The 71,065-nt window shown below is 42.3% G+C and overlaps 4 protein-coding genes across 4 annotated transcripts in view; 3 read left to right on the forward strand and 1 right to left on the reverse strand.

Moving 5' to 3' along the window:
- Positions 1-7,882, reverse strand: part of VPS4B (vacuolar protein sorting 4 homolog B) — a 19,214-nt gene extending 11,332 nt beyond the window's left edge. The window contains exons 1-4 of the mRNA XM_086468970.1: positions 7,766-7,882; positions 5,094-5,205; positions 3,560-3,710; positions 2,216-2,283 (exon numbers count right to left, since the gene is read on the reverse strand). Coding sequence (XP_086325096.1) covers positions 2,216-2,283; positions 3,560-3,710; positions 5,094-5,205; positions 7,766-7,792 — 358 coding nt within the window. The 5' untranslated portion in view covers positions 7,793-7,882. The remainder of the gene's footprint in view (positions 1-2,215; positions 2,284-3,559; positions 3,711-5,093; positions 5,206-7,765) is intronic.
- An 18,365-nt stretch (positions 7,883-26,247) lies between these two features.
- Positions 26,248-35,144, forward strand: SERPINB5 (serpin family B member 5). The gene is made up of 6 exons (XM_009951738.2): positions 26,248-26,421; positions 28,997-29,134; positions 30,204-30,321; positions 31,680-31,822; positions 33,275-33,442; positions 34,752-35,144. The coding sequence occupies exons 1-6, from the start codon at positions 26,248-26,250 to the stop codon at positions 35,142-35,144; spliced, it is 1,134 nt and encodes a 377-aa protein (XP_009950040.1).
- A 9,799-nt stretch (positions 35,145-44,943) lies between these two features.
- On the forward strand, positions 44,944-51,659 carry LOC104346851 (serpin B12). Its single transcript, XM_086468893.1, has 7 exons — positions 44,944-45,111; positions 46,736-46,840; positions 47,196-47,327; positions 47,834-47,951; positions 49,198-49,340; positions 50,970-51,140; positions 51,255-51,659. Exons 1-7 carry the CDS (start codon positions 44,944-44,946, stop codon positions 51,657-51,659), a joined length of 1,242 nt encoding a protein of 413 aa, XP_086325019.1.
- Positions 51,660-64,479: 12,820 nt separating this feature from the next.
- LOC104346852 (serpin B11) lies at positions 64,480-69,288 on the forward strand. Its single transcript, XM_086468894.1, has 7 exons — positions 64,480-64,647; positions 65,162-65,224; positions 65,800-65,928; positions 67,236-67,353; positions 67,686-67,828; positions 68,552-68,719; positions 68,884-69,288. Exons 1-7 carry the CDS (start codon positions 64,480-64,482, stop codon positions 69,286-69,288), a joined length of 1,194 nt encoding a protein of 397 aa, XP_086325020.1.
- The last annotated feature ends 1,777 nt before the right edge of the window (positions 69,289-71,065 follow it).

Consider the following 71,065-nt stretch of genomic DNA (forward strand, 5'->3'; position numbering starts at 1 on the left):
TGATTGTAAACTGTCCTGGCTTGCAAGCTATATACTGGAATTAATTCAACCATGCACTTCCAGTGCATTAAATTTCTTTGCTATGTCTTTGATTATGTCTCAGTTTCTCTTAAAGTAAACAGAACTATGGGCCCCATCACAAAGATAATTAGCAGAACAGGTAACAGTTCCGGAAGGAATAGGAGATTATTTCAAAGTTGAAATATCAGAGTTATCTGCACCAGACATACCATGGTAACCAAAATCACTGCACTGTAAGAGATTACCTGTAGCAGGACACAAATGGAATTAGGCTTCCTAACTCTGTAGGTGTAAATTAATAGCTGGAAGATTAAGCAACAGACTGCAAAAGGCCTTTCAAGCTCTAAACAAGAGTACATGACAATAGACTCACGAGTACTATCCAGTCTGAATGTAACTGGTCACTTCTCCCATAATAAGACAGGTGGCTATTATAATTAAAATCTTCATAAATACCCAGAGTTCGGAAAGTTACATGAGGCAAAGTCAGCTGGAAGCAAGAAGGCAGCAAAACTAAATACAGGAAATTCCAGTGGCTGTTGTAGGAAGCAAAATGAAAATGAGTAATCTGAGGCCACACCGGGAGTATTGTGTCCAGTTCTGGGCTCCCCAGTTCAAGAGGGACAGGGAACTACTGGAGAGAGTCCAGCGGAGGGCTACAAAAATGATTATGGGACTGGAGCATCTGTCTTATGCGGAAAGGCTGAGAGACCTGGGGCTTTGTAGCCTGGAGAAGACTGAAAGAGACCTTATCAACGCTTATAAATATCTAAAGGGTGGGTGTCAGGAGGATGGGGCCAGGCTCTTCTCAGTGGTGCCCAGTGACAGGGCAAGGGGCAATGGACACAAACTGAAGCACAGGAAGCTCTGCCTCAGCATGAGGAAAAACTTCTTCACATTAAGGGTGACAGAGCACTGGAACAGGCTGCCCAGGAAGGCTGTGGAGTCTCCTTCTCTGGAGACATTCAAAACCTGCCTGGATGCGTTCCTGTGTGACCTACTCTAGGTGGTCCTGCTCTGGCAGGGGAGTTGGACTAGATGATCTCCAGAGGTCCCTTCCAACCCCTGACATTCTGTGATTCTGTGAAGGTTGTCCAGAGCTTGTATTCTCTGAGTAACAGACTCGCGTGTTAAATTTAAAGGTACCAAGGATCTCACATCTCAGACTTTCAAGCAATCAAATGTATAAGCAAGAATGTTGTCATTTTATCGAAAGCATCAAAGAAGTGGTGAGTGCAAGAAACTATTTCTTGAAGTAAGAACTGAAGGTCAGATTCATGTGGGAAGAAAAGACTTTATAGTAGGAGACAGGAGAAGAGTAATTTTTCTGTCATTTTAAAATACAGGAAACTATCCAATATAACTGTGCACAGGATTAAATAAGTGTGCAGAAAAGTAGAAAAAGCACAGTGCAGTTTCCAAATATGGTACAATAGCTCCTGAAATTACACAGGCAGAAAGATCTGGTAAATGCATTTGATCTTTGTTACACTGGAAAATAGGGGGAGAACAATGAAGTTTCCTCAGATCCATACGCACAGGGAAGCTCTGAAAAGTTCTTCAGTATTAAAGTGTAATAAAGATCAAAGGCTCTTTTTTACTGCGTACAGAACTACTGCTAGCTGCTATATATTGCATCACTGACTGTATTCAGCATTTGAGTTCAAAAACCCAAACTGTTGTTACTCAACTGGGACAGCATCATCACAGCATATGAGAAAATGCAGCCCGTTACTCTAAACGGCCAAGAATCCACATTCTCAACTCCTGAACTTGAGCACAAGTTTTTTTGTTAAAACGGTCCTGCTTACAGTAAGTGTTTGTACAACATTTCTTACCTTAGCCTCTAGGCAATGTTCTAAAGCACTTAAGAGTAAAAAATGCTGATTCAGTTTAGCCAATAGCTACCTGGGATCTTGCAATTTCTCTCTTTGGAAAATACTACCCTGATAAATGGTACAATTTTAACATGAAGCACAGGGCATAGGAGATACATTTCAACACAGTTACTGTATAATTTCACGGCAAACAAACCTATACTACCATAGAGACTATGCTTTTCTATGTGAAGAGTACGTACTAGCTGAGCCACCTACAGGCAGTAAGTTAATCCATAACATTTAGGTAGGAAAAATACAGGAATTCACTTGAGTGAAGTCACCCCTATTTAAAGAAAAGGATGCTTCAAAATTACCTTGAAGTTGATTCTGTAGCTTCTTTTTTTCAGGATCCTCTGACTCCCCTTCCCCATCACTGTCATTCCTGATTTGGAAACAAGAAAAAAATGTTTAAATACAATAAAAGATACTGCTGTCTTAGGACAAAAATCAGAATGCAAAAAGCAGAAAAATCACCAGTTTGAGGAATGAAAGAAACATTGAGATGCTTTCAGATCTCTACAGGTTTACATCATTGTACTCCTGTTTTTCTACACCATGTTCTTTCCAACTCACCCTCCTCACCATTTCAACTTCCTCTTATGGGTCTGAGCCCTCTTAACACTCCTACATGCTTTGAGCCAGTCTTTAGGAAACAAAAGCCCTTGTATTGAGCAACCTGGAAGTGCTAAAATGGTTTATTTGTAGACATTGGCACTTGTTCCCTATCTGGAATTGCAACAGGACTTGGTTAATTCCATCTAGTACGATGAAACTCTACATTCTCATCTTACCCGAGCAATAGGAACTGGAAGTTAAAGAAGGAAGAAAAGAGACTAGATAGCGAACAATTGGAGTGGAGGTCATGAAAATACATGTAGCCTCTGTGATATTACCAATTCCTTCTATTATAAACGAGCAGAACACAGTACAGCTTAAAAAACGAGTTATGAGACAAGTAGACAATGAAGGAGACTGAAAAATCAGGTGAAGTTTCAAGAGGCAACTGAGCAACTCTAGTTGTTCAGGACTGCTAAAAGGAACAATCCCACCAGAAGGTATCATCCTGAGCCCTTTCCTCTCTCCTATCCCCATAAACACAGCAGCAAATGCAAAAGAGGCTCTGCTTGTTCAGTTGGCTCTGCTTGTTCAGCTGTCCGACATGCAAAAACAAATCTGACAAAAGGAAAGCAGCCAAGAGGCTAGGCAGCAGCAAGGCATTAGAGCGATTCAGCCCATCCTACAGAACTTCACCCTACGTACAGCTTTGCGCCTCCTATCAAGCGTGAGACACATCAAACTCGGGCCCCAGTAATCATCAGTCTGAATTTATTTTCTAGTTAGTAAGTCTTTAAATGCAGAAAAATTTTAAGGGTCATCAAGTTCATTGCCATTAAACCTGATAATCATGTGTTGGTCTGAAACACATTTCATTCTTCAGTGAATTTCCTATGCAAATGTTTGCACATTTTAGTAAACAAGCACAGAAATGCCCATGATGCCAGTTCATGTTATTTTTCTCTTATAAGCCCACTGTATTTCAGCATTAGTAGTCATCTGAAGCATCCAAAAAACACTAGTTAAAATGATCTTTGAAGAGTCAAATTTTAGAATAAGCTGAGTTCAGGAAGTATTTTGCTTTACCTTCTCCAAAAACATACCCTTTTCCATCAGCAGGACCAGACTCTTTAACTGGTTTTGGTGCAGTTTTTTCCCTCTTTTTCAGATATTCTTTCAGCTTTTCTGCTCTGTCCAAGTATTCTGTACATTTCGTTCTAATGCTCTGTTTTGCTTTATCACCCTGTGCTTCATCTAAGAGTTTGAAGAGAAACAACGCTTTGTTAAGATCAAAACACATGTGCATCAGTCAGAAAACAGGACTACATCTCAGTCTTTATATCTTATCAATATACCTCTCTCAGGGCTCACCACACAAGCAAACACCTCAACTACTTCTTTCTCCCCTATACCATGGAAAGAAGTGACACGAAGGATGTCATCACCTACCAGAAATCAAATATACACCTGAACATTGCTTTGGCTTAAAATTCGACTGTAAAAGATTAAAGACAGTGGCACTGGAAGCTTTTCTGTCAGCCCTTCAAGCTCCTATACATTGTCTTAATTCCTTTTCTAAATCAGCTCATCAAGAAGCTGCTTGTGCTAAGTGATGAAGCATACTTTAAAATTAGCAAGCTATGGAAAAATAAAAGATGTTCACATCATAAAGAAAAAAATTACATAAAACATCTGAAAGAGTTAGGTGTGGTTGAACAGCCACACTGTTCTCTTAGTCACTACTACAGTACTGTAAATCAGCAATCAAAATGTAACGTATTAGATGTATGCGTTAAGTTACCAAAAGTACATCACTATTGTTAAAAGCACAGAAAGCAATATTCTGATAAAGTCCATAAGATATAAATGGATAGGAAGCGATAAACACAAATTATCCTAAGTGACTACAAAGAAAATAGCGGGCTTTTTTCAAATCATGGAGTTCTGTAAGTGAACTTACGTCAAGCAAGCAACTCTAGCCCACTTACATTAGGCCTGTACCTACATTAAGAAAGCCCACTCCTTCCACACAAACACCGGACATCACATGAAAGGTACACACGTGTGAAAAGGCATAAAATAATGAGAATATGGAAACTGAAGAAAAATTACAACATATAAATCCATCTCATACACTGTTGGCCAAGATGAACAGCAAGACTATGACATTAAGGAGCAAAGAATGCCAGCAGAGAGGTTGAGAAAGGCAAGTGGCATGAGTTAAGGTGCAAAAAACGCTCCGTAGACACAGCAAAGACTCCTTGTATAACATGTGGTTTTCAGCGCAACAGAAATACAGGGATCCCTGTACTTAATGTCTCGTTTCCTCGTGGAGTGGCCAGGCTGAAACACTGCTACAGAAGTCCAGAGGAGAGACAGCAAATCCCTGCCTCCCTCTCTTTAAAAAACCTAAACCAAACCACGAGTAAAAAATAATCTGATTTCTAATGAGCACGGAGCAAGGACATAGCACAGTAAAGGCAAAAGCTGCACAATACATGACCTCAGTCAAACTACAATTAGCAAGTATCAACTGATGATTAAAGTAAAAATCTAAATACTGCTGTCAACATAAAAGATTACTCTGTGCAATACGACTACTACACTCTACTTAATCATCCAGTACATTACACTCACATTTAACAACGTGGAGAAAATACTGGACAGCGTGTTGGTACAAGCGGAAGGCTTCCTCATAGTTTCCTGCTTTATCTTCTTGCGCTGCCTTGCTAGCAAGGTCTATTGCTTTCTGTAACACAAACAAATAGTTAAGTGCTGCATGACAGCATTTTGCACAATCAAAGAGACATTTTAAGCTGTTGCTCTGACTGCTTTTTGATGGCCAGTTTTTCTGCTCTTCAACATTTACCCCAAAGGTTGAAGGTGACTGATTGCAAGCCTTAGGTGGTGCCTTGTATATGTTCATAAAAGGACAGAAATACTGCCAGTGATCAACAAACTGCTGAAATCTACTAGCACACAGGAAAGTGTAAGTGAGAAGAACAAGTTTCTGTGCGCTAAGTTGGAACTACTACCGGTTTGGCTATGCAGTTTTCCTTACCAAGTTCTTGCATTTATTATGGAAAGATTTGGAAATCCATTCCAAGTTGTTTTGTTTTTTTTTTATCACCGATCCAGACACTTTGAACTACGACTGATGACATCAGTAAACCCTGTCAACAGCAGAGTCAATACAGGAAGTATGTGGTTACAAGGCACTATCACTCTTCCAACCCTATTCTGGGACACATCTTCACACACTGACAATTTGTTTGGCTTCTCTAGAAGGATTTTGGTTCTTGATATTCAAGTGAGAAATTCTAATTACGACTCCTGTGGGAGGGGAGAAAAAAACCTCAGCAAACAGAGAATGTACCCGAATCATGAGCATCAAGAGAAGTTCTAGAAGTTATGGATGAATTTTTAATTATTTGTTGAGTTTGTTTCAAATAAAACTGACTGTGATCTAAGCCATCATATCGCATACACTGGCCTGTGGATTTGTTGGTATCACCATTATTCCTTTGCTGTTAAGTGCTTATTACCTTTTATTAAACTTTACTCCTTGGAACGCCTATACCACTTCAGGACAGTTAAAACTGTCGGTTTGAACACCTAGTTCATGTACGTCTAAAAAAGGCAGTCAGTTAACCAACACTAACTAAATCTTCTATGGCCCCACACACACATTTCCACTTCCAAATAAAGTCAATTTATTTTCCTAAGCACTGTTACTATGCTCAGGATGACTATAGTAACGTCAGGGAGCAAGGAGGAGAGCTTCAACTGCAGCAAGGAGTTTTCATTAGACATCGCAGTACAGATACTCTCATCACTATGTGGGCACTCTGATGTGTTTCAGGCAAAACAAAGCTAGTAAACAGTAGCCATGAAAGAAGAATCAGCAAAATCTCTCGCTCTATTGCTTGGAAGCAACAGATCTACTCGAAATTGAAAAGCAATTTATTAAAAAAAAAAAAATTATCACATAAAGCAGACTCTACAGCTCTGCTGTGGCAAGTGTTGGAACACTCTAAGCACCTGTTTCTTTGGAAGAGAACTTAGTCTTTCCTTTTTGGAGAAGCCATGAGCTGACAAGCAGTTTACCACATACGAACAGGCAGCCCCCTCCTTGCTGCTCACCTTGTGCTGGCTCCATCAGGCCCCTCTATGCACCATTCAAATCCAGCAAAAGAGCAACAACTAACCCAAAAAAGAAGCTACTTTATTCTTAAAGTTCTTAAGCCCCTTAGGGACTTAAAACTACCACAGGATGGTCCAATGATTCTTTAATCCAGTACAACAAAGACAGTAACACATGTCACACTAAATCCAAAGAATAAATGGCAAAGACAACTTGCTAAAATGCAACTGCAAGAAAATAGGGCACGTTGCAGCCCTGCTCCTCTGAAATAATAATAATAAAAACCCCTTACTGTGATGAAGAACACTGCTATCAAACAGGAAATAATTTATTAGGAAGTTGTACGAACTAGGGCACTGATGACCAGCTGTAACGATCCATGAGGCATGAACTGTATTTATCATGCTATGGTTTGACAGTTTGATGAACATCACCCTCAGAAAGAACATCAGCTTAAACAGGTTTCATTCTCCTTCTGCTTATTCCAGACCCTGTGGTATCTCCCATTGCTTTGCTAGTGTAAGCATTACACAACTGTAATGAGCTTGCAGAAATGTTCATGATTCAAAACAGCTAAAGAGAAAACTACTAACTTTAACACAGGTCATTTCTGGATCTGTTTTGCCAGCCAGCCGCAGAGCTGATTATACAGGCCCAGCGGAGGGGTAACACAAATCGAAAGAGAGCAGGCCAAGACTTCCTAGACTCAGTAGTCTCAGAGGAAACCCGAGCCAAACTACGCGTCTAGACCACAAGAGGCAACAGTGCTCCCCAGGTGGGCATGCGGCCCCGCTGCTCCAGTGTCCCGCAGCGCTGGTGCGACCGCCTGCCCGGCGGGTCCCCGTCCGCTCCCCGGGGACTCAGCGCCCGCCGCCAGCAGAGGCCAGTACTGACGAGAGGATTAAGCTGTGGCCGCTGTCAGCCCCGAGCCCCGCCGACACCGCCCTCCGGCTGCGCCGGCCGACAGAGGCACCCTGCGTCCTCCGCCGGCGTCCCCGGCCCCGCGAGCAGGAGGCGCTTGCGCTCCCCGTCCCCCCGCCCACAGGCCCGGCCCAGGACACCCCGCGGACGGGCAGGCGGCGGGGGCTCCCCCAATCTCATTCCCTCCTGCCCGCCACCCCCCGACCGCCGCCGCCTGCTGGGCCCGCCCGGAGCAGGGCCCTACCTGCAGGTTGCCGCTGGTGCCCGCCATAGCGGAGGGCTGTAGTGTGTGTGTGGGGGGGGGGGGGCAGGAAACTGGAGAAAAGAGCGCAGGCCCGCGGCTGCCGGTGGCGGAGCTCCTGTCCCCTCACCTCCGCCCACAGAACCGAAACCGCGGCCTCCACCAGGCGCTTCCGCACCCCCGACACCGACCGACAGGCCGGCCCGCTTCCGCTTCCGGGCACCGCCCCGCGCGCCTCGCCTGAGGTCACGGCCATGCGCCCGGCCCGCCGCGGCAGGAGCTGTGCGCATGCGTGCTCGTGCCACGGTGGGGGCGGGGCTGCGGCGCTACGGGCTGGTGTCTGCCCGAGGGAAGGCTGAGGGGTGGTTGGGGGGGTTTGGGGTGAAGGGAGGTTTCCCCTCTCTGACACGGAGTTTGGGAACTCTCCCCGCGCCCCTACGCTGCCCTCCCGCGGGGCCTGGCCGCCTGCCGCGGCGTCGTCCTTCGTGCGGCCTGGCGGCGGTGCGTTTGCGCCCAGAAGCAGCTCTCGGTAAGCCCGGCCGCGGCTGTGCGCCGTCAGGTGTGGCTCCTGCGGGCTCGTCGTAAAGCTCCGGTAACGGGCAGCGCCCGCCGAGTGCGTAAGCGGAAGTGACTCAGAACACACGGCAAGTTAATAACCAGTTCCGTAACGTTAATCTGCTGCGTGGAGCTATGAACGCCTGCTAGGGCAGTGCTGGAGTCTGCCCCGTGGTGCTGTAGTTCCTTTAGGGCAAAAAAAGGACTATCTGGGAAACTTATAAAGCCCGTTCTTCGGACACCCCCCAAGTAACCACAACACAAGTTTGACTTAATCATTTCAGTGTCACGTTTTGATTTTGTTCCGTGATAAAACAGTTCATGGAACCTTTTAGATGCTATCAGTAGGCTGCCTGTTCTGGGCGGAGGGTGAAAGCCACATCCACTGTCACCCCTCTGCCTGGGAAGGTTGTGGCAATCTCTTCCTCATGTTGTCTCATCATGTTGGCGGTTTGTATTGGTAAGTGTCCTCGTACATCCTCATGCTGGACGGTGCTTTGGTCAATTTTCGGTCATGGTCAGTAGCAGCTGTTCTCCTTGGCTCGACTGCAAATGTGAAAACAGATGATGTACCAAGGATTGAGTCACGTAATCAGGCTTTGGGAAATGAGATGGTAAAGAGATGGTGGAGGAAGTGGAGTTTATTGAGTTTGTTGCAAAAGACAACTGAAATCGGCCAAGTGACAGGAGAGCTGATGATTTCTAAAGGAACTTTGCAGCTGTGTTGTCGTCAGGTTTCAAGCACAGCATCAGTGGTGTGAAGTGCTCAAGAACACTCTGTGGATTAAATCGTATACATCCATTTCTTTCTTATTCCGTCTTCAAAGCATGAAGCAAGAACATCCTTTCTACCCTTTCACTGTTGATTATGCCATCATGGAACCTTTGGTCTACTTTTAACCTCCTTTTTATTTAAAACATGCTGCTTCCTTGGGGATATAATTTCCCTTTTAATTCTGATGTATTCTCAGATACATTCCTATCACTAATATTTCTGGCTGTGTCATCCGTACCTATGATTTTCAAATCTGTTATATTTAGCTTTTAGACCTAGGTCTAAACCAGTAAGTACGTCACAGGCATGTAAGTAGTAGATGTCTCTCTAGTCACACTGAACTGGCTTCTGAAAGTCCAGAAAAAAAACAACCAGTTTCTGCAAATGGGAATGAAAAAAAAAAAAAAAAAATCAGAAAAGGCACCTGTGTCTTTACAGATATCAGGCTAAATCTTGCACTCCTTACTTAAGTCTTACTCACACAGTATTCCCACTATAATTTGACTTTGCAGCTAGTTTTGCCTGAAGAAAGACTGGCTGAATGCTGAGTAATGACATCAAGATTAATCCCTGAGAAGCTAATGAAGTGTCACGTCGAGGGTATTACTTCAATTTGCAGGACAAGTACAGTCACATTATCTAATACTTCCCTGTGCTGAAGTTCCTGTGTTACTGTATTCTAGGAATCCATATCATAATGATTGTGTACAACTAAGTGTAATGAAAATAAAATGTATTAAAGTTATTAATATGGGTACCCACTGGCCTCAGCTAAGCTCATCTCCTAATTGCCTGGGGCATTATTACTCACGGTGCTATGATGTTAGGTGGGACAGGCCTGCATGTTTCTTACAGCGGAGTAAGCTGTTGTGGAGAATGCTTCCTGTTACCATCTCTTGGTGTGGTAGGAAGGGGTCCACACGCATGTTGCGTGAACACCTTGGGCTAAGAATAGGTGGATACATCAATAAAACAAGTCATGTCTACAGCACAGCCAGACCTCAAATCTGCGATTCTCCTCCACTGTGGCAGCTGAGAGGTGGCTAGAGATGGTTAATGTTGGTATCAGGGCAAGACTTTGGTATTCACTAGATGACAGCAGAACCATGCAGTTAAGGGAAATCACTGCCTTAGAGAAATTAACAATGCGGATAGACAAGGCAAAGAAGAAAGGTAGGAAAATATAACCTGTGAAATGATGCAGAACGATCAGTCTGACTTAGGTAACAAAGGCTGTCGGTAACAAAACTAGCAAGGAGAATTCAGGTTATCCAGATCGCATTACGTTGCCTTGATCCAGTTTGGTGTACACACAGCGGGCTCACACACCTGAGACTGGACCCGCAATGGACGTGCAGTGCAGCTGTGCTGAGCATAGTCAGTCTGGCCACGTGGCCTGCAACCCTCCTCACCACTGGGAAACGTGCTGGGCCAAAAAGCAGGAGCACTGCTGTTCTAAGAGATCCAACCCACCAGCAACAGCTGGGGAACGTGTCCACCTGTAACGTAGTACCTTTGGGAGTACTGCTGCTACAGTATTCCCAGGTGGATGGCTGCCATCCGCTACCGCTGTTAATAGCACTGAAACCACGCCAGCCCTGTGGAGGAGAGCTGTGTCCTAAGAACCCTTATTTCTCATGCACTCAGGACTGTGGGCACAGGGAGGCCGTTGTATAGCTATGGAGCAGGAGGAAAAGAGTTAAGGCTGTACTCAGGACCAGAAAGACTGGAGGCAAAATAAAGACATGTTACATCTGCGGCTCTAGAGGCTGGGCTGAGCTTTGGGCAAGACTTGAAGCACTGGATTTTGAGGAGTAAGTGGCCCTCAGACTCTGTACTGCATACCATGGCCTGTGGTGTCAGCATGAGCATCTCCACCACCGATCAGAGATCCTTTTCTCAGAGCCCTTGGTCTTTGCACCCTTTTCTTCAGCAGCCACAGCAGCAGCTGAAGGAAAGTAGAGCCCTGTTTTGAAAGCCAGAACCTTCCCGCTTTGAGGTGTCCCCTTTTGCGCCAGTTTGACCTTCCCCTGTGTCTGTGTTTGTAAAAGCAGTGGGTGGCAGAGGCTTCCCTGGACAAACCTAGCCCTTCCTTCTAGGAGAGCCTGCAGGCTCGGCACAGGTGCAGGGGAGGGAGAAGTGGACTTTGGGCAGAGATTTCCTCCATGCCTGCCTCTTCCCCCACCTGAGTGCCGCTGGTCACACATGGTGGCCACGTGCCACTCGTCCCTTCCTGCACACCAGACCCACTGGTTCACAGCTGGGACAACCCCCTGCTGCTGCAACCAGCCACTGGTGTTAGATTTTGTTCCATTGGAATGCTCTGTTCTTGAGCAAATCTGAGCTGAGGTGGCTCCTCAGGTGGGTCAGGGCATGGCTATGGCCCGTCCCACCACCCCAGCCAGGAGCAGGGCAGCTGGGGGGCACCGGGTCAGCCCCAGCCCTGGGCATTGAGCACCTCCCTGGGGATGAGCTGAGGCTGGGCTGGGACGTGGGCCCACAGGTGGGTGTCAGGATCAGCCCCAAGGAGGCAAAGCAGGGTCAGACACAGCCCTGGCATGTCTGCGCAGGGCCGTGGGCTCACAGGTTATTGAGAAGAATCTGATTTAAACCAAGTTTGGAGGATGAATCATCTACTTCTGCAAATCTGGCATTCAAAAACTAACATTTCCTCTTCCGTCTCCTACTTTTACAGGCTGGCTTGAGGGAATGTGAAGCTGCCTGGTAGATCTTGATCTTGCTCATCCATTTTACTGGGAAGACACTCAAAGTCTGTGGTGGATGGTGGCAGATTTCTTAGTTATGTTAATTTTCACTCTACTTCTGGTTTAGTTTTTAAACTTGGAAACTCAAAATATGTAAATGCTTGAAGACGCACTGTGATTCTGATTCAGGTGTGTGTATGTGTGAAATGTGTTTTCTTCTGGACAAAGTTACTTTGTTCTAGGCAATGGGATGACTCCGGATGTATATGCCTGTACTTTGTAATGAGATTAATCCAGCACATCAGGAAAATAGCCCGAAAAAATTATTGCAGATATAAAAATGAGGGCACATTTTGAAACTGTTTGCTTGATCTTTTGACAAAGCACAGAAATAAAAATGTAGTTTATTTTCTTAAACGGTGAAATATACAGTCAACTACTTCTGTGGCTTTTGAACAACATTTAGCATAGTGAATTTCAGGACTTTTTTCTGCTGTTGCATGAGTACCAGCAGAAATTGTCAGGAACAGAAATGAAATCTGAAACAATGTTTTTCTTCGCTTTGCCTGTGTTGTCTTCAATATTTTCCATGTACAGCCTAAGTCTGGGGATTTCTGAGGCTTTCCTCATCATGAGCTCACCAGACTGGGTCACTCATATTGGCATTCTGTATACAAGCAAGCCAAGGACAAACATTTCACCTAGGTCTTCTCTGCACAGCATTTCATATATTAGGTCTTGCTAACTCATTGAGATTGAATGAAGTAAAATCTCTTTGAGGATGACTTCACGCACAGTTGAGCAGATGTGGCTTCAGGACTGTATTGGCTGACTCGTGTTCATTTAAGATATCCAATTTTGCCAGCTGCAACTGCCAACTCTTCTGCCCATATATGAGTTCAGGGAGGGATTTTGTGCTGTGCATTGCTGAGTTTGGTGTAGCAGCATTTTTCTTTGAAATGTCTTCACAGCCACAGCATTTAACAGGCTTATAGCCCTACTCACTTCAGAGATTTTATTGTTAAAAAAATTAAAATGTTCCCCAACCAATGTTTCTTTGAGTCTAGAAATCCTCAAATTTGGACTGTGCACTTCAGATTGCTTCATGTTGCCTTCATTTGAGATTTCGATGACGTGTAGAATCTTTGGAACAACTCCTAAGGATATTGTAGATGCTGTCATCATCTAGGGGTCTTTTTTAATCACTGCCAGATTTTTCAAAAATATATGCTGTAATCCAAAGAGAAATCATGGGGCTCATAAAATTGTAGATCAGGTTCTACAGCCTGTGTTATGCAAGGGCTCAAGCCAGCCGGTTGTCACAGCTTGTATCTCACTGTCTTAAAAAGACACAAATCTGTGAGTTGACCCAGATTTTCTTTCTGGGAATCTGCTCTCCTGTGCAATTGAAAGCCTGTAGTGTTTACTGTTGCTGGAGAGCCAGAAATCTGAATTGTGTTGGGCAATAAGAAGCAGAAAAGCAGTTCCGCTCAAGTAGGAACTTTTAAAAGTATTATCAGACTCCTCTACACAGATGACAGGGGACTAACTTTTGCCATTCCAATATACAGCAGGATAATTGAATTTAGCTATTGCGAAACAGGGAGTCACACTGCGTGAGTAAGTTGTAAAACTGACGTGCTACCTCTGGTGCTTCCAGCAGACCTTATTCTCGGGCTAAATTCAAAGTGTTTTTTGCCTCTGTGACTGTAGAGAGCAGTGTTTACAACATTACTGAATGGCTTGCACCCTGAATAAGGACATAAAGGGGAGGATGACTGGTGTGGGACTAGACCATACTGCAGCTCCTTCAGCTCATTTTTTTTTCTGAATGGTGGTTTGTCTTGTCATTTTTTTCAAAATAGTTATTTTAGAAGTAAGGGTTTAAACATGTCCTCTACTTCAGAACTGCAGAAGACCTTAAATACAGAACTCTCACAGTTCTGTACTTCATGTGAGGGTAGGAAGAAATGGGGCCATCCAAGATGTCTTCCAACCAAATGTTCCCTCTTTCCACAGTATGGAAGATGCAATGGTGGTGTACTGGCAGATGAGCATCCCAGTGGTAAGACACTTGCTGTTGCACCTCTCACTTGCGCAGGCTCAGGGGAGCACAAGGAAGTCCCACGACAACCAAAGGCTAGCAGCTGTACTTGGAGTAGCAGGCTGTGCATCTACGGCAATCTAGTCTGCACTAGATTTCTGAGCTAGCATTTCCCTCCTAGATCCCTCTTTATTAATCCCTAAGCCTTTTAATAAGGTCTCATATGGAAAGAGCAGAAACTGGATAGAGAAATCATTTCACTTTCTCTTCATGTAAGCCACTCTTAGCAGAACAATTTTCATCTTATGCAGGAAGCTCTTTGAACCAGGTTGTTATTCTACCACAAGCTGTCTATAATCCTTCCACATGTACAACACTTTCACCACACTTTTCAATATAGTTCTCACTGACAAGTCTGTTGCCCTATCTTACCGAAACCCACCTGAAGTCGGTAGGCACCTTCACAGTGGGCTTTGAATCTTGACCTTAGTAAACAGATGGATAGGTGTTTGCATTACCATCAGTTCCTATAGACCTAAGTACATCTTTATGCCCTACTCCTGTTATATAAACATTAATGTTATTGTGCTAAGGAGTTTATTAGCTTGCATGCAGTACCCTCTGAAGTTTCCCCACAGAGCTTAATGGGACCGTTAGGTCTTAGAAGGACTGAAGAAGGCTAGGCCTCAGTAGGTTCCCTATGGCCTGGGTAAATGTAACTGGGAAAGTGAAAAGGAAGCATTCTATTATCAGGTCCTAGAGCTTTCTTTTGTAAAACATAGGATAATTTTTTTTAAATTTCCAACTTTTTAATATTTTTGCTACTATGGGCTAGTGTAGTATTCTTTTTATGTGTTCTATGATGCAAGTCTAGCAGTCCTGGGTTAGTGGTGATATGAGCTGAATCAACTGCTGAGTATGGGAATAGCTCCCTTGTTTTCATGGGCACTAATCAGTTTATATAAGATGGGGCTTTGGACCATTATTTGTAAATTTTACATCTGGAAGTCAAACTAGGTTTACAGGTACCGCTTCTATAATTTACTGATCATACAGACAAAGTGCAGGGTGTGTTCCTTCAAGCGTGCATAAGAATGCATACTGTGATTTGGTCGCCTTCAACAGATCTGCCAAATACCAATGGAGAAGCAAGAATTAACATGTTCACATCTCATCTTAGCTGCATTCAGGGACAAACAAAGGCCTTCACTCCTTCCTCCACTGAAAACACACAACAGGAGAAAATTCAGCCTGTGAAAGCACGCTCAATTCCAGTGAAATCTTCAGCAGAAATTGATTGCAAGCTTTTATTTTCCTTTAATACACATATATTCAGGCTGTGAAACTGCACTAAGCAACTCTGGGAAAGTGTGTGCCTTCACCCACGTTAATCACACAGACACATAACTACTTGGATTACCAAAGAAAGTGACTCATCTGCTGATGGCAATGGATAAAAGAAAAAGGGGAAAAAATTCCCTAATTCTCATACCCCCTTCCTCTGTACATTATAAGGGGACACTTCAGGGAGTAATGCAAACACAGAGCTGGAAGGGAAGCTGTGTATCAGAGTCCAGGTCAGCTACATTAGGCAGTGAAGGTCATGTAATCCTTTCCAGAAACTGCTGAAGGTCTGAGTTAAAACTAGTTTGGTGTCTGAGGGAAAGGACTGCTTGGTCCCTTTGCTTCTCTTGGGAAAGGTATTTCTGCTAATTTACCTTACGTCAATGTGATTTCCTCTCTCTTTAGAGCTTCCACATTGATCTAGTCACAGGAGCAATCCTATCCCCATACAGATTTTGTTTTGCTAGGTGAAGGAGGTTAATTCTAAAATTTCTCCTATGCTCAGCTGGGAATTTACTGATGGATTGTTATGCAGCCAATGATTCACTAGTTGAGGTCCTTCACAGATCCGTAATCAAGCATAATAAGTTGTGGATACGTAGGGAAAGCACCCCTAAGGTGGTTTCAATAAGGTGAATCCATTCACCTAAACAATACTAGGGAGTGGCACTTCAAAGATTTGAAAATATCACTAAATGGAAAAAAAAAGACTGAGGAAACATGACAAATGTGAGTGCCTTTGCATTTTTTTCTGCGAGAAATGTAAGGTAGGTGATTTTGAGTTATAGTTACAGCCCAGCAAAGGGAGCTGGTTCAGTAACTGCGGGCATCAGTGACAAAGGAAAAAGAAAATTATGGGTCCCCATGAGGTGGCACCCTGAACCAGCGGTGCACACAGGGATGGGTTCGAAATTTTTTCATCCTGGAAGGAGCGGACCACAGATGCTTTAGTGAGAAGTGATTAATCCAAAGCATTGTCTCTCTACTTTTGTTTCACAGAAGTTGATCTTAGTTTTTGTACAGTGGGAAAAAGATAAAGTTTCAGAATAATGTCAGGGGTTTTTGTCTCTTATATATATGTGGATTTCCCCTTACATTTTGACTTTCTAGTCGCATTGTGAGGCTGTTTTCACAGGTTCTTTTAAGTAGTCAGTCAAATCTATCTCTTTATTAAGCTGATTTATTTGTTTATTTATTTATTATTTATTATATCAAGCATTATGCCTGGTGCTAAGTGTTGGGAGCAACGCCTTCAGGGAACAAAGTCAGCTCCTCAACAACCTGGTTCCAGCCCATGAGATCATTCATTTCCCATTTGCCAGATTAAAGGCTTTGTTCTCACCAAAAGCTGTCAGCTGTTTGCTTGCCTATTTATTTTTTTTTCCGAGTGGAATGTATACCCCAGTCCAGAACAGCCTCACTAAAAAAAAAAAGGTGAGCACATGTAAGTATGAGAAATTAATTTCCTGTCCGTTATTAGAAGTAATCACCGGTGAGCAGTACTTCTGCGTCAGCAGACATGTCTAAAGAAAACTGTATTGCTCCCATACATTTGAATCACTGTGTTGCTATATGACACCATCCTTTATGCCTATCAGTGCAAACACCTTGGGAAGAAAGAAAAGAGAGAGAGACAGCTTGTTACTGTTCAGTTTGTGTCTCAATGGAACCGTAGAATAATACTTTATTATTGTGTTATTTTAATTACAAATTAACTTGTGGTTTCTGTTGGTCTGATCTTTGCTAGCGTTTCTTATGAAAATGGAAAATTTTTTGGCTATGGCTTATTCCTGTTGCTAAATAGTAATCTAGACCCATGTTATGTGAGGAATATGAAAAGTACTGCTGTGTATACGTGTTGAAAGACATTGCAATCTTACCCTTTGAATTTTTCTAATTGTGTTAAAATTGTAGGTCACTGAATCAAAATAAAAGTGTACAAATGACCTCCTATCATTGGTTTCCTTGCAAGATCCAAAGCTTACTGTGAAAGCTGTAGCTTGATTAGAAGACCTTTCATGACTGTAGTGTAGAAAGAATGCACCAGTTTGTTCTAGTCATTATTCAGTGCCACTTGTAGATGATTACCCGTGTGGTCTCCAAAGCATGGCAGCATTAATTGCAGTCAGACATGCAGTGAGCATTAGTGAGTTTGGAGAAAGGAAAAAAAAAAAGACTATAGTGGACGCTTTGAGTTTCTGAAATAGTTCAAATAGTTCTCCGTGCTGTGTTGAGCAGCAGGAGTATTCCCTCCCCCTAGATGAGCTTGTTCAGAGAGTGGAGAGAAGAAAGCTGTTTTCCTTTCCTTTCCAGCAGCATGTAGGAACAACGTTCCTAGGAGGTGTTCAGAGGGAGTGGCAGGGAGAGCCAGGGAGCAAGGGCTGAAAGCAGGCTGAGTAACAGGAGAGTCACCTGGCTGGTTGCGTCCCTTCTGCAACGAAGCGTGTCTGGCTTGTGGGTTCATAGCTGAAGTAACGTACACGTGTAACAGCTGGATCCTAGCATCCAGCAATGTCTTAGTTTGTGTTTTTCCTTGGGCTGCTGGAGACCTGGAAGAGTGAGGACAAAAGCCCAGTTGTTACTTTGTCAGTATACTGTAACTTTTCTGGGTTATAAGGCTTCGGACTTTAATATTCAGTGTGCTGTATGTCACACCCCCATTGTTTCTACCTTATTTATTTACCTTATTTTCTGAGATGATATCACAGTAGGAGGTGTCCAATTCACAGGGGGCTTAAAAATAGTTTTGATTTTTTGATAAGGAAAAATCCTGTTATTAGTTCCATTATTTTTTTTAACTTGGTGATAGAAATACAAATCGTAATAGGTGTGTGTTGAAAATACTTTGAGATTAAACTGGACAAGACTGATTTAGTGAAAGGTAAATGCAGGAGACAGGGAAGCTGATGCAAGTGTCATTCAGTCAGACTGAGAAGTGAGTTCCTGGACTGGTGGAGAACTGCTTCACTTCTTGTCCCTTGCAAACCTCAACTACCTGAGGTTAAGCATCTTCTACTTTTCCACATCTTCCTGGTTGGGCTATAAGTAAGACTCAGTCATATGTCAGGAATTCCCATAAATATGAATAAGAAGCTACTGGGAAGTCACAGTTACTTTAACATTACCTCTAACAGCAAATGAGCCAAAAATATCCATTCTCAGGGGAAGCAGCACTGCCCTCTGAGCCACTCAGGTACCAGTGCCGGTGTGGACTCCTTCATTTGAAGCATCACAATTGCAGCAGTGATTATTAGTTTCGTGATGCCATGACCAGAAATAATTAATTTCTCAGCAGTACCTAGGTCAGGCTGAAGGATTCTGTACAGCTGCGTAGTGCCAGACCTCAGCTATCACAGAGCAGTTATCTAGTGGACGGTAAGTGATGTTTACATGCCTCCAGCTTGGCAATATAGAGTTCTTTCACTTTTCCACTGTCCAGCCTTTAAAAGAAACCGATGCACCTGCTTATATCTGTATTTCCCATCTATCGCTAGCAAGGAAATGGATCTGGTGAGTTGTGCTGTCTCTGCTAAGGCAGCCTGGCTGTTGTCCACCTCCCTGCAGCTTATCCAGAAGGTCCTGAGCCACTTCACAGTGACCATACTTGATAGACCTGGATCTAAAGGAAAATTTGCTCCTGCAGAGATGGCGATGTTTGGCTTTAGATTACCTGCAGACATCTGAGAAGAGTCTGGCAGCCAACATTATTGTGGATTTTCATAAAAATTTCTCTTACAGAAGGCATAATTAGATACATAACAATGATGGCCCAGATGGCACAGTTTAGCCAGCTGGCCTGTATTTTATTTTAATTACTCAAACATATCCTCACCCTGTCTTTGTTATGAATTCACTTATGGCAAAGCATACAGAATTTAAATTTGCTGTCTGGTAATGATGGAAGGTGAACCCCATCTGCATCACAGCAGAAAGTAAAATATAATTTCCTTTGGATAATAAGAGCCTAGGAGCCTTTTGGAAGGAAACATGGGTAGGACCTGATCGAGACACCGTAGCATGGCGTGATTTATGCTCAAAGCAACACAGGAATGTGTTGTTCCAGAGGGAGAAAACAGCTCCCCAGTTCCCACTGTCACCAAGGAGGAACCATGTCGGTGAAAACACATCCTTTGGTTTCCTAACCCTTTCATTTGGGCAGCTGGGCACACCAGCACTGCAAACCTGAAAGCAAACTCAATTATCTTGCATTTACCTTTTGTAACCTAAAAGTACGGAGGGCCACCTGGGGTTACTGAGGTGTGAACCTGAGCTGTGCTTGTGGTGTGGCACACCGTTTCCTCATGGGGACTGAAGTGTAGGCATGGCCTCCCAGGGAGGACTCGCTGGTGTTCGCTGCTGCAGGCAGCTCGGCTGCCCGACTAGGGAATGGTGTGGAGCAGGGCTAGGCCACCTCTTCCTTGCTAAGGGCTGCGTGTACACCTTTCAAATAAAAATAGACCTGGTGGGCTGCACCATCACCTCTCCCTCTCACTTTCTTCTCCCACCCTGTCATGCTCATCAGTAGTAATGTGGACTGTATGACGTGAACCCAGCAGTCTCCATCCTAGAGGTGAAGGGATGGGACTTTCTGTTCCCCTGCTACCTTCTGGGGCCAGCTAGCAAGCAGGGAAGACTGCTCCCCTGCAGAGGACCTGGCTGCCTACGCGAGGAAGCTCTTGCTTTACAGCAACGAAAAGGGCAGATATTTTTCCTTGAGTGTTAACTCCAGTCTGGCCTTGGGCTTTTAAGGCAACTAAATACACACATATGCCCCTTACAAAGACAGAGCTAAGACACTGTCTTAATGCAGATACAGATGCAAAGTACCCAGCCACACACTCGTACACATTTTGGTTGTCTTCCTGAGCATCTTTTCCACAATTACAATTTTTCTGCAAATAGCAGCAATTCCAAAGTAACTTGGAGTACTGGTTTTTCTCAGAAGGCCTTTTAATTGCTCATCCACTCCCGTATTCTCTCCTTCATAGTCGTTCATTCTTGTCTGGTGCCTTTTGTATTGCACTTGCTGAAGGCAACACACAAAGGCTGCTCTTTCCTGCCGGAGCTTGTTTTTGTCTTCAGTAGCTGGGCAGGCAAAGACAACTCTGGTGTGAATCATTTTGCTCCTCCAATGTAGGAGTTGCTGTGAAGAATGATTAAGGGGAAAAAAAAAAAAGTGAGAGTGAGAGGGAGTATGTGTGTGCACAAATTAAGGTTGGGAAAGTGGGAGGGGTGTCAATGAGCAGGCAAGCTAACAGAATCTTCTGCTCGGCAAGGTTTCACCACGGGTAGCTAGTTCTTCGTGCTGTACCCATTTCATTGATTTTTTTACCAGGATTATAGCCTTGCAAAGTAAGTACAGCTTTTTTTCTTCTTCTGATACCTTAATTAATGCTGAAGTAATAGTTAAAAAATCTTCATGGTGAACCATAATCATGTAGAGGGAGTGGGATAAGGAAACTTGTACAAAAAGATATCATGTGGAATTAAAGGAGCAAAAAAACCCTTCCCAAACTACAGTGTTTTGGTTTCACCCCAAAATTGCTGCATTTGCTATGCTATATTTCTTCCCCCTGAAAAGATTCATTGGAAGTGGTGAATAGGATCTGGCAGGTGAGACAGCAAGGGCATTAGGAATTATTAAAATATGGTGGTTTATTGTAAATGGCTTTCCCCATATCAGAAAAAGCAGATTGTGTATGATGCTGTGAAAATGCTCCATGTATCAAAGTAGGATTTAGACTGTTTTGTAAGTCTCTGTTACAGAGGAATATTCCTTTCATTTTCTGCAGAGGTGTGTACACTCTGCTCTGTTTGCTTTGAGTTATTAATCAAGTGACTAATCCATGCTTGTTTAAAGTGAAGAGCAAGAACTTAGGTCCAGTAATTACCAATTCATTTTCAGTGTGACCATTTAGTTGAAGAATTCACTGGCTATTGAGGTACAACAAAGGAAATTGCAATGGCTCATTTCTCTCTTTCCTTCCTGGAGTGACTTTCCCTGCTATATTGTTTACAGTGCTTTTTCCCCAACCATATGAGATGCTCTGGTCCCACGTCAGTCTGATGTCTTGCATTCCTCAAAGAAATGTCTGTTCGGAGGAAATCGTGTCCTCGTTGTGTAGCCACATAGTGTGCCAAGTGGAGAGTTGTCATTTGTGTTGAAGTAGGAAGTAAAGGCTTACAGAAGTCTTCTTTTTTCCTTTATATTTTGTGTTTGCCCAGTAAGAGCTGAAGGGGGTCATATTAAATGCTTGAGCTAGTTTCAAATATTAATGCCTCACTCATGAAACGTTTGTGGGTTGTTTGTATTATTTATGCTCTTGGTGGAAGTTTGTTTGAGCTGGAGAGACTACAGCACTGGCACTCACAGCTGCTGAGCTGTAAACCCAATACACCTCCCAGCACTGGATGGCCAGCACTGTCCATGCTTTATCTGCTGCAGGTGTCTTCTCCTGGGAGGACTGCTTAACTGAGACAAGAATATCTTGTAATAAATACTCGTTCTGCTTTATCAGATTATCCCTACTGTATAGCTAACTTGACTTGTCAGACATTTCCCCACAGACATTGCTATTCTGATAATGTTTTTAAAAGATAAGCTATATTTAGCTTTTCTCTTAGTAAGCAGATAGTAAACAAAGCCTTTCTGTTGTTTTTTGTTGTTGTTGTTTTGTTGTTGCATTCAAGAGTGACAAAGCAAAAATGGTGTCTTATAGCAATAAACAAGTTTAAATCAGGTTTTTCTAAACTAGTTCATTAGCCTTTCAGCTCCCTTCTGTATCTGAAAGTGTTTCTACAATGCTGTGGCAGAGTCACAGTTTTAAGCAAAGCTGGGTGGATCACAAGCTATGTGTGCTTAGAAGATGCCCCAGTGCCGCGGGCCTCTCTTGAAATGCTGACATACCACTTTCCTGGGAAAGGAGGGACTCAGCAAGAGTCCAGGCAGCAGGCCTTTTTAAAATTTCATTTTCAATTTTTTGACTCCTCCCTGTTTGAGGGATCACTGTGATTACTGACTCAGGAGTCGGATTTCTAAGACTACTAATGGGCAGCTAATGGGCTTTCCTCCTGATGGGAGTTTCAGCCCTTTTCACTTGACTGGAACTGGCTTTAATGGACTCACAAGGCTTGGGACACTCAATGCTTTAATGAGATTTAAGATTTTATAACATTTAATACAGTAAATTATTTTCAAGAATATGAATGTCATGAGCTCCTAAATATCATACATCATTAATAAATGGAGCATAAAAAAATGACTGACCGGGTGCAGTTGAAAAAGATGGTGGAATAGAGATTATTCTTTGCTATTCAGGCCATTATTCAAGGTTAAGGGTGAAACTGAGCTTTTTTCCCAATAAAATGCACTGAATGAGTGTTATTTCAATAGTAGCGCTAAAAGAAAGAAATTATTTTCCACTTTACCACTACCATAAATAATTTCAGTCAGCACAAAAAAGAAGCTTTGAGAGTATCAGCAGTTACTGGATGAACAAAAGGTAAAGAAAAGGTTCATCACGAAATACCTCCTGTTTTCCTCACTGAAAAGGAACGTCAAAACTCGGTACAAAATGATGCAACATGAACAGTATCAGAGTTACCAATGAGGTCAGAAAATAGGAATTTTTAAGCCGTGGTACAACTTTTCACTGGCATAAGGAAGAAGAGTTTAATTCAGTTTTGCAAAATTTTCCAATTTATTTTCTTACTCTGAATCTCTTGCAACCCAAGGAAGTGAAACACAGGTAGCACATACACATCTTAAAATCACCCTAGGTTGGCCAGTATAACTGGAAATGCTAATGTTAGAATGACAGCTCAGCTTTTGCAATATTAAACCAGAAAGGAACAAGAAATATTTTTAAGCAGTTATGGTTGCATATTGATTTTTAGCCTGTAAGGAAGATTCAGAGGCCTAAATAGAATAATATTAGGCCAGCCAGCACTAAAGAATGATATTGTACCCCACTAGCAAATAAAATTTTTTTCAGGTGAACTATGTCCCTCATTCTGCGTTGTGAGATTCTCCATGTTATTTGTCTTCTTGAGGGTGGTAGATGTTGACATACACATTCTTGGATCCCTGGGTAATTTTCCATCAGCTCCTCAGTAAAAAATACCTGTGAAGTTGGTACTTCCCCCAGATCTCCATATTTTAGCTGGGCAGGGGGTCAGGGGGTAGCAGAGAGAGAGGAGAAGGAGAGAAAGTATACGTATGTATTGTGTGTTCACGTGTGAATGGTTGAGTTAACGGGGGAGGTAAGATAGGTAGCCTATGCAAGGGGGTTTAAGATATGCACAGGCACAAAGGTGCACGTTTGGGATGAGCAACTGTAGAGAGGCATTTTAAAAGGATGATTTTACATTTGCTTCTTTGCCCCTGTTGTTCCGAGTTACACCCTCATCAGCAGTCTCAGTCCTTCAAATTTGTTTTAACTGTCTTTTGCCACTGTTCTGCCCAAAGCTCTTCTCCTTTAAGGTGCGTGCTGAGCCTATGGTTTCTGGCAAGCTTGACTTTTCTGGTAGTTAGTTGCTTTCATGCATGAGAAATGGTGACTACGTAAATGAGACAGGTCATTGCAGTGCTGGGCTGGCTCTCAGTTCTCCCTTTACACCTATGAGATCTCTGAGATGCGTTTCCTGAACCTCACTCTGACATCAGCTCAGTGCCTGCTGGCACTGTCAAATGGGATCTCACATGGATAATCTCTCTTTACCAAGCAGCTGCTGGGCACTGCCAGGCTACTGGAAAATGGACAAGTCCGGCCAGACCCATTCTGAATTCAGGGTTCTGGCAAAGCTTCTAGATGTTGCAAACCATACTCCTCTATACTTTTATGTGGGAGTAACTTTCTTCTGTAATATATATTTAATGTTTCTCCTCTTCAAGACAAATTCCTTTTTTTTTTTTTTTTTTCCAGTGGGAGGGGATTTGTTAGCAAACAGTTTGTTGCTAGTACCAACAGTCAGAGCATTTTGTGAGAGTGCAGAGCTGGTTAGGTGTGCTTTTCAAACATGAATTTAAAAAGCCTTGGTTTTATGCCAGTGTCTTTTTTTTACTTAATTAGATTGCGCAATGCATTTCAGTAACCTTTTATACAGCACCTTTTAGGCCAAAACAAACCAGTTGCCAAATAAACCAGTTGCCTTACCAAACAGATCCGAGAATATGTATAAGTTAATTAAAATAAAAATAAAGACATTTGTTTTGTAAAAGGTCGCCTCTAATCAAACAGGCCTTATAGGTAAATCAAAGGTTTTCTCTACCGTTCTGCACCCGTTCTGTTACTCCCATAAAAATGTGTAAATACCACAGACTATTTGGAAGTGATTCACTACTGTCAGATACCACAACTGCTCCACAGCATCTCTGTACAACAGTGTCAGATGTTCAGCTAAGTTTGGGCAGTATGACACATGCAGTCATCTAGGAGATTGTTCTAATTCAAAATGCCTTTCCAAACTAGAATGAGAGTGAATGGTCATGAAAGGTACCTTGCTGGAGATGGTTCCCTGCCCATATGTTCCCTCTTCCCCTTTCTGCCTTCTCATACCTTTCTGCTCTCACCCAGTGAGATCTTTCCTGTCTAGGATGCAAATGATATGAGTTACATAAGTAAATGTTTGAGACTGTGGTATTAAGTAGTCAGCATCTGTCAGATAGACGGAAATCCCTGTCCTTAAGGTATTTCTCAAAAGATTAGCAAACCTCCTACCAATGTAAGAAATAACTGACTTTCCTTTTCATAATAGAATAAAATAGGACCCTTAGATCTTCAGTGTTAGAGCCTGAAATGCAAATGCACATAGATATGTGTCTGGGTAAGAAAACACCTTTTAAAATCACCCCTCCACACCATATTTATTCCACTGTTTTGCCATTTTTCCTGAAGAAAGCAAATGCTGGAGACACCCTTTAGGTTCTGCATGAAATCTTATGCCTTTTGAAGTCTCTCCCAATATTCATCTTTTCCATTTCCTTTTTATCTCTGTCAATTGCTTTGATGGAGCTGTTTAACACCAATTTTAACAGATTGCCTTTTTTTTTTTAGGGATACGTGATATTGGGTGCAGAGTAGGGTCAAATTCAGTATGCCAAAGGGGTTGTCTTCTGTGTGCTTGCTGGTCTAAAGCCAGATTTGTGCTATTGACTGAAATTCTGTGGTTCACCCTTGTTAGCTTGAATCTACACAAACGTGCTTACACCAAAGTGCAATTTCGGGTATGTGAAAGGAGTCTGGAAGATGGGAATACTTTCTGGCTTTCCCAGAGCATGGACTGCAGGAACTGTCCCTTGGGCACCACCCTTCCCATTCCTGACTGCACTGATCATCTAACAGCCCTGTGGGAACTGCAGTTATTAAGAAAGGCTAGGAAAATATTTGCAGTTAAAACAGTGTAAGTGATGAGTGGGCACACAGCAGTATTTACTTAGGAGGCCTCCTTTAAGTTTCTAGGACAATCTCAACCTATATGACCACACAGCTTTCTGGAGACTTCTAGCAAGGCTAGGGAGAATGGAGACTCGTCCCTTAGAGGGAGGACATGTACCAAACCTAAAGCATTAATGAACAATTAGCCATGAAGCAAGAGATAGGAAAGATTATGAGACTATTGAAGGCCTATCTGATAGCCAGGAAGGCCCAGAGCATAGGCAAATTACCTTATAACTTAGCACATTTTAAGAGTATCAATTAAAAACAGATTAAATTAATATGTGATCCAAGTTGACTCAATATGCATACGTCACCCCAACCTACCCAGATTTCCCCAAGTGCTTCTGGTAATGCTGGGTCCACTTGAAGATGATGGCTACTACTGAACCTCTTGCATTTCCTTGGTTGGGCATGGATGAGACTTTCCTGGCTCCTCAGGAGCCGTCAGTGTGCTCTGAAGCTGAGTGGGCTCAGTCAGGCCCTCCTCTACTCTCCCTGAAGGTTCCAACTGCCCAGTCCCCATACAGGCATCCAGCCTCCTTGAGTGCTCTGACCCAGGCCCACCACAGCAGGAGCCAGAGTTACCCTTTGAGTCATCTCTCTTTTCCGTTTTCTGTTTCAGGATGACAATGGACGCTCTGCAACTAGCGAACACTGCCTTTGCAGTTGATATGTTCAAAAAACTATGTGAGAAGGACAAAACAGCCAATATTATTTTTGCTCCACTGTGTACCTCAACATCTCTGGCTCTGGCATATAAAGCTACGAAAGGTGATACTGCAGACCAAATGAAACAGGTAAGCTGTCAGCATCCTGTTCTGTGCCTGCAAAATTGTATGGCTGTCAGAGGTGGCTTTCTTGTTTATTCTTGTTAATATTCTACTGGATGTCTGGTACCCTTGTAAGCCAGGCTGCAAACCATCCATCCGAAATTCCTGAACGGTTCCACATTCCATGGCCCCACACAGCGAAAAACATTGAATATCTAGCATAAAGGAAAAGCTTTTTGAAGTATGCACAAGGTGGAAGGGGACATGGCAGAGTCCTCAACAGTTGCATTAAAGCCTTGTCTCCTTTTAGTGCAGTGTTGACTGTGGCTGCAAGTCGCAGTCAAGGTCACTGCATTTTCTGCATAATTGTTTTTTTTTTTTTTAATTATTCAAGAATGCCTAAGCTTTATAGGATTGGAAATAATTTTGCCATTATCTGTCAGCAGCAAGTATGCTTAGCAGCCCTGTCACTGACATTTTCCCCTTCTCCCACAATACTGCTAAGGATACAGCAGAAGAGGACACAACTCCTACTATGTTTCTCCTTACAAGCAGCCCATGGTGCTCAAGGGGTTTCCAGCACCGCGATGCAGCATGGCAGTCATGATGCGATCGGTTTATCAAGCTCACTCTGTGGTGCAGGGAGGCAGCCTTGCAGCCTCTCCTGCTGCCTCTGTGTAAGCAGAGATTTGTGTAGTTCCTTGTTATCCCAGTGAGGGCGCCCGCGGTTTCTGCAGTTACCTCAAGGTGGATGGAAAGCAAATTCAGCACGCATTTATATGCTGATTATCACCTGGCTCTGAGGGACGTTCTACATATTTGAATATATTTTCCCTCCTTTGGGAATTCCTCCTTGTACTTCCTCATTCGCTGAAGGCACTCCTGAGACCAGCCTCCTGTGCTCCAACTCATGCCACAGATTACGAGTCTTGTGCCATTCGCAGAGCTGCACAGCAATATATCCATGAAGATCTTCTAAGCATTCCAGATTTTTCAAAAACAGCCTTGTTTTTTTTTTAAAAAAAATAAAAATTAAATCTAGATACTTTTTTTTCGTATTTAAATGACACCCTGTATCTTCCTCACCATTTCAAAATTCAAAAGCTGTCTTTCTAATAGCAGAGTTCAAAATATTAACCTGCCCTTAATTTTGTTTTCACTTGTGTCCGCAATTTGCTTTGAACCATCCCATAATAAGTTAATGGACACATCCACAAATGGAGCTCTGTTACACAAGCATGTTTATGTTTCATATTTCTCAAGTGGTCTATAAAAAGTGCTGACTACAGACACTAAGGAAAATTTGGTATGTTTTTAAATGTGATAGCTCCTATTTTCCATGTCGATTCTAGCTTCTGCCTGCCCCTGGTTTAGTGATTGTGTTTTAAATACCAGGTACAAAAGGAGACAGATTGGCAGTTTTATTCTGGAGTATTAGTTAACAAACTTGTGCTGAAAGCTTTCCCAGGTAGCGAAGTTGCAGTAGTGTGCTTTCTCCCCAAGCATAGTTTCCAGGCACAGAAGCCTTCTGTACTTAACATGCTAAGAAATAAAACTGTTGGAGGAAAGGGAAATAAGTTGAGAAAGTATTTTCTGAGGAAATGACCGTGGAGTTTGGCTACGAGAGCTGTGCTGGTGCTGTGTCCTTGGGAACTTATTTCCTTCTGCTCCCACTGATCAAGGAGGAGAGGGGAGGACACGGAGGGGTGGCTAAGGCAGAGCACCAATTTGTTGTGTCTGTGAAGATATGGTGTGTTCAGGGAGAAAAAGCAGGAGTGAGGGACAAAGGGTGAGGAAGGTCACGAGCAGGGATTTGAGACAGGTGAGGAGGGTTGGGCAGCCTGCCTGTAATGAAGCAGCCACCATCAAAGACCCTGTGATAAGCAGGCATTAGAAGTTCAATTCATATTTATATGGTTATTTTCAAACAAAACCAGCAGTAATCTCTCACCTCTGGTGCCTAAAAGCAGCTAATTTCAGGTCACCCCAGACCTTGCTGGAACTGGACTTGTCATTCCCAGGAACTGGGAGGTGGCCCCATATGGGTCAGCAGCCCTACCTCGAGCTCATACTTTGTCTACCAAAACAGGCATAGTTATGTGATCAGTCTTTGCTGAAATATCATGTGATGTCATGTATCAGTCACAGCAAACAGAAAACCTGATGATTTGTTAAGCATTGTTAAAGGTGTAGCCCACTCCTAGAAAGGAGTCTAACTGGGACCCTCATTTATCTGGCTTAAAAGCTCCAGGTTTTTGAATAGGAATGCAAGTTTAGTGAAAATATGGTGAATCCATACTACAGAGTTTTAATCGACTAAGCCACGTCACCAGCATCGACAGGTGATTTCATTGGGCTGCTCACAGGAAAGAAATGCATTTGGTTCAAGTTCTGGTAGGATCGAGTTTTTAGATTTATGTGAGGATGTCAAATAAACAAATGATTTTTGAGTAACAACAGCGAGAGGCTGTGTTGTTAGCTTACATATGAAAAGCTACAGCTCCGGCCACAAACTAGCATTATTTTTTGCTAAGCTGTTAGGTATGTTTAGATAACAATAATAAAAAAAGATGCTTAGTATTTTATTATGTTCATTTAACAGGTACTCCATTTACAAGATGTCAAAGATGTTTCTTTTGGGTTTCAAACAGTAACTTCAGATGTTTCCAAACTCAGCTCTTTTTTTGTACTGAAAATGGTCAAACGGCTCTTTGTAGACAAGTCTCTAAATCCCACCACAGTAAGTACTGCAGAAAAGCCCTGATGCTATGAATTGCTTGGCCAGCATGTTCACGGGTTACAGTGTCAGACTGCAATGTTATTTAAAATAAATTACCTCACTTTTGGCTGTTACTTGACTCGACTCAGATGATGAACAACATAATATTCTCCACTGCCATAAAAGTTTGTAGGAGGATGGATGAGTGTGCTGCTTGACCCCAAGCTATGCAACTATTACACCACTTCTAATTCTTTCATTAATATGCTTTAGGTCAGTAGCTCAGTAGGTTTTGAATGCAACATAACTTCTATGCCACATCAAGGTCTTTGCATTGTAAGTATGAGCAAAAAGGGGTTTTAAAAAAAGTTGGCGGTGCAAGTGTGTGTCCAGTTCACACACCCAAGTAATTACTGCGTAAACTGTAGTTTTCTTAATCTGTTTGAGGAGGCAGAAGCCTAGCTATTGAAACAACACAGGCGAGGAAGGTAGTGTTTGGCCTTATAACTTACACACCCTGCAAATATCTGAGAGAAATATTGTGGTGGTTGTTGTTGTTTTTTTTTTCCCCAAAGTTGCCTTTGCATAGGGTCACAAGTAGGGAAAACATCAGACTGGAAGTGGTATTTCAGAAAACTCAACATACTTAAATAATTCTATAATCAGATTGCCTGTTGTTCAGCCTCTGCTACAGCAAAGGCCGATAGCCATCCACAGCAACAAACATCTCATCTGGTGAGGATAGATGATGTGAGCAGCCTGTGGCTTTTATCTCAGTCCTCTCTCTTACCTGGGCTGGGCCCGAGGGTGGTTTTATCCTTTCAAACTCTGGCAACGTGGTCACTCCTGCAATAGGAAAGTTACTTTAGCTGCTGACGTAACACCACTGGACTGAAGACAACCTTGGCAGCGATGTGCCGAATGCAGCTGTGCAACATGGTTGTCACCTGCTGTTGTTTAGTTGCTGTCCATCCAAACTCCCCAGCTACCCCATGGTGAAGCTCAGGATGCTGACATTGCAGGCCCTGTAAAGGGCTATTGAGAGGACAGCATTTAACCAAGGATGACTTTGGTACCTTGTATCTTTCAGGACTTTGTCAACTCCACAAAGAGGCCTTTTCCATCTGAGCTGGAATTAGTGGAGTTCAAAGGAAAACCTGAGGAAACCCGACAGAAGATCAACAAATCTCTTTCAGAGCTAACTGATGGTGAGTACAGCTTAACCTTGGGGATGCTGTTTGCCTCTTTGGAGAAAGAGATCTTTGTCCTCATGACACCTCTTTATTAGTGCTTTTAGACGTAATTACATAGTGAAAGTAATGAGACTAGACCTACTATTTGGATTCACGAGGATTAGCAATGTCAGCCTGTTTTGAAATCACTGGCTTTACTACTGCAGCATTTCTGAAGGTGGAAATGTGAGACTGACCTTGCATCAGCCTTGGGGAAAGCTGCTCACCTTTGACTGCAGCAGGACCGTTTCGGAGAACAACATCTCCTGGCTGCGGTGCTTCACAAACCTCTGACATCAATACATCGAACCTAGGCCCTGGTTTCCTTTAAAAGTTTTATTGTAATGGGAAGTACTTGCTGGACTCTGAATTTCAGGCTGTTGATTAATAGCTCAGCTTAGCTCAGCTCAGCTGCTTTTGCCAGCAAGGGTGCCACAAGCAGATGAGCATCTTACATTTGCCTTCCTGTGGAAATGGGGCTGTGGGCACTTTTCCGCCAGTACCACTGAGCCACCAGCTGCTGGGCCGAGTCCCAGGAGACACACATCAGTGACCATGAGGGCCCCCAGGCAGAGCCTGCCCAGTTGGGGAGGGCAGAGGTCCAGCCCTGGCCCTGTGAGCACACAGCGCCCATAGCAGAGCCTGCTTGCGGCCTGTTCAGCCGTAGCTCTGGGGCTGGCTGCTGCCTATTGCTCTTGTGTGGTGCCAATATGAAACATGGATGCATGAGTCTGGTCCTTCCCAGGCTGGCGCAGGTGCCCATGTGGAAGCACCTGCCTGTGCAATTCATGCATGAAGGCAGGACTTGCCTGCCCAGTGCTCCGAATTCAGTGTCTTTTATTGCAGTGCTTGAACAGGTCTAAAACAGAATGAGGCGGGGACAACACTTCCATATTCTTTTTTGAAGTCTGTAGCAGTATTTGGTAATGAACTGTAATCAGAACAGCATTTTTTTGTTATTCTGTTTACTTTATTCTCATGTATCAGTCTAGAAATGAGTACTTGCTAACCTGGAATTTCCCTTCAAGTCTTGCTTTCCAAATGACAAATACTTTTTTGCTTACACCTGTTGAATTTCACTGAAACGTTTTGATTCTATGCTATATAAGCCAAGAAAATGTCATTTGGAAGATCTGCCTTCATCCCAAATCCCATTTCAAACATTAAGCTGCAAGTGCTTCCTTTTTGAATTCTCCATTAGAATTAAAATCTTTTATCTGTGAGGAGCAGGAGACAATTTTTTTAATTTAGTGAAATGTTTCTATATTCAATTGAATCAACTGATGTACTGATAACGTGTTGTGTATTAACAACCAGCTTAAACCTCTTCACAGGCAAAATGGAGAACATTTTGAATGAGGATAGTGTAAGTGACCAGACGCAGATCCTCCTAGTTAATGCAGCTTATTTTGTCACAAACTGGATGAAGAAGTTCCCAGAGGCAGAGATCAAAGAATGTCCTTTTAAAGTCAACAAGGTATGTTCTGGAAAACAACAAAAAAAATAGAGTACTGCTTCCACTCAAGAAACTGCAAACTTTGAGCTGAGGAAATCCCAACAAGAGAAAATGAGAAATGTCTATTATTACCACAGCATTCTTAGACTCTATCTAAAACTACATGCTTTTGCAAGGATCCCTAAACCAGTGTGCTTGTCCTGTTGCTTTAAAACTTTGCTGGTGCTTTCACACCCATGTTTTAAAGGCCCAGTGTGAAACCAGACTGCCCTGTTAGTAAATTTAGACAACAGGAGCTGAGTACAAGTGATCAGTAGCAGCCATTGCCTGCAAGGAGGTGCACATTCTCATGGGTAGGTTCTTCCTAGAGCTTGCAGCCTGTACCAGAGGCTGCATCCCAAAACCAGCAGGGATGAAGCTCAAAACTGCATTTCTTGTGATCACAGAGCTAGTGAAATGTCTACACCCATGGTGTCTCTTTGAGTATACCCCTTGGGTGCCTGTCCCTGTGCTTTCCTCTTCAGGGATGGTGCCCCATCAATCTCCCTCTTTCCAGTCAGGCTCAGGACTGCAGCCCTCTGCATATCAGCCCTGCTCAGCCACGAGGTCCAAGTACCTATGGCCATTGCCTTCAGGAATCTGTGACCAGTGATGAATATTGTCTTCAGACAGTCAGCTTTAAACCAAGATGATAAAGCTGGGCTGCATTTGTGAGATAAAGAGGTTATACTCCAAATATATACATACATGCACATACATATCTATATATGTGCATGAGAAAAGTTGGAGTTTCAGGTTCACTGAAAATATTAATAAATTACATCGGCCAACAATTTCAGCTAAAAAAGTTTTTTAAATTATACAATCAACACTAAAATTTTTAAGTAAAACATCTCAGTTTTTTTTTTTCTAAAGTAACATTTTTCTACTGAATTTGAATTTAAAATGAGTTTCCAGGTGAACATAACAGATTGCAAATCTTCCTTATGAAATAAAGAGTTTTGTTTTGTTTTGTTTCATATATGAAAAGCAAAGATGTAGGGCTTTAGGTAAGCCTGAAATGTCTTCTTATTCTGTTTCAGCTCCTGACCCAAAATATCAATTAATCATATTAATAACTTGACCTTCACTGCTGAGATGTGCTCAGTGCTTGACACTTACTGGCGTTACAATGCCCTGTAGACAGTATAGTTTGTAGCACTCAGTGAAACAGGCACAAAGGGCCACCGATATTAGGGAAATTTCTCTTTTAAGGCACATCCCCAATATGTTGCTATTGTATTAAGCAGAACTCTGTTCCTCTTTTCTTTGGAAAGCTGCCTGCTGTAAAAAGCCAACAGGGTCTCTTACAGCTGGTTTCATTACCTGTGAAAGGTCAGTGTACCACTTCCATGCAAGCTTACAAACTTTCCTCTCTCAACATCTTATTTGTGAATTAAAGGAATGCTAGATTGCTTCCTCTATGTTTTGCAGACTGAAACTAAACCAGTGCAAATGATGAATCTGGAAGCTACTTTTTGCCTGGGCTATGTAAAAGAATTAAATGTTGCCATCCTTGAGCTTCCATGCCTTAACAAACATATAAGCATGCTTATTCTGCTGCCTAAGGAGGTTGAAGATGACACCACTGGCTTGGAGCAGGTGAGAGAAAAAACCAGAATTGGTATGATGATTCCCTTGGAAACAGCCTGCTTATAATGCCATATGCTTATGGAAGGCTTTTGTTATTTAGATGCTGTATAGAAGGAAACAAAGAGTAAGTTTCCTGTGAATTTACCTTCTCATTCTGCTTCTCTGTTCCTGATCTCGTATTTGTGACACCACTGTTTCCACTGTGGCCAAGTGTGAGGTTGTGAATAAGAAGACTTTGTTTCACACAGAGTGTGCACAGAAGACAATGTAAAGTGCAGAAGGTGCCCATGATGCATTTTAGGAATCTGCATCTGTTTGAAAATCTGGACGCCTGAAATAATTTTTGTCTTAAGATTTTTGTTCTTGCTATAGTAAAGTGCTTAAAGTCATACTTAGTGAGTACTCAGTAGTGCTGACATTATTTATGCTGATGTCCTTTTTATCAGTTGACATGTATCCATGGTTTATTTTACAAAGGTCTTACACTTCTCTAAGTTTTAATTTTGAGCAGAGGTGCCTGAAAATGACCCATTCTTTATTACAATTGAATATAAATTTGAAAACAAGTAAGCCATTTCCTACAGAACAAGTATTATGTCAATTTTGTATGAAAATTTTAGAACATATTTTCACGTCTTCAAAGTTTGAGACAGATGATCACGCAAGTCTCCTTTATGGCTCCACCTGGCCATAAATTTTCAAGGCGGAAGGAATCTGCCTTTGCAGCTGTAATGTACTTTTATATGTAGATGTAAATTACAGAACACACATATCTTAAAATGCAAGTGAGGCCTTTCCTGATACTGATTTGTTGTGGCCCCAAAGTCTGCCTCCTCACTTCCCATTTTTTAAGAAATTGCTTAAACAGCTGCATGTTTGATTGAGATAAGGCTCTGGCTTTGGAGTCCTTTTCTGTCCAAAATACCAACAATTTCGTTAACATGTAGGGTTAGGAATCAAGACTCTTGGATCTGCCAGTTGGCTGGGTGTAACCTGGGTAGGGACTGTCTTTCTCAGGTTCCTTGATGTGGTTGTTGAGGTGATTGCCTATCAAAAGCGCCTAACAGGCTAATAGTCTGAGCATGCACATACAGTGGAGTTGCTCCAGAGGCCTGTCCTGTTGATTAAATCATACTTGCATCAATATAACTGAGATTGTGCTAACCCTGAATGCTACAGTTGTGAATTCAAAAGCAAAGGTTGCCTTTTGGACTTTATTTTTTGGGGGCTTGATAGGAGTGGGAAGTTCAGGAACAGTCTGTTTTTTTCTCTTTCCTTGGACTGCTCATTAATTCCCTTTGGTCCTTTATGTCTTCAGCTGGAAAAGGCACTGACACCTGAGACATTATTACAGTGGACCAATCCCAGCATGATGGCCAACACCAAAGTGAATGTATTTCTTCCAAAGTTTAGTGTGGAAGGTGATTATGACTTGAAGCCACTTCTGGAAAGCCTCGGAATGACAAATGTCTTCAATGAGAGTGCATCAGATTTCTCTGAGATGTGTGAGACAAAAGGTGTGGTTTTGTCAAAGATCATCCATAAAGTCTCTTTGGAAGTACATGAACAAGGTGGTGAGTCCCGAGAGGTGCCAGGATATAGGATTCTGCAACACAAAGATGAATTTAAAGCTGACCATCCATTTATCTTTTTGTTCAGGCACACCAAAACTCGCAACGTGATTCTTTCAGGCCGATTCTGTTCCCCTTAAGCAGAGTGTATCATTATGAAAAAGCACAATTACACTTATGGTGGTGCATGTTCCTGTAAAGCTTGGCATCCTGTCTATCACCTTTGAAAGGAAATCTGAGAGGTTCATATATCAGCTGGGTAATACAATGTACTCTACATATGCAGCAGAACTAGTTTATCTCCTTATGTTTCATCCCCTTAAGCTGAAGGATTTCCACTGCGAAGAACACATCGTATTTTACTGAGAAGTATCCCAGCCTCATCAACAAGTATATTTTGTTCCTCTGTGACATCCCAAAACAAAGTGAACTGAGAGCCTGTTTTAGCTAGCCAGGAGTTGGAAAGGGAAGGGCTCTGGGAGGAAGAGCTACTACATTCCTGCTCCCTAGTCAAACCCCTCTCCCTCGTGACCCACGCTCTGTGGAAAATGTGGAATGTGGTGTGATAGCCCTCTCCTTGTACCTGGCTACACTCTGATGGTCCAGGGTGCCTTACTGGACCCTGCCAATGCCCCATGAAACAGTGCCCAAGTTCTGCAATGTAGCTAGACAATTCCGACTAGCATCAGAGTTTGCATCTCTGAAACAGCAGCTGCACTGAGACCTATGGACCAAGAGGCAATAATCATGGTGACAAAATGTATATCCAGAAGACTCTTTAGCATGAGCGACATCAGTTTGTAGACTGGGGAGGTTGGATTCTGCTACATGAGATTTTTTGACTCATTGCCTTTCACACATGGAAGACAGGACACGTTCACTGCAGCTATGAGGAGACCTGTTATATATATCCTGAGAAAAGGAACACAATTCCAGGATAGAAAACAGTTGGATTAATACTGGAAGTGCCACACTTTTAATGCACAGATTATCTGCCATTTCTAGTTCTGGATTCAGCATTAAGGAGACTCCATACAACTACTTAATGTCTGAGGCATGAGAAAGAAATAAGGACTTCAATTTGAGTGAGATGAGCATTGCAATTACCAGTCTCCAAATTCCATATGAAATCATGGTAGTCAGATTTCATTTCTATCTAAAGACTGCCTGCTGCATATGTTCAGTACTGGTTTACCTAAATACTGTTCAGAATAAAGCACTATAAAACCCGTGTCAGATGTCTGCAATACCTCCACCATCACTCTTGTGTTCACTCTTGTGTGTTCACTGACAGTGTCAGTGTTCATTCTTGACCTCCAATAAATGATAGGAATGGAAATGAACAGATTCACTTAGGCCACGAAGTCAAAATAAAAAAAAATAAATCAATGTCTGGATTGCCCTTCTGGACCACATGATCACAGAATGGTAGGTGTTGGAACGGACCTCCGGAGATCATCTAGTCCAACACCCTGCTAAAGCAAGTTCACGTACAGCAGGTCACACAAGATTGTGTCCAGGCGGTTTTGAACATCTCCAGAGAAGGAGACTCCGCAGCCTCTTTGGGCAGCCTGTTCCAGTGCTCTGTCACCCTCAGAGTAAAGAATTTTTTCATCATGTTCAGGTGGAACTTCCTGTATTCCAGTTTGTGTCCATTGCCCCTTGTGATAATAGTTCCCAGTAAGGACTATGCTACTAGCTAGCCACAATATACAGAGAATTCGATTATGTATTCTCAAAAAATGAGAACATTTAACTTGAGAATTCCTCTTGGTGCTTCAGGTCTGCAAGAAACTTGAAAGAGATTTCTAAATGGGAACGTGCAACCCCTAATATGCATACTTCTCTTCTAACACCAGAGAACAGCACAGTGGGCATTGTGAATTTGGAGACAGGAGTTCTGTTTTGATTCTTGACCTTTCCAGCCCATGAGAAAACTTTAGTGACAATAATTCAGTGGGTTTACCAGTTTCCTTCCCTCTGTGGACCTTTAATGGGCTCTAACACATTTTAATACCAGAGGGTTAACTGGAGTATTTGACCCATGTCTCTGGGGGGACTAACTTCCACCAAAAACAATGAGAGGTGAGACCTTGCAGACCTCTGGGTGTCTCTGCTGATATGCATCAGGTGTCTTGATACATGGATAGTAGTCTTAAGAAGAATGCGAAATATAAGAATTACTTTGCAGCCCATCCTGTCTGAGAAGGAATTGCCTGCAAAGATCTTTACCAGCTCAATAACTTCAGTGATGGCTGAATGACTGAGAAATATTTTATACACCCCATCACTGTCTGATCTGTTTTGGAAGCTGGGGTCAGAGTTATCCAGAACTGTTGTCACTGTGGTTTCTACTGGTTCTCCTGTAAGAGGTGGGTCAGGGCATTGTACATGGGGTTGACAACTGACTAAGCAGCTGCACAGGCAGTCCATACATAGGCAAGATGAACTAGTTGCCCATAGTCCGTACAGTTTGTTTGTGTTTGGGCACTAACTCTTCATCAGGTTGTTCCAGTTGTCCATCACGCCATATCACGCTTATTGCTACGTATGCGCTGGTCTGCTAGACTGATGACAACGTCTGGCAGATTGCCCCACCCCTCTTTTTCTCCCTGGATGAAATTTCCTGAAGCAGAAAAGCTCAGATATCACTCTCTCAGCTTTTTCAGGTTCTGAAAGCATTCCAGTCCAGGAGTCAGTCTTCATTCAGTGGAGGTCATACTCTGTTAAGTGCTGATCAGAGCATTTAGCACATCCACATAAATTTACGTAAGCATGTCTTTTCAGGGTGTTGCTTGTGATAGCTTTGCCAGGAAAGGTTATCCCATGAAAGCAGAGAGAAACACTGCCTCAGGGTCGGGCCCATCTTTCTTCACCTCCTGACTAATCCCAGGGTATCCCAGCCTATGCAAGGCAAGCAGATGTTAGAGATACAAAGCTGTCTTAGTCTACAGAAGGAAAACCCATTTATTGGTCATTTATAAACAGGGTAGCTTGCCCATGAAAAGCTCAGGTTCATTTTTCACTTCTGCCTCTTCTCTCTACCATTGCCAGCATGAAATGTATCCATCTTGCAGCATGTGAGGGAGAAGTATCAGTGAGGCTGGTGTGAGAAACTGAGTCTACGTTCAGCTCCACTCATGCTGGCCTCTGGGCCTTGGGCAAGAAATTGCATGGGAGGACATGGGAAAACATGTGTGGGAGCTTGTGGATAGGAACGCTTACGTGCTGAAAGGTGTTGGTTACGATGCAGAAAGTTAACATAGCTGAAGACTTGCTCAGATCGCCAAGCTGCTCCACCTCACCTTTCGACAGAGCATTACTATCCAGTGATGGGTGACAGCCCTGATGGAAAAAAGCAAGCCGTGGCTGGCTTCTGCAGGCAGTTGCAAACTGCAGTGTTATGTGTCTAGTCATCTCATCACTTGCTCAGCTGCACAGTCATTGCCCACTTTCTGCTCCCAGCATTTTGTAGAAGAGAAGGGATACATCTTAATGTCTAGGGGTAACAAAAGGTGTTTGTGGAAAAGAGAAATTTGAAGAATGTTATGTAGAGCCAGTTGGCCCTACTGGAAAAGCAGTACAGTTTTGAACCCTGAATATGCTATCCTAAGGGCCTGGAAAAGACAGAATTTGCACATACATTGACATTTCCTGAGGCAAAGCAGTTAAACTGATGTCAAGGAAGTTCTGAGGGAATATACATGCAGAGCAAGTAAAATAAATCAGTGGAGGGATGATGTTAATAGAAGAGGGAGGGAGAGAGCACAGAAATTGGAAGAAGGAAAGTCTTGAAAGATACTCAGAAATGCTTATACTGTCACTGAAAAGAAGCTAGGACTCATAAAAGCAGCAGAAGACAAGATAAATGGTAAAGCAATGTGCAGAAATAAATTTAAAAAAAAAACAAATAGAGAAAGAAAAAACGAGGAGGAAGACTAAGGAATATTACAGAAACATACAGGAAGCAAAAACAGAAAGAAAGAAGTGAATGACAAATGGAAGCAAAAAAAGCAAGGAAAAGGAGTAACAAGAACACTAATTTCATTATTGTATCTTGCATTGTTTACAAATCCTTCTTTTTGGATGGGCACCGGAACACTGGAGCCTGGGCAGCTGGGCTGAGATCTTGGCAGAGGAGCAGGGAGCAGCAGAGCTGCTGGGAGCTGTGCCTGAGGAGAGGGTGGCCCCGCTTCAGCACTAGAAGGGAAGTGTGGGAAGGGCAAGATGGTGCTGGGAGACCTTCTTCCTATTTCCTCCTTTCTCCCCTCACTCTCAAATGTCTGATCCCTCAAATATCCTATGAATCCAAAGCCAGTTTTATGCTTTGTAGAAAAAAAGAAGTGAGAAAAGAAAGAAAGTTAATTTTCAGGGTTGCAATGCCACATAAAACCCTAGAGGACTTAATTTTGATCCAGCTGCAACTGCCATAACTCAGTGTTGCATGTGAGCTCAGTGATGCTGATTATGTGAGATCAAACACCGTGCTGGTGCAGCTCCACGCTTCCCACCTCTTTACTTCCATCTCACTTTATGCTGGAGATGTAACTATGTGATCAACCACTCCTGGCCTTCTTTTATTTTTAGCTCAAATAATTTAAAAGAATACCCCCTGGCTGGGGATTCCTGTTACAGTTCAAGGAAATACTTCTTCTCTTCTCTAATTAAGCTCCTTCCACGCACATAAAGTTGACTCCTCACTTGAGAGAGATAGGTGGCTGTAGGCAACAGAAAGCTCGAGCATTTCTCGTTCATTTGCTCTGTCTCTGCAAGCAAGCTCAGCTCCAAACAAGGCTTCTCTGAATCCTGGCATGAACCCTGCACACCCATCTGTCCAGGCCAGACTCATCAAATGTGAAAGGGAATACGCACAGCAGTACAGCCAGGAATCTCAAGGGTTAATGCTTAGTTTCCTAGCTGAGGGTGACTTGGCATTGCAATCAGGAGATGTTGCCAGCAGATATTGCCTGCCAAACTTGTTGGGCGGTTCTGAGAGAAATCCTGTCAGCATATTGCTAGATATAGGTTTCCCAGTCTTCTGCAGGAAACTTCATGTTGATGGCATTTGCATTAAATTGCAACATGCTGCTATCATCAACAATTGGTTAGAGGCTGAACTTTCCCACAAGAAAGTGGGAGGTTTTTGTAATACAGTATTCACAAGAAAGTGCTCCAGAGCTCAGCTGTTGTGCTCTTCATTTAACCTCTTCGGGCAAGAAGGTAAACAAATTTCTTTTTTTTCAAAAATAACTTGTGATTTTTTTTTTTGGCAGATCCAAAGTAGTCTACAGGTTGGTAAAGTAAACATCATGTTTGCAGATGGGACTGAGGGGGAGATAGCTTTACAGTCTGCAGGCAGCAAAACAGACTGATAAAATTCAGGTGGTTCAAGAGGTCACACAAAGGGAGCTGGTCTTCAGTGGGACATAGATGGGGAATGTAGCAACACATGTCCAAAGTTATGAATCTAAAGATTCTTGCCTAAATTTCACAGACTTTTGAGTCTGAAATTTCCCCAGGATCTCTCTGCCCATGCCAGAAAGCTCTAATTACCACAGGACTGATCAGCTCAGTGGCTTATACCAGAAAGTAGATACTTTTCTGCCTGTGTCTCCAGAAGGGCTGAAGGGCAAGCTCTTTCAGAGCACCTCTACCTACTCTGGTAGAAATGGACTTCACATGAAGTGATGGTGCTGATGACCTGGGGTCCCTCCCACAAAGTGGGAGGCCCAGGTTAATTTCCCTTCTTTACTCAGCTTTCCAAGGCACAAGAAAAAGCCTTGAAACATTCCCTAGATGAGACAGAGAACATGCAATTTTTTCACTAAGAAGCTCTCATGATTCTAAGCATGAGAGCTTAGGTGTTTCCCCTGTACCCTGATCCCTGCTGCTGGGGGATTGTTTATGTTTGTAAAAAACGGATATGTAAAATAGGAAGGGTGGAGTGATATTCAAATTTTGTTTTGTTAGTGGGAATGCTAGTCTTTGCTATCAACATATTAGCTCTTGGGTTTGGCAACGATGTTTAGAAGCTTGCTGAGAAGCCTATGCGGCTGCACACAGGCATATCAAATTACTTGCCATGTACAGCCCATAACAGGCCAATGTACATCCATGTCTGTTTATGCAGACCTAGAAAGAGGTAAAAAAGGTACTGGAGGTACTGATGCAAAATAATAAAAGCAGACAGAAAAAGCCCTTTCTGGCATAAAGGTAGCAGCCTGAGAGTCTTAAGTTGTTTGGAAAACATTTCCCTTGAAAAGTTATTTTGTACTGAAATTTGTTGGTTTTTAATTTAAAGCCTGTTACTTTGCAAATGTTTTGTGTCACATAGGGATGATTAGAATTTCTGTGTTGTAGGAAATTTAATTTTTCTTATGTGCTGTTTGTCCCTTTCATTCTAAATCAGCACAGAAACACTTGGAAATTTATTTTTGTATGAGTGGTCATGAAAAATGAGAAAGTCACTTCTACCAATCATAGATTTTTCATGTGAGGAGACAGTGCTATCTAGCATGTGCTCCTTTTCTAGGATAGACATATGTCATTTCTGCCAATTCTGTCTTCCTTTGTGTGTGAGAAACGAAGGTGCATTAAAGCACCTTAATGGGAGGCAGATTGAATAAGTAAAACATGCAATGAGAATTATTATGTGGCATCAGGAAAAACAGGTTCCTTCTTGCTTACCTTGTATTAAATACAGAATTAACTTAAAGACAAGGCTACAGCTCTCTCAGCCTCCCCGCCTTATTTACTGCCTCCTCCTGTTGACAGCGTAATATAATCTAATATACCTATTAATTATGATAGCTTTGAGCACAGTTTTTTATTCTTTGAGAATTTTTGTCTTGGTTTCACCTATCCTTAGATGAAAACAAACTGTAAAGAGAGAACAGATCATGAATAGTTATAGAACAGGAGTGTTCTTCATTTCATACAGCCGCAGAAGTTGTCATCTTTACAAAGTCTCTGGTGTACAGTGGTTTCTTCCGAAGGAGGCTCTTTTCCTGGGTAGCTTTTGCTCACATGTAACAGCACCAGCAATTCTCATTTGCTGGACTATGTTAAAAGCTACTGAACCATGATACAAAGCATCTCCTTTCATCAGCTGTAAAGCCCCAGTCCTGCTTGCTGTCTCTGTGCTATTGCTAATGTCCAGCGCAGACACTTTGGCTAGTGCAGAACAGCAGCTATGATCTTCCTGGAACACTTCTTTTGATCTTGGATCTTCTCTCCTTACCACTCCAAGATCTTTTAAAAGTAACATTACCATTTGTTGTCCACCACATAGGTGTTCTCCAAACTCCGCTGTCCTCGCAGTAACTCCAAAACTCGCACTGATTGCACAATGACACAGATTACACATATGGCTTTATGGTGCCTATCCCAATTTAGATTATGAAAGTTCACTAAATCCTTTAATTCTGAGGTAAGAAAGTTCCTCCACCAGCCCACACCTCCCCTCCCTTGCTTTGGGGTTCCAGGGCAGCTCTCTAAGTAGTTCCCACCCACAGAACCATGGAGCTGGCTGTGGTGTTTGGACTTGGACCTCTCCCCGAGGACAGCCTGCTGCTTTTTCTAAAGGAGTGGCCACCTCGGTACACCAGGCACTTGCTTTTAAAACCTGTTCTGAGATCCTGGACTCTCTCCACATTTGGCAGTCAGTCCTCTCCCTGCAGGGTGGGGTGGAGGTGCCTCCTTCCTGCTGAGGAAGTTTATTAACTCTTTTTTTCTCCTTGACTCGTTCTGAGGTTTAGGCACACCTACAATACACCTCATGACCTACATTCGCTGTGAACGATTTCACATCTCCATTTCAGATCTTACAAGAGGTGTGGAAGTGGAGCAATACAAACTTTAGCACTAAAGAAGCGCTGAGGTTTTTTTTCAGAAGGTTCTGGATAGTAGGTAATGAAAGTGGAAGAATAGAGAAACTATTTAGTGAAATGTCTTTCACATGTGGTAAGATGACTGTGTTATTAAAAGGAAAGTGAAAGCCAGGTTTCATACAAAGACACAAACAGCAGAGGTAGGAGGCTGTTTTCAGAATTAATGAGATGTAACTCATCTTTGATTTATTTGTTCAGAGAACCTTTTGGGTATTTCTCGTCTGTTTTGCCCATTTATATTAGGTCTTTATGTGAAGTACTTCTGGACTTCAGGGTAAGACCAACGTCTCAGTATGGAACACGTATGAACTTCTTCTTTCAGCATTGCAGGTTCATTCCACAGAGCATCAGTCAGAAACGTGATGAAGCATTGATTATTGCTGCACTTTTCAAGCTAGTCAAATGGCAAGAAACATCTACATTTGCCACATGTGGCACCTTCATATACGCAGCAACTTGACTTTTCAGCTCTTCCAAGCAACTGCAGCAATCTGTTTTATGCTAAGTCTGTGTTCCTGTGGGTAGGTTCATTCCCATTTTCTGGCACTAGCTGCAGGCTAAGATGGTTTGTGCAGATAAATGTTGCCTCTCAGCTGAGGCAAATCAACTCCCAACACCCTGGTAACTTCTGGCACCTGAGCCCAAGCTTCTCATGCAAAGCTTGTGTCTGGCTCATGGCTAAGCAAGAGGTAGCGTGTGCTCTGCATCCTGAGGACAGCGCAGGACATTTTGGGCAGCTCTTTGAGTAAAGAAAACTGTGAAGGGCAGGCTCTCTGTGAGGGCAGGACTGTAGCTGTGGTAAAAGATCTGGGGCCTTCTCTCCATACTGTGGCCGTGTATTTTCCCCCCCACCTTTCTCAAACACAGGCCACAGTTACTCATCTCTATGTCTGCAAGCAGGCAGGAGTGTGTGCTCTGCTTTTCATGCATTTTTCTGGTGTGCTGTCCAAAATGTCATGTTTGACACTGAAAGTGATGTGGAGTATAATGTTTCCAGAAAAGCTCGTGTGGTCCCACACAACAGCTTTACAATTCTTCTCCTAAGGGACAGAAACGGAGTTTCTAAGCCCTTTTTTTTTTCAGATGGCCTCCTGCTTGCAAGGACCAAGCTGGAACTTGGTTCCAACTTGTTCTTAGCAGAGTGTTTTGGGGTTTTTTTTACAGCATTTTTTTTTTTTTACAGCTTTGTTGGTTGTGGTTTGTTTTTTTTTTTTTTTTTTTTACAGCATTTACAGCAATGTAAATGACCCACGGGAAAGTTATCAGACGGTAATGTTTCTAGTACAAAAGAAAAGAGTGACACAGATCTTGTCATATCATTGAGCAGGAACTTACAGACTTTTTTTCAGTGCCATTGAGCTATTGCTTTGTTTGGAAATTTTAATTGCGTATCCTGCCTGAATCCGTGGCTCCTAGAAAACTCATGAGGAGGGAAAAAGTGTATTTCAAACTGTTCATGTTTCCATATGTAGTTCAGTCTCCATAGCTGTTAATGACCCTCTTTCATATCTGAAAACATTTCATTAATAGTGATTTTATTTTTTATAAACCTGTTGTTTGAAACCCTCATACCACAGGTCTGGTTCGCAGACATGGTTGTACGCAGGCATAGTTTGTGTCACCAAGCTTCTGTCACTAATCGTAGGTTGTTACAAGAGGAAAGAGTTGATATAACTGTATACATCAAACCAGTTTGGAGAAGGAAAATGTTAATCCACAGTTGATTGCTTTCAATACCATGATCTGAAATAAGGTACACCATGGGATAAGACAGAAAAATGGTCCTTTCAGAGGAATTCCCATATGTTGTGAGCGTGGGTCCCTTTTCCAGACCCACGGTGTCCTTGTTTCTGCTGTGTAGCACGGACCAACAGGTGTGTGCAAGGTTGGCTGTTTCAAACTCTCACAGTTTAGAAAACTGCTATTATTTAGCAACCAACTATGGAACAATCTCAGGGCAGACAGATACTTCACGATGTGATCTAGTTAGGCAAGAAGCTGCATTAAATTTCTTCTTTCTTTTGTGATACCAGTTAGCAGCCACTTCACGATGGGCTCCGTTTCTCGACCAGTTACTGAGTTTTGCCTTGATCTCTACAATAAGCTCAACAGAAATGCAGAGGACACAAACATCGTCTTCTCTCCAATGAGCATCTCTGTTGCCCTGGCCGTGGTCCATTTAGGTGCAAAAAACAACACTGCTGCTCAGATAGAAGAAGTAAGTATTAATGAAACATGCTGAGATGCTTCCACATTGCTTGCTGTTCCCATAATGGAAATATCAGGCATCCAAGCACTACATGTGTGCAAGGGTCTCATAGGAAACAAACAGAAGCACAGGTGCTATCTTCACAGTTGTTCTTGGTGTGCTATGATTCTTGCCATCTGCTTGTGTGAGTCGCACCATGTCCCCCTGCAGACTCAGGAGCATGGAGGAAGAGCTAAACGGGAGGAGACAATACACCACAGCGGGATACTCTGGCTTTCCCCCAGCCTGCTGCCAGAATGTCAGAATTTGTTTCAAAATTACAGGCAGGTGCTTCCTCTTGTGGTTGCTAGGAGAATCCTGAAAGTGGGAGTCTGGGTGCATAGTGGAGAGAGTTGCAGAAACCTGAAGTGATTGCACCTGGGTGCAAGCATTAGCTCAATTATCACTTACGACATTCAACAGTCAAAATGTCTCACCTGCAGAGCTCTCAGCAACCCAAGTGGGCAAGGAGGAGGTTAAGAAAACCCCCTCTCTGATTGCTGTGCCTTTACTCCCCACAGTGCAAGTTCTGCTTTCTACAATCTTTTTTCTCTTTTCTTGTTTGTGTCCATGAGTGGTAAAAGACCAGTAATCCTAAGGCAGAGGTTCTTGTCAGTAGCTGGCTCTGTACTGGTAGATCTTCATCCATCATACCCTAGCACTGCCATGTGCACAGTCTGACTGCTGGGTCACCCACAGCCAAGGCAGGCGTGCCCTCCTCATGAGGTTTCCAGGCTGTGGTGGGTTGGCCTTGGCTGGTGGCTGCCAGGTGGCACCCTGCCACTCTCTCACTCCCCCTCATCAACAAGGACAGGGAGAGAAAATCAGATGAAAATACTTGTGTGTCAAGATAAGGACAGGGACATCACATGCCAATTACTGTCATGGGAAAGCAGGCTGAACTCATTTTGGAGCCGGCCGGAAGCAGTTCTGCTCGACGTGACAGCAGCCCCCAATCTCTTCGCACAGAGGCCACCACTGCAGCTCCTTGGCTACCATAACCTTGCCACATAAACCCAATGCACAGGGGCTCTTGCTTATTTTAAGAAAGCAATGAGAATCCAATATCCTCAATAAAAAAGATTACATCTATGTATGATGCAACATTATTATAATGGAGAAACTACTGGAAATTTTTCAGTGAGATATTTGCACATTAGAAACAAGGACTGGTTTCCATTAAGAGTTCCGTGGTTTTGATATGTTTCCTAAGATGATGAAAAGATTAAGAAATTGTAAAAAGCCAGTTTTGGTGTTTTCTTTTTTATTTCTTTGCCTGAGGAAACTTTTTGTTTTGAAATTTAAGGTAACTGTAGCAATAAAAATACAAATCAGAGGTAAATATTTTGAGGTAGTGGAGAGTAACATTTTGGGGGATTAAGTGCAAGATCTTCTTGGTTTGCAAATATAGAAATCTGAATTTGAACACGAATATATGAAAAATTTCAAGTCTGTCATTTCAGCCTGACTGAAACCAAGAAAATATCTTTCATAAATCTACATCATTTATCCAGGACAGCATAGCAAATCTTTCAAACAAGGAAAATGCTTTATCCCAGTTACAATTGCCATAATTTGGCATCTTCAACTGCAGGTTCTCCATGTCAGGAAAGCTGCAGGAAGAATGAGCCTTGGATCTGATCTTGAGAGCGCAGCCCCAGAAATGGAGGCAGAACGAAGCCAGCCTTCCCTCTCACAGGTGTGTCTTTAGGTGGGGAGCACTGAAGCCTTTGCTTCACTGCACGGTAGGTTACTGGGTATAAAGCACCAGAGCTGCCACTGGAGGGAGTCAAGATCACAGGCACAGAGGCTGCCTAATCCACCGGGAAACACCTAATACAAGGTGTTATTTTATTAAGGGTCAAGTCTTCCATGAAGTCAATACCAAAGCCTATCTCATCTGAAGGAGGATCAGGCTACAAAGCTTAGACTGGCTGTATTTAAAAATCAGTATAGCAGGAGTTAGCCCTATAATGTAATCTAAATAGGATGCAAATAACAACCAAAGCTATATAAAGGTATCGTTTTAATTGTTGTGTTTGTAATATTCCCAGTGTAACAAGGATGGCAACCTTAACCATAATGCGTTCCAGGCACTGCTTTTACAACTACAAAACCTTGGCGAAAGATATGTTTTAAACCTGGCCAACAATCTCTTTATACAACAAGGATTTGAACTGCAGCAGGTAAGTTACCTGTATCTGCTAACTGCTGGGTCCTTGACCTCAATCTTGCCTGTGAGCCTCACTGTTGTCCCACATGCATGTATTCTGGAGCACCTGATGTGCTTCTTGGAGCTGTATCTCTTGGGGCTGCTAGGAAAGAGACAAGCATCAGCTTTCAATTCTTTTGTTTAAAAGAAACCACACTGTGGATATCAGTGGCCATAGAGCAAAAATAAAGCAAGAGTCTGTTCGCTTTCAGCATATGTCCACACTCAGCTGAGAAGATGACTCTTTCTTCTGGATTTCTTTTTACTTATTTACTTTTTTTGCCTATGCAACAGAATAATTATCTCTTCTTCAAAGAGTCTCTGCATAAACTTCAGATAGTTTCCAAAATGAAATTTTGCCTTGTGGAGTCAACAGGTCCCTCACCATTTATAAAACCATTCTGAACCGTTGATTTCTTTCAAAATGGAGTAAGTGCTTAGCAGATTTGACCAATCTATAATCTTTATTTTGCTTTACAGCGATTTCTAATGTGCACTAAGGAACTGTATGGAGCAATGCTGCAAACAGTGGACTTTCATGGTGCTGTTGAAGCCGCTAGAATAAAAATTAACACTTGGGTTGAAAGTGAGACACAAGGTAAAACAAAGCAAAACCATAGCCATACTATCACTGTCTTCTTGCACTGCTTCAAGAAAAGAAATTCCAGGGTATGAAAAGCAAAGTCTTGTTCACATTTCTGGGTGTTCCATCTATTGCTGTTTAAAGACAGTTTGTCTTCCCATACACTCTTGAAATATTACAGTAAGTTATCAGCTAAATTATTTCTGAATTAAAGGTGTGTTTGTTGTCAAATACTTCTTATTCTCACCCTTATGCCTGCCATGATAATTGCAGTAGTACCTATAAGGCTTGACCAGACAAATTGCTTCTGTGAACAGCCACAAATGCAGGTACAGGAGAGCTGTGAGCATCGTGGTGGGACAGGGAACACCTCAGGGTGGGGTGGGGGAGGACGACTGAAGACCTGGTTATATGTAGAGCAATGCCCACAAAGATGAGAGATGTGACCACCAGTGAGACTCACTATCACAAATGACAATTGACCAGCTCTTGCCCTTAATGGGCTAGCAGGGGCAGTTGGCTCGTGCTGATTAGACTAAATATGATATATGCCATTTTCCTTTAGTTTTGCCAGAGCTGCAGTAGCAGTAGGACGAAATTTTCTAAATTTTCTGGCTGAACATTAACCAAAACTTACTGGGGTACAGGCAAATAGATTTGAAGGCTTCTGTAATTTCTCAATTGCCCATCTCCTGGCCAATCCTGTCCTTCTACTGGCCGAGTGGCTTGTGACTGGTGTGGGAAAGAGCTGTTAACCCCAGTTGGCTCCCAGTAAGAGGGCTGAAGGTTCAGGAGCCACCTTGCACAGGTTTAGGAGCCATCGTTGCTCTGGGTGCTCGTACGAAACCTGTGGACCTGCTAACCCCTACTTCAGCCTTTGTGTAGAATGTCAAAACTCCACAGCTGGTTAACTGCTGCCCTTAGTACAAAGGAAAAGATGTCCTCATTTAAACCGAAATATGTGATTAATGGTCCTGCCTCCTTCCTCGTGGTTAATGTCACCTGGCATGTATGTATGGTCACTGACACTGACAGCTGGCTAATTTGGTGACACCCTCCCACTCCCCTCTGTCCTCCCTGGCTGGTAGTAGTGCAGAGGAATCTACCATTTGTTTGCCTATATTGTCCCTGGCCTTTGAATAAACCAAGAACTGGAATTCTAAGTTTCTCTAAAACTAAGTTCACAGACAAGTAATTGAGTCTCAGTCCAGACTGTTAATGAAAACTAACAAATACTTGTGTATTCCAAAATTTCCTTTAGGTAAAATCAAGGAACTCTTTGCTCCTGGTGTAATCAATGCACATGCATTGCTGGTGCTGGTGAATGTAATCTACTTCAAAGCATCCTGGGAATACAAGTTTGAGGAACAAAAAACAGCACAGAGAGATTTTAAACTGAACCAGGTACATCTGCACTCTGTAAATCTTAACATTATTTACCTTAGATATTGTGAGCGTTGCAGCAAGCATAACATAGAAGCACAACGTCCAGGGCTCAGCTGCCCATGAGCAAGGTGTGGGTGTGTTGGGAAGTTAACCTGCCTCTCCTGTTGGGTAGAGGTGGCAGGAGAGTTTTTCACAGAAAAGCATGATCTTTACTGAAAAAATATGCAAGACTCAGAAGTTGCAACTACTCAGAGTTTTGCTTTGGTGACTGGCAAAATGCAAGTGTTAGCCCTGATTAGCACTTTTGAACACAGCAGTCATTACAGACATCATGGATGGAAGCAAATCTGAACATCCCATTTCACACAGGCTCCAAGGGTCATCCTAGTGTTTATACGTTCAATACAGTTTAACATTAGCTATGCATTTGAGAGTTTAAAACAACCAAAGAAACTAGGCCAGATAGTAACAAACTACAAAAATACAGTTGCAGTTTGAAAAAGGAGAAAATCTTATAGGGTATTTCGGTTTATTTACAGTATTTGCAACGTTTGGAAGTTTATTTTAAATATATTTTAATTTTTAGCCCTTTTTTCTGCCACAGGGATATCACCAAACCCTTCATTGTTTAACTAAAGAATTGTCAATATGGTTGCAAAGTTAGTTCTTTAACATGCACATTCCTCCAAGTATTGTGTGTGCCCTTTAAGTCTAACAGATATTATCAAAAATATTATCAAATTTTCATTTAATTCAGTTTTGTATTCTTTTCACATGTTGTGCCAATATTCTATTAATTCTCATCCATAACAAAAGAAAAAAAACCAAACAGATTTAGGTCTGATTTTAAGTTGCAGAGCTTTTTTTGGGAAAAAGTCTCTTTTCAGTGTTCCTCATACACTAAAGGAAAAGGTCAGAAAAACATATATTTCTAGTTACCGTGTTGCATTCCATTGTTAACACACTGGTAAGAAATGTCATATTCGGTACTTATGTTTGTGACTTTAAATATATCTTTGAATATGGATATTGACAATTGTCTATAGCTGAGATCACTTGGTGCACTGCTGCAGTAGGAGAAACCATGAGATAGGGAGAAGCTGTATAGATTTTTCTTCATATGCTAATAAATACTAGCAGGATTTTTGCTGAAAATGTCATCTACCAAAAGTCTTCTTTCACTGCTTTAGAAGTTAGCTAAGAAGACACCTAACTGTAAAAGGAAACTTGAGACTTTATAAAGTTTTCAAGCAACCCCATCACAAAAAGGCAAGATAACAAGACCTAGAAGAGGATGCCTGAGAAAGGCTATGCTTTCACTCTTAACCTATTTATTGCTTCCTGTCTAAACAATCGGTCAGATAAATGACAGCCTGCTTCTTGCAGTGCTATTTCTTCTTTATCCTGGTCCAAGTTAGGACCTGTAAATCCAACCAGCATTGGCCTATTTGGAAGTGTAACACTATCAAGAAACTTGACTATCTGGTCAGTTCCTGATGTTTTGTTTGCAGATGCAACGAAATAAAAAAAATGTTTAGCCTAACAACAATTACTGCTGAAAACCTGACTGCCGATACTACACCTATAATCAGTTTAAATATTAAGAGCTGTATTGCTTAAGTGTCTGTATAATTTTCTTTTAAATAGAATGAGAAAAAACCTGTGCAGATGATGCATCAGAAAGGCACATTTAAATTAGGCTGCATTGAGGAGATGGGTGCTCAGGTCCTTGAACTCCCTTACGCTGAGAAGTCACTGAGCATGATCATCCTCCTGCCAGGTGACATGGATGATGGATCTACCAGTGGGCTAGAGCAGGTGAGGCAGTATATATCATGGACTATGGCTGAAAGTCTGAATTAAGGCTGGGTAAAGATCTAAACTTTTCAAAGCTGCCACCTACTTTAAGCTCTTTTCCCCCTCATCTTCTAGATTGAAAGCACAATGACCTATGAAAATTTAATGCTGTGGACCTCTTCAGAGAACATGTTTGAGACAACAGTGGAGGTACACCTGCCCCGATTCAAGCTTGAAGACACCTTTAACCTCAACGATGTATTACAAGAGATGGGGATGACTGACATTTTCACTGCATCAAAAGCCGATCTCTCTGCAATGTCATTTGCAAAATCACTGGTGCTGTCAAATATTGTCCATAAGACGTATGTGGAAGTCAATGAGGAAGGCACCGTAGCAGCAGCTGGTACAGGAGCTGTCATTGTGAGGAGGTCTCTTCCTCTCACAGAGGTGTTTATGGCTGACCACCCTTTCTTATTCTTCATTAGACACAATCCTACCAATACCATTCTTTTCTTTGGCAAACTCTGCTCACCTTAAATCAGGGCCATTTTGTAACACTGTGGGAAACATTTGGATGAAAATCAGAAATTGTGTTTTTTTCCCAATGCATTCTTAATCCTTTGACAGCTAGTTTGTCTTTCAAAATAATCACTGTAACCAGTTTAGCTTCAAATCCATCAATTCAGTACTCCGCTGCTAGGCTTCTTGAATTGCAATATTGATCTGAATCCAAAACAGAGGTAAATTTTGCCTTAACCTCACTGGATAGGAGTAACATTTTGTTTCCTTGATGCCCACATATGCTCCTGTATTCCTGCATTCATATGCATTCCTGAATACTAATGATGGTGACGGTAGAGCTGAGGTTGGAGGTGACCTCTGGAGGTCATCTGGTCCACTTCCCCTGCTCAAGCAGGGCCACCTACAGCCAGTTGCCCAGGACCATGGTCCAGATGGCTTTTGGATATCTCCAAGGACGGATACTCCACCACCTCTTTGCACACCCCCCCCAAGTTCCCAAATGTCTTCAAAGAGAATTTTGTATGCACGATGTCTGCAGGAACAGGATACAAACCCACACATTTCTAAAGATGGTTAATTATTTGCGTAATAAAGAAGGCTGCTTTTTATATGGGGATAAATCAAGTGATTTCAGTTTGAAAAAAATAGGAAGAAAACGGTCTAAAGCACCAATTGAAGTTACTGACATGGAAAACCATAGCCATGAACTTCCAAGAAATGTGATTTTTTTCCTTGCATGCTGCTGTCTGGTGAATTCTAACAATCTGAAATGCAAATCTGGAAGACAGGGCTCTCTCCATGCTCTAAGAAGTGAAAAAAGGTTTTGTAAAGGGCAGCATAAATCACGGAAATCACAGTTAAATATAACCTGGGAAGGTTTTTAGTCTGTGGGAGAAAAATAAAATTTGCCACTGACTGACAGCGAGACATTACTGCTAATTTGCAGCTTTAACGTAAGTAACTTCTTCCTCAGAGGGATTCTGCATGAGATTTAACAAATTAACGTTTGCAATGTGCTTTATGACCCATGAAAAGGAAAATATACATTAGCCATTTGCCATGTAATTGGGTATAAAGCACCCTGATATTCTGCATTCATGATTACCATAGCTCATGCACCGTAAATTACCTGGGACCATGTGGACCAGAAAGTCTAGGAAATAAGAGTGAATGATAACTAAGCAAGAACAGACAGAAGGGGACAATAAAAGAGTCAATTAAACAAACGACTCTTGACTATCTAATCTGAAGGTGCAGTATAGCTGTAGCAGTAGTCCTCCAGGCTGTGTCCATGTCTCCATTTTGGAGTCTGGCAGTCCAGTTTGCCTATTAGACAATGTTTTTTTTACCTAAAGCTGTTATCATACAGTGTTTACTTTCCCCAGGGAAGTTCTGAGCACTGCAACCTCAAAAAACAACGTTTCTGAAAATGGAGGGACAGGGATTCCTGTGATGAAGTGGCAAATGCCACAGGGGAAAAAAAACCTTCCCTTTAGCCCCGTCTTTTCTCGGAAATGAGTATACAGTCCCCGACCCCCAGCATATCCCTTTTCATTACCCCTGAGTTAAAACAGGAGTTTCTGATGACACTGTGGGTTAGCAGGTGGATGGAGCTGCACTGGCTACCAGTGAAGAATGCAGGAGCTTAATTAGCTGAAAGTGAAAGAAATAGAGCAGGAGGTTTGCAAGCAGAGTCTCTGTTTAGCACCAGCTAAGCTGGGCCGCTCCTGTGCTGCCAGAGCACGAGCACCATGAAGACATGTGGTGAGTCCTGCGTGGCATAGGAGATGTGTGTGGGACTAGGTGAATTTTAAAGGTCCCTTCTGACACAAACCCCATTCTCTGGTTCTGCATCTTGTGCATCGGTTAGCTGGATTTGGCTAATTCCACGGAGCTCTGATCAGTTACGGGTTTACAGCTGGTCAAACTGGTTTATAATAAACACGTTGTATCACAAAATACCTGAGTCGGTAAAAAACAAAAGATTTATTAGGTATTGTGTCTTAGACCTGAAACATACCTGCACATTTTAAAATCTCAGATTCCCCTGACTTTAATACCCTGTGTTATACTTACTGAACTACTTAGGATCTGCCTTGTTTTCCTACTCCTGCTTGGAACTGGAAGCGGAAGAAATTCGACTGTGATTGGAATAATGGTTATTGGCAAAATATACAGATTTTAAGCTACAAAGTGAAGAAATAGTACTCTTCAGAGCTCATGGTCTGAGACTGAATAGGGAGACATGATCAGTGTTGAAAGTTTCACTTTCACAGTATCACTTTTAATGTTTGTGTTCAGTCTAAGCTAACTTTGCATGTGGCTTCCTTCTGGTGGGAGGCAAGCACAATTTACACAGCAAGCCTCTGCTACAACTCTTGAAACTTGTCATAGTGCATTCAGCTTGCACAGCGTTCAGGTTTCTTCTCCAAGTTGCAGGGCCACAGCTCTTGAGGGATTCATTAGCAGCTGTGCATGCTCTGTCACATGGTGCTCATCAACTCAGTGAATTAAGTACTCACTTCATCCCTGGTATCAAGTGAGTAAAGGGCCACAATTTGGCCCCTAAATCACAAAATCAGTCAGTACCTAATGAGCAGTAAAGTGTAATGCCTACCCCATACACATCTATTTGTGTTTTTCACTTGTCTTCAAAGAGAGTTAAACTTTACTTTAGAAACCAATTCAATGTGTATTTCAAATCCAATAAAGACGGTAAACTTAAACTTCCATAGGAGTCAAGACCCACCCACCAGCAGAAAGCCAAAACACTAATTTGTCTCTTAGGTAAACCTTTACCCTGAAGGCTAAAAAATAAACCAGAAAAGGTTCAACTGGTACTCTTCAAGAGAGGTCACTTTGCAGGATTTATTTGACCTCTTATTTCATAAGTTATCCTGTGAACTTCTCAGAATTTGTCTCTCAGTCATTTTTGGTTTTGGCCTTGATGTTATGGATTGCTAGCGACTAACATATTTTAGCTAGAAACTTAGATAATATAGTAATTCCTTCTGATCTTAAGACTGAACACAGCAGTATCGTTAGTAAAAATAACAACAGTAATTAAATGGTGTTTAGAAACAATCCTGTCACTGATTTCTTACACATATTCTTAGCTCCCCGACCCTACCAAAAAAAATGCCTGACTCATTGTAAAACTTCTAGTTTCTAGTATTTATCAACTTTCCATCATCTTTCTCATGGACCATCTGTCCCACACTTCCAACACATGTATGGAAGTGCCAGCTCACTTTCTTGGATGGTTTCAGAAAATCATCCAGAAGTAATACTTTAAGTTCACTTCTTTATTTAACTTCCACGTTATACCATTTTTTATTCCATTAGCCCAGTAGAGTCAACTTAGCAGGGTAAATGTATAGTAGCATCTATCTATATTCAGATAATACCTGGACTTGTTCCCCTTGAACAGAGCAGCAAGCGAGGAAATAGTCAATCTGACTGAAGGATGGCTGGACGGAAGTGCTACTAGTTAGCATCTTCTGGCTAAGACCTGCACAAGGTATTATAAACAGATTATCATGACTGGAACAAGTAGCCCCACACAGAGCTCTGACCTATAGGTTGGCATTTATTTCTTGGACTCCTGTTTTTCCCTGTGGTCAAGTATCTCCCTGATTACCATCATGACAGCCACTTCTCTTCCCTGTTTTGCAGCAATACTTAGACACCACAAGGGCCTTGTACCATGCAGAGCTGGAAGCAGTGGACTTCATTAATGCTGCTGAAGAGTCCAGGGGGAAGGTGAATTCTTGGGTGGAAAAGCAAACCAGTGGTAAGGACAAGGCTTGCGGTTGGCTGCCTGGGGAGTGTGCATCAGGACCATGTGAGAAGTCAATGTCAATGGTGTCTGGGTTTCTTCCTTCTCGTGAGTGTAGCAACATTCAGAAATGCCATAGAGTGATTCATTTTGCTCGTGGCTACTGTAAAAGCAGCTCAGGGCATAAGAAGGCCCTGAGCTCCTGGGAGCTTTGACTCTGCTAAAGTTGTGGATCCATTCTTGCTGTGAACAGACAATTCTTCCAAGTAAGGAAGTAATGGGATCATCCTCAGTCAATGGTAAAAATTAAAGCATAATTCACCTTTGTTTCTTGTTTTAAAGGGAAAATTAAAGATCTATTCCCTCCTGGCTCTATTGATTGCACAATGGTGCTAGCTCTGGTCAATGCTGGCAGGATCAGAGTTTTGGAGTCACCCCACAAGGATTTGATGGTGTTCCAGCTCCTGTTTACCTTCTGTGGCTTGGTGGCAAAGTTTACTTTGTACAAGATGGAAGTACAGCAGCAGCAGAAGTTGTGTGTGCTGTTGTACCACAAAGACAATGTTCCACTGTCCCACAAATAGATAGTTGCATGGAAAGCACTGTGTCATGATTTCCCAGACACCCTTAATGTCCCTTCATCAGCATTTTGTAGTTAGATACCCGTCTTCGTCTGGAAGAGGGTGAGACACTTCTGTATGTGAACAGATTTCACATGAGTGTCTCGGGTCAAATACCAAAGCTATTGGACATCATGTTCTGTCAAGGCATTTTTCTTTGCATCCAACAAGCATGCAAGACCAAACCAACAGGCACTACTTTGAGTATTCTGCATGAAATAATGGTTCATAACAGCATGTTGTTTTAAAGTCAGCTTTTTTCTAATATCTTATTCTGTGTAATAAAAGTATCTTGTTTTATGAAGCTTGTGGGTAAGAGATACTGGTCACAGGTTCTACATTAGGTTATACATAAATGTTTACAATCCGCTGGGATAAAAGTATCTGGTAGTCACAAGGTGATGCATCTGGGTTACAGGCAGGCCAGAAGTGAAGAGGCTGTCAATTTTTATCCAGGATAATATGAGAACAACAACTTTATCAATGGTAAAAATCAGTGCAACTGAGAGAACGCAGAAATGGGGAGAGATATAGAGAACTTTATTTCCAGGTCAGTTCAGTAGCCCTGGGTTACTCCAGGCATGTAGATCGGGAATTTGAATTGCAGAATGATGAAATGATGTATTATGCAAATTCTATGGCAGGATGGGGAAAGCATACCATTTGCACATCCACACTACTCTGTGGCCTGAAGAAAAGCTTTTTCCATGGGAACAAATCCTCTTTTCACACCTCCTCTAGAGCTGAATCAGTTTACATTGGCTGAAAATTTGACCCTGTGTTTTCAAATGATACACCTGCCAGTTCCTCACAGGGCTTGGCAGCTTGGGAAGGGTATTTCCAAATTTTATTTTGTTTTCAAAAACTCAGTCACTAGCAATATGTGCACAATATTTGCTATAACTTACACTCCACTTCTGGACAACAATACATCTGATTTCACTAGCTGTAAGAACTGGCAAGAACATCCCCACACTAACTTTTATGCTAATAACATATTGGACTACCAAGCAACTGCCTAATTTGACTAGCTATAGAAATCCACAAGGATTGTCATGGGAATGAGGAAGAACAATTACTTTTAACATCCAGTCTGGTGGCCAAAAGCAACACCTTTCTCCTCAGAATTGTGAAAATTATACAATGCTGTACAGGGCTGAGCAGCCCTGAAGAGCATTTCACGTTTCCAAGTCCATTATTTGTTGAAGTAACTCAGTAGCTAACAATACCCACAGTGTTTTGGGTAGTGTGATTAGTGTAGTGAGAAGTTCTTGGTCATGAGTACATCTACAATAATTATATTTTATGACCAGGGAGACACTCACAAACACTATGTCTTGTGCAAAGAATAAATTGGCTAATAAGTTTTTACATGACTTGGCCAGTAGCATAGGCCAAAGTTTAAAGATGCCTGGATGAAATTGGTTTAATTTACAGTCAGGACAATTTAGGACAGAGATGAGTTAAAACTCCAGGGATAAGGAAGCACTGAAACATAACAGAGTTTTGGAAATTCCTTGTCTAGAAACTTCTAAAACCAGGTTCAACAAACACCTATCAATTGTAATCTAGACATCTTTGGTCCTGCCTTAGGGAAGCAGATGGACTAGACATTTCAAGGTTCCTTCTAGACACATATTTCTGTTGTTTCCAATCAAAGCTAATGACTACATGGAGTTGCAAAAGAACAACAGAGATTTGCTGCTGAATGTATCTGTTCAAAGTTATTACAAGATCTATTGGTGGGAATAGATTTTTAATTCCTTTTTTGTACATGTTACTCTTGGAAATTTCATTTGCCACATGGACAACAGATTTTATTATCAGCTTCTTCTGTACTAAAACTATCGCCCACCTATTGTATTTTCCATGGTTGGATACCAGAGCCCCAGAGGAAGGAGTCTGCCTACCAGTTAGATTGTGGCCAGTGGCTGAATGCACATTTTGCAGTAACTGTCTCCCATTTCTTCAGGTACAAAATGTTTCCAAGCAGTCTTCTTTACAACTCAGCTCCAAGAACAATGTGAAAATGAACATCAGTCTGTGTTGAATGTGTTGTGTTCCCAAAATGTTTGGGAATTCCTCACCAAATTTCATTTAAATTAGCACTGTATAAATTCTTGTGGTAATCCCCAATTCTCTGAAGATATACCTTGTTCTATAATATTACCTATGCCTCTATCAATAACGAAACAATAAATGCTTGTGATGACAGTTTATTGCTCTCCAATGTCCCCAGTAACATTGAAAAAACCTTGAGGATTCTAAGAAGAAAATCTTAAGTGAAAAAAACCAAGAAATTTCCTTTTCACAAGCACATAAACATGCCTGACTCCCATTTCTGTCACTGGAAGCACCCTAAAGTCCACCAAAATTATGATAGGCAAGTTTCACTTTGAATGTGCGCTCTGGGTTTTCATAATTTTCTGGGCCGCAGAACGACTGATTTGGAGGTTTATCGGGGCCGCAGCAATGAAATAACTCATGACTGGAGAGACCACTGCATTACCATCTATTGCCTAGATTGCCCAGATTGAAATACCAAAATCCTGATGTTTTATCTCAGCAGAATTTTCATTCATGCATTCATTTCATTGTTAAAAAAAAATGGAACCAGTTGCTACCTTTGTAGGAATGAATTTCAAAATGCAAATCAATGTCTTTTGCACTTTCAAAACCCCCAAACAAGAGCTCCATTGCATGAAAATATCTATTATCTTTTTCAGTAGTTAATCAATACAGAAAAACAGCCCCTTTTTTAAAATGCAAAGGAAGTTTTCTATTATCTTCATCACTGCACCCCACAATGCTGGCTGACATGAAAAGCTATGCATTGAGATGGGCAGAAGTTTAACTACTCGAGGTAGAGCCAGGAGAGGAAAGTTTATGGACATTCTGTGTCTCACAGATTTAAAAAATGCTGCGTTTGTCATTTAGGTAAAAAGACCTGGGTTATATAATGATTTAAACTGCCACAAAGGAATGATATCCAGAGATAGCTTAAATGAGATCAGTCACAAAGCTTGTATCAGCCGGCATTATAAAATAGGCTCCTCCTGCAGAAATATTTATCTGTCTAGCCATAACCCCTTACTCTGTGGAAGCCAGTTAAGAAGACATATGCAGACTTTCTTGCTTACAAATGTAATTTCCTGTTAGTCATGGGTCATGAGCAGGTGAGAAAGGGTGTGAGCAGAGAAGATACAACAGGCAGAACTGGCTGCATTGCTAGAGATTTTTTTCAATGCCGATAAGAAAAGTGAATCAAAGAACTTTTGGATGCTGTTTTGTGTTATGTCTAAATCTCCCTGGAGAGTAAAGGAGTCCATTGCAATCATGGACAGACTTCTGGTGCAGGAAAAAATTCAGGTGGAAAAAAACAGTGCTGGGCTCACCTTTTCCTTGGCAAGTTGAATGACCAGTACAAGGTGGCCCAAGTCTGTGCAATCTTGAGTCATCAATTCCTGTACTCTGTTGCCAATAAATTCGATATTAGGGAGGCCACAGACAGCAGTGCAATTTAGAAGGTGATACTTGCTTTTCACTAGGTTCTTGACTTATACAGCTTAAAAATCACAGGAATTAATATCAGAATTTGCTCTCATGCTTCCCAAAAGAGCTGAAGGCATCAGTAACATCTGAAGTCTTTCCCACCTCTTCATCAACTTCAAGAGGTATTTTTCTGTCATGCTGTGGATCACCACAGATGCTTTATCACCCTAATTGCTCTGATATGATATGTCAGGTTTGTTATTTTTTGTGACGCTTACATAGCAGATGTCTGGCAAATAGGGTGGGCCCTCTTGGTCCTTGGCCCAGTGAAAATCACAGGAGTCCTTGTTTTGTTCTTGGTATTCAGCAACCCTATTATCCAATGGTTCCTTTACTCACAGGCAACCTCAGACACACCAGGTACTCTGTAATTACCACCTGAGCAGTCTTAGAGTGGTAGCAGAACGTGCATTTTGTCAGATGAAAGGGACAAGAAAAGCCTTTGTTGTCAAGCCTGAGATCAACCTCTGGTTCCTCAACAAGAATCTGCTTCCCTGCTGCATCCTACAGACACTGTCAGCAAGAGAAGCATATGGCTGCAAACTGTGAGAAAAAAGCCAAGGGAGAATGATTGCCATCCAGGCTCACTGCAGTGTGTCCTCCTGCAGCAAAGAATAATCACAAGGCACATGCTGACGGTCTGTTCTGTACAGAGCGAGTTGTTGCTTCTTGCTGTGAAATCGTGTTCTGCTGATTGATATCACTGAGTGGATCTCTTGTTCCTTGTTTTGGCCTTCCTATGCTTATCTCATCCATGTCACCAAAACTCTGCAATTTATGAATCATATAGAGAAGTCTTCATTCCCTTGGTCCTGTCCCCAGGGCCATCAGAAACAGTAATAGAAATGTCTCTGGCAAGTGAGGGAAAAGTCTGAGATTTTCAGCCAAAATTACTGCAAACAGGTAAACAGCACTGAACAAAACTTGTCCCTAAGGATCTGGCACTACTTACAGTCTTAGTTAAATGTGAGGAACTTAGATAAATGGGGTAGGAAGCAACTCAGTCTGTGATCCACTCGTTTGTTCCTGAAAGCAACTTTACCATGACAAGCATCTAACCACCAGCTAAAAGGGCTGTCTTTGAAATCTTAATTCTCTTCAGAGTAGTTTAACTATCTGAAACAAAATCTGTCACTTCTTTTGTACTTGCAGTGCTTTTACATCTTCACCTTCCTTTCCACACAACGCATCTCAGCAACTACTTCTCTGTAACCTTTCAAAAACCCCCTTCTGTTATTTAACCTTTCCTGTCAGGAGGCTTATCCTTGGAAAGGAATAAAGAGTGTCTCCTGATTCTGAGACTCCTGTGACCATCTTCAATCCTTTTAATTTTCCTCTGGCCAGCAATGAACCTTTGCATTATTCCAAGAGCAAGAAGGAAGCCACAGAGCTGACAGGGCTGCTGCGAGTCCTAGCCCAGCTCCCTGTCCAAAGGAAGGATGAGCTATAGCTTTGTCTTTCCCATCCGGCATTTGCGTTCTATATCTCCTCAGGACCTACAAAGGAGGAGATCTTTCAATCTACTTGAACAAAACCTCCTGTGTTTCTCAGACATTACCATTAGACAGCTATGCCTAGTTGTGTCTTGCTGCTTGAAAACCATGTCTCTCCTGTTCTGGGAGATGATGGAACGCTACTCTGACTTAGGGCTGTTGCATCTTGCTGCTCCTACTTGCATACTTTCCGCTCTTATATTCCACAACTTTTTTCCTTCAACTGCGCTATGCCTAGTGCCTAGAGAACACAGAGGACAGCCCACCACTGCAAAAAGAGAGCAGCATCTGCCCGATTCTGCTCTGCAGTTTTCTTTAGGCAACAACATGAGGAACAGGCTCAGGAGCTGGGTGTTGAAGTGACTCTGTGGAGAGCAGCTGCTTCCTCAGCAGAAACCAGAAAAGCAAAACAGACACTTCTCTGGGAAGTTTTCTTGCTTCAGCATTAAGCAAGTAAAACCAGACTCCATAGCTTTCTTCCCTTCGGGCAAAATCTGTGCGGGTCTAACCCTCTTGTCCTCAGGGCTTGAATGAAGAGTGTGATTTCTATTTCCTCCAAGAAAAAGATATGAGAAAATTCAAAGCAGAAAAGAATAAACTCATGAGTATCTTATAACTAATATGAAACTGCCTTCAGAGCTTCCTAAATACCAGAGAAGCCTCGTATCTGATTGGGTTGATATGTAAGTATATGTTAGCAGCAATAACTAAGCACTTCTTACAGAACAGTGTTGTAAGTGTTTGTGCTTGCATACACTCATGCAAATGCTTGCCCCCCCCCCCACCATATCAACATAAATGTGAAGGAAGATTTTTTTTTCAGGAAAATAATGTCAGAAACATACTGCTTTTTATAATTAGGTTGCTCTGTCCCTGCTGCCCATACCTTGCTGAAGCTGTATAAGGCAAGGACCAGACTTCCTCAGAGTCACTGATAAAAATGAAGAGTAATGAGAAATCCTGGGCTAAACTTAGCTGACACATCTGTCTTGTGGAAAGCCTGCCTGGACAAAACTCGTCCAGCTTTCCTGTAAACATACCTGCAGAATGCAAGGTTTTGAAAGAAGACTATGTGGACAGGAATAGCTTCGCCATGTTTTGCTCTTTGTGCCACAAATGCATTCCCCACTTAGAGCAGAAATATCAGAAATCCCCAGGAGAGCAATGGAGCACTCATATTTCCATCAAGAAAACCTAAGAAAATGCAGATGATGCATGAGGAGCCCTTAACTGCAGTGTTTCTGCAGGAAGCATAGCATCCCAGGTGTATTGGAGCTAGTCTGCACGGGCTGTGAGGTTGACACAAATGCACATAGCCCGTGCTCCACCTCTGTAACAACTGCGGAGTGCGCAGCTGCAGCATACTCAACGTCCACACTTGGCACAGTCGTGATGTGCATGCACTGTGTCGGCTCTTCAAGGATGTCGTGCAAATGAAAGCAAGCTACTGTTTGTCCAAGCTGTTGGATATTCAACAAATTCCAGAACAAATGGCTAAATTCCTCTTCTCCATTAAGGACAAAATTTCCAGTTGAGTAAGAAAACAGGTAGGGAAAGCTCCCTGGAAGGGATCTTTAAGAGAGAAGCCTTCAGAAGCACAGAACTGGAGCAGGCAAAGGGAATTGCCCTGCCTCCACTCTGGAATCACTGCCTTACGTCACAATTGGCCAAATAGGTACTTTTATAGTTTTCTTTCCCTTGCTACTGTGCCACCTGCAGAGATTTTAATAATTAATTTCTATTAACACATGTGTTTGCACTCGATGGTGCCACTTCTGACAGCAATACACACCAAATTTTGTAGAATTTATTCTTTTACAGGTAAAACCCCTGAAATCTCCTTTGTTTCTAGGAGTTTGCTTTCTTTATTATAACTAGGTCAAATTTTTTTCACATCTCAGTATGCATTTAAAGTTGTAACTTCTTTCCGAACTCCTAAGGATACAGAAAAATTCAAGATTCCACAAAAAGTCCTCTAATTATACTAACTGGTTAGAACAGACAGGAATGTGACTCATCATGAGGGAAAATTATGCGGCCGCTGGGAGTGGCAATGGCTTTATATCCCATTGCTCCGGAAGCCCTGTCATCAAGCTCAACAGTCAAGTGGACACCATCAGTCCTGAGGAGAAGGTAAATACCACCCTGACCTTTACTTCTAACCTTTACATTACAAACAGCATAACTATGAAATGTCTAAAGATTGATATGTGCATTAGTGATGTACATGTCTGCTTAACACATATATACTCTATATAATGTATTTTGAGGAAGTGAGAATATTTTCAAGATGTTGTGCAATGTTTTGGATTACATTAAAATGTATGGGCTGTGTGATGGGCTGTGTAATGTAAGCTGTGCTTACCTTGTACACTGGCTTTACCAGGAGTGTTTCTAAAGAAGATTAAAACCAAACCTCTTCCCACTTCTTCTGCATGACCTAGATCCGTAATTTGTAAAAGCATAATCTTTCTACACCATTCCATCTTTAAATATTTATAGAGATAATGGAATTCTTCTTGCACGATGGGGGAAAGGTATCTTCCACATCTGTGGAGAAAGTTATTCAGGCTCAGTAAGATTCAAACCAAAAATGACTTAGAATAGTGCAAACGATAAACTACTGAACTGACTTTCTAAGGAATCAGATGCCTCTACACTTTAGTGGATGAAGACACTGGGAAAAGGCTTTCATAACAAAGGAACTCTGTCCTAGGTGTACAATGTGAAGAGTTTTACAGAACATTCAAGATCATCTGCTAGTAATAATTGTGATTGTAACTGAAGTATATCTGGGAAAAGTGTTAAAGCTGCAGATAAAATAAAAAATATGACTGGCATTTTCCACTAATACACAAAGTGCCTTTGTTGAAAAACTTACAAAGTGAGCCTATCTGTAGTTCAGTTTTCTGCCAAATGTTTGTTAAGGAACTAGCCTTAGAAGGACACAGTATGCGAGGCACAGCTGATTAATACACACAAAGTTATAAGAGACAGAGTGAGGTATGATCAAGGGGTGTAGTTAATAAGTGCTATGCCTAGAAGACTCGAGGCAAGAAAAATCGTGACATAAAGTCAGCTGGGACTGTGGTAGAGGCAAAATTAGGGCTAAGTGACAAAGCCACAGCAATTGCTTGAGCTGGAGAAAGAGCTGAACTCAGAATACTGTTCCTGAAAATGTGTTTCTCCTGCCATTCAGGGTGCTGGTTTTCAGATTCACTGTGAAAACCCAAATGTGGTGAATCAGCAATCTTCCATGAAGTGCTGAACTATTCAGCCATGCTGCTGCAGAAAACCTTACTGTTCTCTACCAAGGCATCTACACTTAGCAGATGTAAGGATGAGAAACCTAAACCTTTGTTTCCCTCATTGCAGGCAATCACAGCGCCACAATGTGCTCTCTCAGTGCAGCCAATGCCAAGTTCTGTCTTGACTTTTTCAGAGAGCTAAGCAAAAGAAAAGGAAATGAAAACATCTTCTTCTCCCCTCTGAGTCTCTCAGCTGCCTTTGGGATGGTTGTTCTCGGAGCCAGGGGCAACACACTCAAAGAGATTGAGAAGGTGGGTTTCCTTTGCTCTGAAAGGGGGATGGTGGCAAGATATGTGCCAAGAGGCTGAGAGTACCATCTGATATAATGCCTTAGCATCCAAAGGAGTGATGCACACAGAGGCCCTTTAAAAATACCCTCTCTTATGCTATTCCTAATACCAAACATTTTCAGCCTAAACACTACTAATTGATCGTTCAATGAATACATCGCTGCTAAAGAAAGTGTTTTGGAAGTATCCCTCCACTCACCAGGGCTCAGAAGTGGTGGTTCCTTTTGGTACGATCTTCTTCCCTCTCTGGATACCCAAAGTCTTCTTTCTTAAGAAGAAAGATTTCAAAGATTTCATGAGCTCATTCTCTACTAAAACTTCTCATTCACTTGCAAGGATCTCACGATAAAAGACAAACGGGACTTTTCCCCATTGTCTGTGTCTGGCTGCGTTTTGGGATTGGATTGCAACACCCTGTTTTAGCTCTGAGATACCATCAGTCAGCTGCTGCATTCACCCAACATTTACATTGCAGGTATTTCATTTCAGTGAAGTTTTGAGCAGTACAAGCCAGGGAAACGGACACCCTTCGGAAAAGGTAAAACACAGCTGCAGCTCTGAGATGAAGCAGCAGGTGCCGGTTTGTCCACCCTTTTCCTTGCAAATGATCCCTTAATCAGAAAGCACAGCAGGGCGAGCAGCCTCTCTGTCTAGATTTGCAGACCTGCTTATTACTGATCTTTTATTAGTTATTTAAGGGGCCTTGTGAGATCACACATTTCAACAGCTAAGCCTTCTCATTAAAGGTTTCTAACCAAAACCGCAGTACCAATTTAAAATGTGGTAAGTGCTTAAATTGCCACCTGCAAATGTTTGTTTACAGGGCACTGGAGCTTGCTTCTCCCAGACTCTAAGCCAGCAGACTTTTGCTCAGCATGCACAGAGCCATCACTATAGGATACAATGTGTTTTGGAGGTGTGGGCCCGAGGGGGAATCCTTTTGTCATTCTGTGCATCTGGTACTGGGGGAGTTGGAGGTAGTGTCCTGATCCATTTGTTCCAATGCCTATAGCAACTGGATGGAGTCAGGGTTCTCTTACAGAGAGGCTGCAGCTCACCCTTAGGTCCAGCTTCGCACAGGAAAGCTCAAGCTTGTTTTTTTGCACTTGGAAGTGTGAAGAAGCTGGAGGAGTCCATTCCCAGTTCCAGGCTCTGTTGGATGCAGTCAGTGAACCCAGACAGGGCTGCTCTCTCACCATCGCCAACAGGCTCTTTGGAGAAATTACTTATCCGTTCTTCCAGGTAAGTGGCTGTGGTGTCCATTTTAACAGCTCCTGGAATTTATGAGCTCAGCAGAACTTCTTCCAGCATAAAATACAAAGGGAAATGGAACACAACGGTGCTGTCAGGGTGTGCTGCCAAACCACTGCACTCCACAGCTCTTGCAGGCAGGGAGCCTTTCCATCTCGGTTGCCCAATGGTTAGACATGGGGAACAGCAGAGCACTGGGAAGCCATGACTTAAAAGCTTTTATATAAAGAAACAGATCTACGGTAACAGCCCTCCCTGGGCATTTCAGAAAATGTGATGGCATTAATCACCATCAATATAACCTTTAACATAACCATCAATATAATCTGTCAATATAACTTTACCATGCACACCTGGTGTCTAACAGGGCTGGCACTTGCTGTGTCATTTCTATCCAAGAAACAAAGTTCTGTGACCAGCAAAAGACTTTTTTTCTCCTCCAGTGTCTTCTCTGTTTCTAATAAAATGATGGTACTAACTCTTCCCCTTTCCTTCAGGGTCTATTGAATATGGAATTCTCTGATTCCTGCTCCCTTTTCAAACAAGGCTTAGGAGAAAGTAACATCTTTGAGACCTTTGTCAATTAGTCTAATTTAAGTGGAATTGACCATCTTAGAATGTTCCTGTGAAACTGACAGCCCAGGTAACACAAGTGTGTACAAATAATTTCCTCAGGAAACCAGACTTAAGGTGTTTATGAGTATTGCTAGAAACAGTGATGTTTTATCTCTGTAATCACCTTTCTCTTTTCAAGTTAAGATTTCATCTTGTTTCCAAAACTTTGCCCTTTAAGTAAAGAGAGATTTTCAGAGCCAGAAAAACCAGCAACCTGGAAAATTTTTATATTTAATACAAGTTGTAAGTTTTACAGTGTATATATCTACACAGAGTAATATATACACACACACATATCTCATTGTGATATTATCCTGGTTATTTGTTCAAAATTAGGCAATCTTCTCCATTTGGTGGCTGGGGGAAGACAGGCAGCATACAGTGATATATAAGCTTAAAGAAAGGTACCAGGTTTTGATCTTAGGTAATTTTTTTCTGTGCTGATACATTTCTGCTGCTCAGTACAGCCTGAAAATACCAAAAAAAAAATAATTTGCAAATATTTTTTTATAAACAATCTCTCTCTGAAAATGGAATGCTAGAGTTATTTCAATGAATTTCAAATATATGCCTTTTTTTTACTCATTCCTTTCTTGCTGATCTACTACATGGAATTATCTTGAAGCCATGAAATTGTCTATGTTACAAAAATTATCATAACTTCCGTCATTTATACTTCCCAGCAATACTTGGATTCCACAAAGAAATTCTATCGAGCAGAACTGGAACCAGTCAATTTTAAATACACTGAAGAAGAAGCCAGAGAGAAGATTAACTTCTGGGTGGAAAATGAGACAAAAGGTAAAGAAAAAAATGTGCAGGTTGTTTGGTTTGCAATTGAACCAGTTAGGAATATCATATCTGAATTTCAGTTTCCACCTTTTTTCCCAAAGGCAGAGAGATTTTTATATATTTAAACACTTACTGCATTTTTTTGCTCAATAGGAAATAAATGTGGGAAGAAGCACAAAAATGCCTTGAGTTTCTGGCTTCAAAAGCTGTACATGAACTTTTCGTTATTTGTCTGACAACATTATATTACTTTTCAGATTTACAGAAATAATTATTAATAGTCCAATGCAGCTGACTGCCTGAACAAAGTAATAATTCTTCTTAATTCATTATTTTTAAAGGTAAAATCAAAGACCTATTTGCTGCTGGGTTTATTGATCCCTCTACTGTACTTGTCCTGGTCAATGCTATATATTTTAAAGGAAAGTGGGCAGTAGAATTTAAGAAAGAAGATACTAAGGAAACATATTTCCAACTGAACAAGGTACAGTATGGGCAGGAACTGAAGCAGATGTCTGTCTCCTATAACCACAGATGGGAGTTTTCCTCCTCTCTGTTATCCCGAGACAAAACACTGGTCTTCAGCTAGAATAATAGAAAGATACATTTTCTCTCCAGTCTGATAACCAAATCTGTATCTGTTTCTATCAATTCACATCAGAAGTGGATCTCATGCAACTGCGATCCTGGTTGGATCAAAGTCACTAAGCACATGCACTGTGTTGGGGATTTCGCAATTAAGGATGCTGTTTCAAAAATAGTCGGCTTTTGGGACTGAATTTGAGAATTCTGTTCCTCTACTACTATTTACCAACAGAACAGTGTTTGTTTGCAGGAAAAAATGAGCTAAAGACAAATTATCTCAGGTGAGTGTATACATTATTCATGAAGAATTTAGATTCATGGTTGCATCAGATGCACCAGTTTCCTCATCTGACATGCCAGAAAAAAGAAGGATGAAATGAGGGAGTTGTAAGTAAAGTAATCTGGAATCAGTAGAAATGGAAAAGCAGGGTTTATGCTTCTAAAATGGATAACTTCACTGGAGCTACAGTTAAGAGAGCAGAACACATCAATGAACGTACACAAAACCCATGACCAGTGTAAATAATGTTTCTGGACTGAATTCTAATCTCAATACTGAAACCAGTCAAAACCAGGGTGATCATTTCTGTATTTTCTGTTTAGTGTGTTTCATGTGTTCCAGAATGAGAGAAGGACGGTGCAGATGATGTTTCAAGAAGGTTATTTTAACATGGCCATTATAGAGGAACTGAAAATGAAAGTGCTGGAGCTCCCATACTTTAATAATGAACTGAGCATGTTCGTTCTTCTTCCTGAAGTTGCCTGTGAGCACTTTACTGGCCTAGAACAGGTAGTACTTCCTTTTCTTTCTAGTAGCATACATAAGGGCTGCAAACATAGCAATACTTTAACATTGTTCCAGTGGTCAGAAAACAAGCGGGAAAAACTGAACCATATTATCTTTTCCTTCTGTTTATTATGATGTCAATCATTATTATCAATACCACCTTACAGCTTGAATGCACCCTCACGTATGAAAAACTAGCAGGATGGACCAGCTCAGCTAGGATGCAACAGTTGAGAGTGAAGGTGTACCTGCCTCAATTCAGGATGGAGGAAAGTTATGTTCTCAACAAAACTCTCCAGGAGATGGGAGTGATGAATGTTTTTGACTGGGGAAAAGCTGATTTGTCAGGAATCTCTAGGAAAGATGGTTTGGTTGTGTCCAAGGCTATCCAGAAGTCATTCGTGGAAGTCAACGAAGAGGGGACTGAAGCAGCGGATGCCATGGGGCTTGTTGCAGTGCCTCTGTGTTGCCCAGTTTCTTATGAGTTCAAAGCTGACCATCCGTTCCTCTTCTTCATCAGACACAACCCAACTAACACCATTCTTTTCTTTGGAAGATATTCCTCCCCTTAAGTGGAGGTTATTTTGGAAATTAGTTCTTTCTCCCCACTAACATCTCCATTGGCAAGGAGAAAAGATGAGCACATTTTCACTAGGCTTTATCCTAATGTGTTAATTTGCTGTAAAAAAAGAGTATCTGAAAAGAGACAAATTAGAGATAAAAACCTAAAAACCATTAATTATTTCCTTTCTAACATTACCCTCAGGCCTGTTTTACTTTTAGGAGGCCTCACTAAAATGACATCTACCTTAACATACACTATGTGGTATTTGCCAAGGTGGTGTAGGCCTCTAGAGACATCTGCATAGAAAATCTTATTTTGAGCCTTAATGTGGTGGGTTGGTGTCTGGCGGGGTTTTGTTAGCGGGGAGAGGGCTACAGAGGTGGTTCCTGCAAGAGGCTTCTGGAAGCCCTCCCGGCTCCAATTTCGGACCTGCCTCTGGCCAAGGCCAGACCAATGGCGCCTCTGTGAGTGATTCTATTTAAGAGTGAAAGAACGTTTGGGCGAGTTCTTTGTTCGTGTTTCTTTGTTGGTGAGCGGAAGAGAGGAGGGGGATGGGAGAGAGACAGCCCTGCGGACACCCGGATCAGCGAGGCAGGAGAGGGGGAGCTGTGCCGGAGCAGAGGTTCCCCCGCGGCCCGCGGTGGGGTGGTGGCTGAGCTCCTGCAGCCCCTGGAGCCCAGCGGTGGCCCAGAGGTCGCCCTGCACCCGCGGAGGGCCCCGGGCCGGAGGAGCAGGGCCCGGGCCCGAAGCAGCCGTGGCTCCGAGGCAGCCCACGCTGGAGCCGCCCGTCGGTGGGAGGGCGGCAGCCCCGGGAGGGACCCGCGCTGAGGGGTTCTGGGGAGCTGCGGCCCCGCGAGAAGGACTCCCGCTGGGGCAGTGGGTGGAGGAATGTCTGCCGTGAGAGGGACCCCGCGGTGGGGCAGGGGAGGGCTGCGAGGGCTGTGAGGGCCCCTTTCCCTGAGAAGGAAGGAGCAGCAGAGACACCTTGTGCCGGACGGACTGTAACCCCCATTCCCCGCCCCCCTGCGCTGCTGGGGGGAAGGGGGAGCAGAGCTGAGCTTGGGGAGACGGGAGGGGTGTGGGGGGGAAGGTGTGTTGTATTTAAGACCTGGTTGTATTTCTCATTATCCTTGATGGTGGTGATTGATCATTAAAATGATGTTATTATCCCCGAGTCGAGTCTGTCTTTGCCCATGACCATAAGTGGTGAGTGAGCCCTCCGTGTTCTTTGCTTCGACCCTCAGGCCTTTTGGTTGTATTTTCTTCTCCTCATCCCACTGAGGAGGAGTAGGAGTGAGTGAGCGGCTGTGGTGAGATTTGTTGCCAGCTGGGTGGGCTCAAACCACGAACCTCACGTCTCCAATAAACCTGTGATTTTAGTGCCTTAAAGATGGGTGATGCATTCTCCCACATGAAGAAGACAGAAGGACAGGGATCTGCATTAAAAGGATAAACTCAGGTACTCTGTCTCTTTTAGCTTTACCTACCCAGCCTCTTTATGGCAGTAGCAAAGTATTTCTCTGGGACCTCTCCTTTAAACGTTGATCGGGGGTGATTGTTCAAGCTGTAACTCTCGGGGTTTGTTCTCAGCAGAGAAAGCAGAAGACTTTGCTGGTGTAATATTGCTTGTTCTCAAGCGGGGCAGACCCATTACTTTTTTTTTTTTCTTTTTTTCTGTGAGAAACCCTTTATGTGCTAGAAAGTTCTCCAACTTCTTCATAAACTTCCACACCAGAAACAGGGTTTCAGAATAATGGCGGGCCTTTTCTGACAAGGCTTGCTCT

The sequence above is a fragment of the Leptosomus discolor genome, chromosome 8, assembly GCF_034619465.1.
Source record: "Leptosomus discolor isolate bLepDis1 chromosome 8, bLepDis1.hap2, whole genome shotgun sequence".
Lineage (NCBI taxonomy): Eukaryota > Metazoa > Chordata > Aves > Leptosomiformes > Leptosomidae > Leptosomus > Leptosomus discolor.

Bases quoted from the DNA above. Each gene is read 5' to 3' on its own strand.
- SERPINB5 (XM_009951738.2), top strand. From the start codon at position 26,248: ATGACAATGGACGCTCTGCAACTAGCGAACACTGCCTTTGCAGTTGAT. The intron at 26,422-28,996 runs GTAAGCTGTCAG...TTCATTTAACAG, and splicing joins CTGCAGACCAAATGAAACAG to GTACTCCATTTACAAGATGT. The intron at 29,135-30,203 runs GTAAGTACTGCA...TGTATCTTTCAG, and splicing joins AGTCTCTAAATCCCACCACA to GACTTTGTCAACTCCACAAA.
- LOC104346851 (XM_086468893.1), top strand. From the start codon at position 44,944: ATGGGCTCCGTTTCTCGACCAGTTACTGAGTTTTGCCTTGATCTCTAC. The intron at 46,841-47,195 runs GTGTGTCTTTAG...TAATATTCCCAG, and splicing joins GCCAGCCTTCCCTCTCACAG to TGTAACAAGGATGGCAACCT. The intron at 47,952-49,197 runs GTAAAACAAAGC...AATTTCCTTTAG, and splicing joins GGTTGAAAGTGAGACACAAG to GTAAAATCAAGGAACTCTTT.
- LOC104346852 (XM_086468894.1), top strand. From the start codon at position 64,480: ATGTGCTCTCTCAGTGCAGCCAATGCCAAGTTCTGTCTTGACTTTTTC. The intron at 65,225-65,799 runs GTAAAACACAGC...TGCACTTGGAAG, and splicing joins ACGGACACCCTTCGGAAAAG to TGTGAAGAAGCTGGAGGAGT. The intron at 65,929-67,235 runs GTAAGTGGCTGT...TATACTTCCCAG, and splicing joins TTACTTATCCGTTCTTCCAG to CAATACTTGGATTCCACAAA.